Source organism: Myiozetetes cayanensis, unplaced genomic scaffold, assembly GCF_022539395.1.
Source record: "Myiozetetes cayanensis isolate MyiCay16 unplaced genomic scaffold, myiCay2020 scf4, whole genome shotgun sequence".
NCBI lineage: Eukaryota > Metazoa > Chordata > Aves > Passeriformes > Tyrannidae > Myiozetetes > Myiozetetes cayanensis.
Genome location: NW_026087631.1, coordinates 46,843,366 through 46,915,454, shown reverse-complemented (window position 1 = coordinate 46,915,454; position 72,089 = coordinate 46,843,366).

Genomic DNA, 72,089 nt, shown 5'->3' with positions numbered 1-72,089 from the left:
CAGCAAAGGTATAAAAATAAACAATGACACTGGATGCTCTGGAAAAGCACAGGGTACAAAGAAGGCTGGTGTTTACCTGCTTGAAAAAGCAAGGCCTTTCCTTCAGATGAAATAAATATGAATGGAGCTGCTGGCAGCTCCATCCACCCTCTGCTTAAAACTGTGGAGCCCTTCCCTCAGTTATAAGGCTTTTTAAACATCTTAGGTTTATGTGCAGTCAAATTTAGCAGCATGCATCATCAGTGGGGACAGTGTAGTGAATGCTGCAGAAACCTAACAGCTGAATTGTGGCTGTTCTGCAAATGTCACACCACAGATAAATCAGAGCAGCCAAGCACATAAATAATAAAAAAACCTCAAACAAAACAAACACCTCCCCCCCCCAAAAAAATAAACAAATCCTACTCCTCTTTTCAAAACATAAAGCAAACAATAGGACTACATAATGCAGGTTCCCAGGAGCAAAGCTTCAGTGGTAGAAAACCAGCTTCAGCTGGTTTGTGCAGCAGAACCACATAAACTGTGTGGAGAGTGGCAGACTATATTGACCTAGTACTTCATAGCAAATATTTATTTTTATCCTTAAAATGAAAGATAAATCCATTTCACCACAGATGATAGTATTTTTGTTAATAGTGTCACTCCAGGACAGTATTTTTATTGATAAAAGCCAAGAAACTCCTTCCATACTTCTTGGAAGTTTTTTGAAATAAAGGTTAAAAATGATTGCTCCTAATTAACTGTGTCTCTGGTAACACTGGAACGACAGCATTTGCCTACTGTACAAGTGATTCTACAGATTTAACCTTGAATAGATTTTTGAACTGTGAGTGCAAGATTCCTGTTAGCCTATCCATCCAGGGCACTACAGTATGTGTCGGGTCCTTTGTACATTCTGATGTACATGTAATTTATTTATCTATTCTGTTGCTGTTTCAATCCTAAGTGTTTCAAGGCATAAAAGCATGAAACGCATTTTGAGAAAATAGTGGTGAAACAAAAGTTTAGACCTTTTATTAGAATGGCAGGTAAACAGGGAGTTTTGGCTGCCACCTTTAAAATTGTGGTAAATGTTATTTACGGTGTTAAGTACTCTGCTTCATCTCCAATTACATTCTTTTCTGAGACAGTTTTAGACTAGAAGGTGTTCAAGATATTTTAGTTAGAACTGCTGCCTCTTGTGCTTACACTGCTCTCCTCTCTTCTGCTGCATGGTCAGATAGATTAGAACTGCTGTATTTTGTGCTAAAATGGAAGAGAAGCACTAACTAGCTTGGCCAGAGCTAGGTCTTGGTGATTTAATGTGACATGATGTGAATCACCATCCAAAGAACAGCGTATACAGGGTGTTCAGCCTCCCAAAGGACAGTTGACTCACTTTTACATCCTGCTCATCAGAGGGCTGGATCAAGAGCCAAGGCTGTTTGAACAGTCTGTGAGTTACGGCTAATGCTTGGACTGTAACAGGGAGGCTCTAACTAAGCGTGCAAACTCAGCCTGTTCCTGTGTGCCTCTGCTCAGCTGGCAGCCTGCTTGGCAGGCCTCACTGCATGAATTGTAGTGAGCTGTCTGAAAAAATAAAAGGCATGCTGCATCAAATGAAGGGTTAAATGATGATTGCATATGAACTAGAAAGTGTCTTCAGGTGTAGGCAGCGGAGTGGGAAGTGAGTAAACAGAAGCACTGGAATATGCAATGCTTGGGAATTATGAGATTGTACCCAAATCATTACCTCAAGACAACTCAATTGCATCTTAACTAACATACTTGGCTGACTACCAAAAAGGGGATCATTTGGATCTTTTATAACAGAAAAATATGGAGTTTAACTTCTATTTAGACTTGTGGATGCTGAAAGAGCATATTCAGCATGATTATGATGCAAGAGTTAAAGAGTGTTGTAAAAATCAGTGTAGGAGTAGAGAGCTAGTCTGTACTGTGAAAATAGCCCTTACCAGGAGCAAGAAAACTATTACCGCTTACCTCTGAGGACTGTGCGACAAGATTGCCAGAGTTTAGCTGAGCAGTAGGGATGGAGTCACCTGGAAGTGACATGGTTTGGTTGCTTTTTTGGTGGGGATTGTTTCCCCAAACCTTCTGTCCCCCTCCTTTAAAGACAGATTGAAGGACTGGGATCCGGCAATCCTCGTTGTGTGTATAGACTAGGGAATGAGAGGCTGCAACAGCCCAAAAGATGAACACACAGGAAGGTTAGCAGGCATGAACCGATCCTTTATTATCTACAGCCATACATCTCTTATAGTCTTTTCCTATGTCCACATGTACAGAAGTTATCCTTCATTGGCTGTATGCAACAGTCCGCGTGTCCCAGCTCGTCTTCTCATACATAGTCAGTACCAGTCCACACGCTTAGCACATCTCAAAGCAACACCTGGTATTTACTGCAGTTTTGTTCCTTTTTGCTTAGTCACTCTGACAGTTTACATACTTTTACAACTTCACAACTCAATTTCACAGCCCAAGTTGCCTGCAGTTAGGCTGTTTCTCACAAGAGGCCGGCACTACAATCTAAGAAAGATATTCAGCTAATAAAGAGTCTCCAAAGAAGGGCAACACATATGATGAAGGGCCTTGAGGGAAAGCTGTATGAGGAGCGGCTGCGGTCACTTGGTCTGGAGAAGAGGAGACTGAGGGGAGATTTCATTGCAGTCTACAACCTCGTCATGTGGGCAAGTGGACCAGCAAATGCTGATCTCTTTACTCTCATGACCAGTGACAAGACTCAAGAAAATGGCATGAAGCTGAGTCAGGGTAGGTTTAGGCTGCATATCAGATGTAGATGTTACAGTCAATTCACCTTGCATGAACCAGGGTAAGACAGGATAAATTTAAATGTATTGGCCTTGGAGGCAGACCTTCACTTGCTATAATTGAGTGTTTGCACTATTTTTTTTTGAGAGCTCTGCAATTGCATATGACTGGAAGGTGAATGAAAATAAAACCTCTGTGTATTAAGGTTGAACACTGTTCATTTCTCTGTCTGAATTTGTTGTGCTGTAATTAATGTGTAGGAAACTTCCATTGCACTGAGGGCTTATCTGCCCAGGATGTAACTAGCTCACAGCATTGTGGTAGTCACTGTCTGGAAGGGAATTTGTTATCTGCTGCTCCTGTCCCATGGCACAGGTAAATATATCTATATTTCCACTCAAAATAGAAATTTTCTAGGAGCCCTCCAAAGAAAGAGGCCATGGTGTTTTCACATAGCGTATCCTGCTATACTGCTTTCTGTGCTGTTAGAGTTCCCCTAACACCAGCTACTTATCTTTCTTGCTTAAATAGATGGATTCAGTTCAGTTCTCCAAAACTGGTCATAGTTTTGCAAAGAAGATGTTCAACTACTTATATTCCATTTATTTTAAATATTATTTGTGTTAAATATTGAGGGAATAGTGTTCAATATACTTGTGGAACATCGATTGTTGTGATTGGTGATTTCCTTTGCAAATTTTAATTACACAAAACTACAGCAGGTTTTTTTGCTTGTGTCTATCAAATTTTGATGCGTGCGAATTTTTAATCCATAAATCAGTATTGTGAGTTTGGATATTTGTAACTGGAATTTAGAGTCAAGATAAACCATAAGAAAAATTATGTGTACTCTGGCTATTCCTGCTGAATAGAGGTATTGCACAGAGATAAGTGTTCCAGATATGGTATGCAATTTAGATGATTGTGCTAATGTCCATGGAACTTGCTGTTGTGGAAACCAATTTCTTTCTTTCCATTCTCTTTCTAATACTGTCTTTGTATATCAATTCACTGATTCCACTGAAAATCAACTTGAATTTATGTATACTGAATTTACTAAGGAGCATTCACAGTTATGTACACAAAATAGTATTTTGCCAGTTGTTGTCTTCAAGAATTGTGCAAAGTCCTCAGGTTTTTTTTTTTTTTTTTTTAGATTTGGTGAGTTAAATAGATTTAACACATTGTCAAATTCAATTTGACAGTGTCAGAGACTTAGGATGTGAATTATTACCAAATTTGTTGAAGTCCTTGACTTAGTAATTAATTTGGTAGGATTATGAACCAAAATTTTTGAGGTTTTTGATCTGCAAGTTCATAAGATAAACTATTGAATAAAGAATTAACATGCCAGCAATAGAGCAAAAATTTGCCTCAGTTTTCCAATAAGGTCCCTAATTTTTGCATTTGGTTATTTTCTGTCTTGTTTTCTTCTGTTTCAGACTTTTTTTTGTTGGTAAATAGTGCATTTCCCATGAAAGTAGGTTCATGTCCTCTAATATATTATATTACAGTTCTATTTTTTCCTTCTTCTCATAGCTATGGTATTTTAAGCAAAAAGCAGGTAGATGTTTTTGCCTTTGGGGTAGGTACTCAGCACAAAGTTCATGTACGAATATAAGTTGCTGGCATTTTCAACTTTACGTGTTACCACACATGGAAGCATTTTCAATGAATGATTTCTCACTTTTGTTTCCACTCTTAATGACACCTGTCTTGAAGGTATATGTATCTGCTGCTGTTCATACTAACTCTTTGTAGATGAAGGATACATAATGAACATTATTGGTACCTGCACATTTCATTATATTTAAATAGTGAAGTCCCTCATTACGAGTAAATATTGCTTTTACTAGACTGTGTAAATGAGAATGTTGACAACAATCTTTCATTTTTAGTCTGCCAGCAGATAAAATGTTAGATTATTAAATTAGCACTATCATGTGTATAGCATATCATATTAATATTTAAAAGAAAATTACTTATTTAGGTAAAGTAAATAAGAAAACAAAGTTAAAGTAACATCAGAACATGTTTTCGAGATACCTGTCCAATTTACATTACAGTTTATTAAATTTTTTCTGCTTCATTGTGGTTATTGAATGCAAGTAATTTAATCTTTCTTCAAGTATACCTGACATGGAAAAGTAACTTCAAAAAGTACAAGTAGTTCCATTTCTGCAAGTGGGGTCTACAAAATTTTTATGCAGTTGCTATTTTGAAAACATTGGAGTTTTTTTACAATGTAGTTTAAGTAAACTGTCCTGTACATTCAGTTTTTTAGTAAGGTTCAAATTTAGGTTTAAAAGAAAGTGTTCCTCTTAGACATCTTGATCCATTTATCAAGTGGAAGAAGTGCTGCAGTATTTTTGAGATCTAATAGCATTGCCAGACCTGTTTCTGTGCCTGATGCATAGAAAAGCTCAAGCAATAAATAGGTCAATAAATGATATATTATATTCTATGAATACTGAGTTACACTAAAGAAGTCTGAATCTCCTCTGGACATTTGGCTCAAAATTCTGAAAATATCCTATGCCTGTTTTTCAGAAGTAACTACCACCCCAGATGATAGTTTCTTTATCAGTAGAGTCTCACAGTCCCCTACAGACTGAACTGGGCAATTCCTGGAACCTCAAAATGTAGTTATTCCACTAAAACCCATTTAAATAAATGGAATACTGATGCCCTGAAATTCTCAAAGCTCTCACTAGGTAACTTTTGCAACTAGTAATTCTTTGAATATCTTTGATGCTAAAGTTTCAGTTCTTTTAGCCTGATCTGTCCTAAGGAGAATCAAGGTCTGATGAAGTCTTTAGCTAACAATGGACGGATAAATTCAAGATAATTTTTTATTAAAGAGGAACTTATTTAAGAGGTGTAATAACGTTAGATAGTATTAAGATTGTGGTAAAAAAACAGCCATCAGAGAATGCTTTGTCTTTTGCAAATATTTATTACACAATTGTTTAAAAACAGTTTTAAAACGTCTGTGTTCTTTAAGGTCGCTGCAGCCACTTCCAAGTGTTGGGTCATGATTCACAGCATCTTGAATAATGGTGTGTGAAAAGAGATTTTGTTTATATAAATGGAGGTAGGTGATTAAACATAGCTCTTAATTCTGGATCAATGAGTACCTGGAATGTGCTTGGCTTTTAAAATTGTCAGAAGAAATAACTCTTCATCTTTATTTTTATTAGAAAACTAACTGCACATTGGCCAAAATTGAATAGTATTTGATATTCATTTTATCGGGAAGAGAATACATGGGGGATAGAGCAACATTTCAATGCATTCCATTTTATTAGAAATCCGACAAAAATCTTTGTCAAAATTTCAAGGGACTGGTGCCACTGCAGGGAGGTTTGTTAGTCCCTGTTTTTAAATATAACGCAAGTTTCCTGTCTGTAATAATAATCAATTGTGTAGTCAAAAACCACATCTCCTCTTAAATATATCTGAAGTCCAGGTTACAAATCCAGTCTTCCAAAACAGCTGGACAAGGTTAAGATATCAACTTGAAGTTCATATCTTAGTATAGTAAAAAAGTGAGTTGAGGGCTCATCTGCAACATCTCAGCTCAGCCAGCTTTTTCCTGTGCAGAAATTTGCTATCCCATCAGCTGCAAAAGGAGACCAGACTGCAAGCCATTGCACTGCCAAGATATGGACTAAGGCAACCCTCTAGAAAAAACATGTGGGGTGAGAAAGGCATCTTTAGTCATTTCAGTGATCTGTTTTGAAATGGGTAATAATGGGGAGTCCCTGGTGGTCTAGTGGTAAAGGCGCGGCGCTGTCACCGCCGAGGCCCGGGTTCGATTCCCGGTCAGGGCCACTCCCGGGCAGGTGGGGCTCGTTAGCCCTTAAAGGCAACCCACCTACGTCCTAAGGACCTCGCTGCCACTGTCCAAGCTTGCTTGGCCCTGGCAGATGAACCTTAGGATTAAAGGGTGGGCTCAGTTCCGCGCACACTGTGTCTCACCTAACAAAAAAAATCTAATGCGCAGGCTGGATGGTGTAAAGACCTTCCCTGGATCTTTGCTCGCGAAGACTGGCCATTATTATTATTATTTGAAATGGGGTTGTGATGGCTATGTTATGTTAGCATAGATGTGATGAGACAAACCCCAGCTGAAGAGGCAGGGATAGAAGAGTTTTCAAACGCCTTTAATATGAAGACCAAAGTGAAGACCACCCCCACCCTTAAATTGTATGCACTGGAAGAGCTAATGGCTGTATCAGCCATTACATTGCTCAGTTATATCCCTCAGATAGATATGTGAAACATAATGGTGTGAATACCTTCTATACTGATTTTAAATTACAAGAATAAGTTATATGTATTAACATAGGGAATGGGGAATTTGTAATGCATTAATTCCTAGTCCTTGGGAAGATTATTACAGAACACCTTAAAAATTAAATAGTTCATTAGACGGAAATAATGGTGATGCAAGTTTTTGCTCTTCCTCAGTTTAAATAATGAGATGTTTTTAATTTCATTCTTTTGGTATAACTGCTATCTGGTAAAATGAAAGGGTTTGAAAAAGCCAGACATTTTGAAAAGCTAAAATGAGGTGTTACACATACTGACAACAGAAAATAAGTTGGGTCTGATACTACTAATAGAAGAGAATAATTGTTTTTGCTGATAGCCGGTTTGTATTTATTTCCTTTTGGTAAACAATTTTTTTGCACTTAAGTAAAAAGCAATTAATACAAAGGAAGATTATTTAAAACAGAAATTATATTTTATTTTGCTAGAATTCATGACTTGGAATGAAGACAATGTGTTTGTAGGTGAAGAACTTCTAGTCATATTCTGACAATGTTATAATTTCAATTATGTGTCATTTTTCTAGTCAAATATGAACCAGATCATGTTATCTTGTATTGTTAAGGTTAGAAAACTGCTTGATGCAATTTAGAAAATTTTAAAAATGAAAAATACTTGAAAAGCCTAAAGGAAAATTTAATACTTGAAATAGAATTATGTGTTTGACCCTTTTAAAGTAGTGAACTTTCTTTTTGAATCATAGTAAGATTGGATAAATTTGAAGACAAAATTATTTGATTGTAGACAGTCAGAAATAATCCAAGGAACTTTTTTAATCGGTTATAGTTTTGCCCAGCTATTCAACAAATGAAATATAAGGAAGTGGAGAGGGGAAATAAGAAATACAACATTTATTTAATTATTGTTTAACACCTTTTAGGTGTAAATCCCTGCAATATATCTCCTGTATGCTTAAGTATGTCATCCTATTGTAACCTTTTCAACACAATTTCTGAAACTGTCTAGTTTAGTCATTCCAAACAAACAAGAAACCTTAAGTTTTAATTTAATTTTAATTAATTTAACTTTAATTTCATTTAATTTTCAACATGAATGTCATTTAAGCTGAGAAATATATATAAAAAATTATTGTAAAATATTCTGTGTTTTTATGTTGTAATGAAGGACCAGCAGTTCCAAAAAGGGAAACTAAGACAGCATGAATCAAGTAACTGAGACCATCTATGAACTTACCAAGATAGCAAGTTTATGCCTATGCAACACATTTATAAACTGAAGTATAGAGAAAAATCAGGCCTTCTGTTGCGCTCTTTCCAAACCACAGAAATGTGAGGGATCTAATTCTCTTTTGTAAAATCCAGCCTTGACTGCTGCAACAAATCAAGCTTCTTTCTAATTTTAGAGTAGTTGCTAAGCCATCCTAAACTCATGGGCAATATCTGAATGCATGCAATTGAGCATGTAAGAAAAATCTCCACCAATATGATCAGCATTTTGTAACATCCTCACTTGTTAATCTTCTAAAGCAGCATAATTGCATTAGAAAGGTACAATTAAGATGACTATTTCCTTTCACTGTGTTCCTTCCTATATCAACTAACTCTCTAGCAGAGATGTTATTTGTTTGTATGACCTAAATCAGACCTTGCTCAATATCTATATAATGGGCTGAAAGACCAAGATATACTTTAATAAAGGAAGTGAACCTGGGTGTGTAAGTAAAAATGCTGATATCCTAGTGAGCTGCTTGTTTGGATTATTCCTGATAGAAAGATATTCTCTTTGAGGTGTCTCTCTAATCTGTTCTTAGAGTTGCATCTTTTCTCCTAGTTTCTGTCTTCTGTTGTCCTAGAATTTTACCTGATGAAAGCCATATCCTTCTGTCTGGGCCAAGACAAGTTCTTCAGCTGTTAGGTGGTAACCGGTTCTACTAATGCTACTGTTTTACACATAAGAACATGTGAAGTTAAGTTATTGTCTTGGCAGTATGTGTAGTTTTCCAGAGGAATATTTCAGTTTGTTTCTGTTGGTTTCCTAGAACAAAGTTAGTTTTTGGAGATACAAGTTTTGCTCAGAGCTCTTAGGGAGTGGATTTCAAAATAATCATTACTTCACAAATCTCATTGCCTTTTTAAGCACATGTGCTGGACTACTGATTCTACAGAATATACAGTTATTTATTGTGAAGATTGGTCTGGAGTGCATAGATTATTTGCATTTATTGATGAACAGTTGCAGTTCTACAATGACTAGAATCTTGTCACTAAAGGCATGAACATTATATATTTGCAATATGTATTGTATATAAACAGAATACTTTTAAAGGCTAGAAGGGACCACTTAACTCATATAATCCTACCCTCATAGCACAACTCTAGTAAGAGTAAATCTTGGACTGGACCTCATCGTCCAGCCTGGAATAAAAACTTCAACTAAGATTAATCAAATGTGTCCCTTAATAAATATCCCAGTGGTTACTTAACCTTCCAGTGGTTATTTTTTGTAGATTGAACCTATCTAATATGAGTTGGATCCTTCTAATGGTTAGATTCCTCAACACATCTCTCCACATGGATTCAGTAGCAACACTCTGATGTTAAACGACTGTGCTGAGAAGATGGTAGTGGGGTTAAAATATAAGTAAAGAACAAAGGAAGAAATTAGCAATCAGCTCAGGCACATTGCATCACATCAGTGCTTTGCGCTTAAGTGGTCTGCTTAAATTTAAACAAAATTTCCTGCCTTAAAAAAAGGTGGTGACTTGTTGATGAGTACCTATTTAGATTCAGGGAGTAATTTCTTTCCTGTTCTCCCTAATATGAGGAGATTGCTTCAAGTACCAGTTAGGTCTTCCAACAGATGTTATAGCAGAGGAATGAAATTTTGCTTTGGAATATTGAGTGTACAGTAAAATGATCTAGTTGATGCATAGCTAACTTGAATAAATCATCTTTTCATTCTTTCTGGAGCTGAAGTTGATACTCAAGGTAGAGGATGCCCTCAACTAGTGCTCTTGGAAATCATTGGGTAGACACCTCTGTGCAAACTCATAATATAAAACAGTAGTAAAACTCCTCTGTTTCAGTTTGTAGTATTCCTACTGGTCCTGTCTGAGGCCCTCTTGAACAGAAAATACAAATTGTGTGAAAGCATGTGGTGTTTTTTTGATATGCACAAGTGTTAATAAACGTTTAGGTTGTGGTCTGTTTTACCTTTCCAAGTGTCTGGTGACTTTTTGTCGTGGTTTTGCCCTGGCTCAGTTTACTTTTACACCACCCATACAATTACTATCAGTTGAAAGAAGGTTTATGTAGACAAAAAGAGACTGAATTGAAACAAAAAAGTATGAGTATTTATTATTAACAAGCTAAAACTAAAGAATTATATCTACAACAGTTCTACTTAAGTAAAAGGTATTATGTATTTACAGAAGATACTTCTCCCCCCACCTCCCTTTATATCAGTCCAAGGAGGAGAAGCAGTCCTTTTCCATTCTCAGAATTCCAGCTCTCTCTTTCTCTCCAGTAACTTCGCAGCACTCTCATCGCAGCTGGAACTCCTTTATCTCTTTCTCATTCTGTGTTGGCCTCCAGGGCTGGGTCTACCTGCCTCCTGGGCTAAAACCAAAGGCTGGGGGTTACTCAGGTCCTGAAGGGTCTCCTTCCATAGGCTTGCAAGGGGACACTTGCTTACTATGGATCTTCTTCCACAGGGTTACAGGGGATAATGGTTTAAGAGTTCACCCCTGTTTCCCTATGGAGGTCCCTCCCCATGGGAGAACAGTCCTTGATTGACTTCTCGGCATGGGTCCAGTCTGGATCCCTTACTCGGATCCCAATATCCCACCTGAGCCGTCTTCTGCTTCAGTGTAGGTCCTTATCCCCCTCAGGGTCATAAATCTTCAACAGTAGCAGCATGGATCTTTCACTGAGATCCCAACATCTCACCTGAGCCGTCTCTTGCTCCAGCGTGAGGTTTCCCTCAGGGTCACAAATCTTCAGCACTAGTAGTATGGATCTTTCACTGAGATCCCAAACTTATCTGAGCCGTCTCACTCCAGCATAAGCATCATCCCCTTCAAGGGTCACAAAGTCTTCAACAGGACTCTGCCTCATCCGAGCCGCTTCTGCTCCAGCACAAGGCTTTCTCTTTCTGTCAAAGTCACAAATCTCTGGTACATTCACAAGCTCCTCTGTGAGCCGCATGGGGGGTCTCTTCACCCCAACAAACTTTTACAAGTGGCAGGGATTTTATTTTTCAGTCTTTACCTTGCTGAAGGGAGGGAGAGCGAAAGGGAGAAAAAAGCAGCTCTCCCCCCTTCGAACTTTTCTTCTCTCTCCTGTTGCAGCTTCAGCTGCCAGCTTTGACCTTGGAAGTCCTGTTATCTCATGGCTGGAATTCTTCTGCAGCGGTTTCTTGTTTAAGTAGTTCGTCTTTTAAACCTTTTTTTAATTCACTCTCTCACAAGAGAGAAGGGAGGCTTCAGTGCCGCACCTGCCCCCCCGCCCCGGCCCATGGCCGGGGGAGGAGGAGGCCTTGGCCCACTTCAGGGCCCACTGCCGCCTTTCCTACATGGCTGCTTAATTTTAACTGCGCAACTACCTTCTCTTCCGTTTTCTTAAAGATGTAATGAGCAAAGGCGTCACCGAACTTTTTGATTGGTTTTTTGGTCAGGAAATCACTTGGACAAAACCATCCTCAGCCCCAGGGATGGGCTGGTGGGCAAAACCATGACCCTTTTGCATTATTTACTCTGAAAAATATTAATTATTATCAATTAGAATACAGTTTACCGAGTCACAGTTAAGCATGATGCATTTTCCAGCTTGTGTAGCACACAAAAAAATAAAGAAGGCATTTACTATTGTTCTGCAGCTTTCCCCCCAACATACAAGATTCAGCAACTGTAAAAGTATTTTGTTTAGGCAAACAGGAAGAAATTTAATGGTGAGGGTGGGGAAACACTGTAAGAAGTTTCCCAAAGAGTTGGTGGAGGCCCCATTCCTGGGAATTATTTAAGATCAGGTTTGATGGGACTCTGAGCTACCTGAGTTAGTTGAAGATATCCTTGGTATGGTAGAGGGTTGAACTAGATGACCTTTAAAGGTCTCTTTCAACTCAAACCATCTTATGATTCTAGGAAGTAGCTCATAAATACATATTTATAAATTATGGCAAGTGTTAAAAACTTCAATAAATGGTACAAACTGATTTAGAAAGTGGAGACTGAGCTTCAGCAAAGAGATACCATGAAGCCTCAACAATAATTTCCTTTCTTGTTTCATGTGTGATTAATTTTTTTAAATTTTCTTTTCACTTTTATTGGAGCTAGCGTTACTTCTGTGGCAACAGGTCCAGCCCGATACAAATGTGCTTTAATACAAAACCACATTTGTGGTGTTGAGGTGTTCAGATATTCCCAGTTCATAAATAAAAGTAAATATTTCATATAGCATTTTTCTTTTGAAATTGAGCTGTCTGCAAAGAGTATGGGTAAACATGGCCAAAGATATTTCAAATGGAAAGGCTTATTACTTTACCTCGGTGCACAGTAACTTTTCTTTTAGACTGGTGGTTTGGAAATAGTGCTCTAATTCCAAATGTTGCCTCTTAGCTAAATGATTAACTGGAAGACTGTATCTCCTCTGCTTTCCTGTTTTGCCCGTTGCTGTTTCAAGTATTTAAGTTCTTTGAAGTAATATTTTTTTGGAAAGAATTTTACTCAAGTAGAAAAGGCATTAGGAGTAAAGCTATTTATTATGCAAAAAAATAAATGTCTTTTTATGTCTTTGTAGACTATTTGACTAATTTCCCCTTTTGGGATGCCAGGTCATATATGGATCTTGGTTTAAAATGAGACATTTCTGTAAATGAAAGAAAGACGGCATGGACAAACAACATAGTGGAAACCTGCCAGTTTTTCTCGGCTGTCTCATTTTCCACAGTTGCCAGCCTTTTTTTTTTTTTTTTCCATCCCCTGAAGTGTTTCCCTGAAAAGACATGATTCACTGTGTTAGTATCTGGGCATTTGATCATTTCATATACTTAAAATCTAACATGGTGTATGGATTCCTGTTGTGTTTTTAAGAAGTCATGACTCTGAGCTGAAACTACTGTCTATTTTGCGATTTTAAACAATGCAATTGGCTTCTTTATAAAGGAATTACATGCAGATTACCCATATTATCAATGTTCACACTTATGATAAAGACCTGGGAGCAGACTTGAGATTGAAGATGGTGAAATTAGTCATTAGGATGGCCAAAGGATTTCCTCTAATCATTTTTAAAAAAAATAATAAAACTGTAGCTGTGAATGCTTCCCATGTACAGGTGGTAGTGTAGAATGAAGACTAGCTAATGTTAACCACATTTTGTTTGGGAGCTTATCAAGTGTACTAAGGTTATGAGTTTATACTACTGTTTTTTATTTTTGAAAGTTATTTATATTTTTAATGCAGAATTTGTCAAGTATTACTCTTTATGTACTCTGTATAGAAAGTATTTTAGTGTTGTGTGGCAAGTGGTAATCATTTTTGGAACAGTCTTAAACTGAAAAATGTTGCAGGCCTTTATTTGTCAACCTTTCAGGAGAAAAATGGAAGGCAGAGAAGGAACACCTACACTGCTGCTATTACATGTTTATCTCCAAAAATAGTTAAAAAAATCTGCTAATGCCTTAAGAATTCACATTCTGTTTAAGTTGAAGCTGTTCTTTACTTGATACTTTGTCAATACACTGATGCTGTTTGGGAGTAATTTTTCTCAGCTGAAATCTCAATTGCCTTTTAGATGGTTTTGTAGTTGGCATTAAATGTTCCATGAACCAGAGGAATGGAAATGAGAGCAAGCACATCATGTTTTAATGAACGCAATGACAGTCCATGTAGCGGTCTGAGGCTTCAAAAATAACCTGTGACTAATCAGTTTGTGACCATATTGTTGTTCTCTGAGATCCCCAGTGAAACTGTTCGTGAGATACTCTCAAATATGTCTTGTTGGTTTCCAAAGTTGAACATTTGTGATGTATTTCTATATGAACAGTTCTGTGCCCTATTTTTTTACTACTGAAAGTGGTTCTAAAAATGTCAGGAAGGGTTGTGAGAAGCAGTGCAGTGAACCCCTCACTGCGGGCCTGCACAGAAAAATGGCAACAAGGAAGGGGGAAGGACAGTAGCTCCTGTGATCCTTCCCTTTTCTCTTTATCTTTTGCCAAATATATTACATTTTGGAGAAGAAAGGATATAAACAGAAGTATGTCAGGTTGCAATAATAGATACAATGTGCTTCATGGTTATATTTTAAATAGTCCTTTTTATTTATAGTAAAAATAAAAACTGCTCTGCAATTATATGTCAAGTCGGAGTTCCTTAGTTTCACACAAATAGAACAAAACCCTTTTTTTTTCTTTAATAAGTAATTTTCTTGCTTCCCCCCCCTCCATGTATTGTGACAGTATATTGCAGAAAAATGTGATAGAGTTCAGCTGAGCAGAGCACCTTCCAAAAACAATGTAACCCTTAAACTGGGTGTTGCTCTTTTAAAAAGTACAAGAATTTATGACAGATAGAAAGTCTTGCTGCTTAAAACCTTCCAATAAACGGCATTTATCATGCTGGTGATGAGTCAGTAAATTTTTTTGGGTTTTTTTTGATTGGTTGGTTAGTTTTGTGTGTTTGGTTGCTTTTCCTTAGGAGGTTGTATTTTTTGTATGGTTTGAGTCTTCTAGTTTGAGCCTGTCAAAACTTAATTACATCATGGAGTCACAATGGTCCTCCTGTAGATCATTTGCAAACCTAGCTTGTCAGTCTTTTTACTGGAAGCTATACTAATGAAAGGAGAAGAAGCAATGCTAGCAGCAAGAAGAACAATTGCTGCTACAACTAGTAGTCTGGTAGACCAGTGTCTCGAAACTCTGCAGCCAAAGCCACTTGTTTTGGAGTACTGATTTAAGGAAGACTCTGTCACCTTCTCTTTATTCTGATTTGACCCATGAAGTCTGTGTTGTTTCTTTCTTGAGCTTCTATATCTTTCTAGATGCATGTGCAGGTGAGAGATCAATCAAACACAGTCCAACTTTTCTGCTGGTAGGAAACTTGCTGTATACTTAGCTTGCTGCACAAGTATGTTTTACTACTTACAGATAATGCAAACTTGCTCTGCAGCTATGTAATGAGGCAAAAGAGGAGATGAAAATAGAAAGACTTTTGTGCTTAGCTGAAGGTCCACGATACCCATTTCTGAAGATCATGAATTTTTAAGGAGTTGCTGACTTGTGTATGAAATCTAACTGCATTTCAAGTAATGTCTTTAGTTCTGTCCAAATACAAAATTATGAAAGAATACAGAGCTTTCATTGCATCAATAAAACCATCACTTTTAGATGACAGAAGTGTGAAACTGAGGTCCTGTTCACTTTTGTTCATTCAAATTACCATAAGTCTGCTGAAATGAAACAAGGGTATAAACCTCAGTGTTCAGACCAATACCTGGAACAAGAATTTATAACAGATACTCTGTTATTTAAGCTTTTTGTCTTGTAAAATACCTTAAGGATTTTTTGATTAAAAAGCATTAATTATTTAATCTCCTATGGTGTGGTTCTCAGAAGCAAGGAGACATAAACTCTCAGGTTAGGTGCCTTGCATTTTTTTCTATTCCTAGAAAGAAAAATGCTTGCTTTCCAGGCCTTTGGCTCATGTAACACATGGCTGTTTGGTGTAGAAGTACTTGTAGGATGATCGAGATACAAGACATATTACATTCCTGTACTATGAGATGTCTTTTCCTTGAGAAATCCAATATAAGACAATTTGCCTACATAGTAATTTCACAGGTTTGTAAAATTTTCTTAATAAAACATTTCAGGTCTGGGCATTTGATCATTCCATATACTTAAAATCTAACATGGTAAATAGATTCCTGTTGTGCTTTTGAGTAGTCATGACTGAGCTGAAACTAATCCTTTCTTAGGCTATTTGGACTCCTGCTATAACTATGTTAGAAAACTCTAAAAACCTTGAAGATGGTGTCCCAAAAATAAATGGGATTAAAAGCAGAAGGCAGAATCAACTTTGAACTTGGGTCTAGGGAGTAAAATTCAAATAAACTATGAGCATTTTCATTATTCTATTGATTTTTGAATATAAATGGATTTTTACAAAGGAGAGGTATAAATTTTTTTATGCCATTTTTGAGGTGAGTGTCAATGGCATAGCTAAATTACTGCATTTTTAAAACGGTTGTGACTTCTGACAAAAAATCAACAGCCACGTGAACCTATTTTTTCAAAAATAACCTCTAAGATTGGATTCATAACAAGGCAAATCTTCCTGCTCAATTTATCTTTCAGTTTGTGAGTCGTGTAAATTGTTACAGAAGTGCAGTTTTGAGTTGTGGAGAATGAAGTTTGAGAATAATGAAAAATTAGGAAGTGCTTGGGCAAAATGACTTATCATGAAAGGACTAAAGGAACTCAATCTGGCTAATTAAGGAGGACTGACAGTTGGACAGGACTGAAGGACCAAATATTAAAGCAAGACAAATTCAGGTGATTGAGGAACATAATCTTTTAAATTGATTTTGAGTATAGTCAATCATAAAACTAGTTGTTAAAATTGCCATGGAGTCTTCATTTTAATCAACCTTGGATGTTTCAAGAATGAGTCTTCTCATTTAGTTTGGACTATGCAGGTAATCGAGTTTGATCAAAGTGATTACTTCAAATTTTGTATTGATGTAAACCATTTTGAATTACAAACAGAGAAGGGAGAATATATTGGGATGCTCTTAGAAGATTTCATGTGTATAAAATTTTTGTATAATCTTCAAAGTGTTTCCAGTTAAGTACATAAGACTGAAACTGAATCAATTTGTAACTGTTTTATACAGTGCATTAAATCTTCTTTTAATAGAAGAACTTGTAATGTTTGTTAGAGATTTTATTTTCTGCAACTTTAAGTTTGTGCAGTATTTTCTGCTCTTTGACTTAAACAAAAAGCAGTTTGTTTCAGAAGTTCTTATTTGTTTGCTGACATTTAGTAGGGCTGCAGACATTTCAACTAAAAACATATTGAGCCATACATGACATCCCTATTATCTCTTCTCTTCTGTGAGACATGAGTGGTTCATGTTTTTTGTTAACACTTAAATACTGAGTTTTTCTAAATAAATGTGGGATTTTGGCATTTATTACTCAGTGGTAGAATTTTTCATACCACTTTACACTCAAATTTATCTACAAAACAGAGTGGGACAAAGACTTGATTTAACATATCTCATGTTAGAAAGATTTTCTTTTCACTTCTTCAAGCCAGTGCACTGTGTGGTTTGTGTTTTTAACTTGGCCATTATCTTAGTAGGTTCACAAAGTGCTCAACATTTTGCAGACCTACACTACTATGTTGGTCTTGTAAGACACTAAGACATTTCTTAATGTGTGATACAGGCGTGTTTCACCCGCTTCTTTCAGCATAACAGTTCTATTTCAACTCATTAATTTGTTCTCTTTTATTTTTTGAGTTTAATCTATGTGCTTTTACAGTTCTAAGGAAATATTTAACAACTCTATTATTAATTTCTGAATTTTTGGCTTATTTTTCTCACAGACAGTTGAAATGTACCAAGCTGAGAGATACAGATAGGCTTTCCCATTTGTTTTTGATAAACTCCATCAGATTAACATTTTTACAATAAATGTGTCTCTTTTTCTATTTTCAAAGTGGCACATAGCTGATTTTATCTCTTCATTTTAATCATGAGAAAGTTCCTGTAAAGAGAGAAGAGCAAAGATAGATACAGTCTCATGAAGAATATTAAAAGTTTGTTCAAAGACAAATATCAAATCCTCAGTGCATTCTCCTCTTCGCTCTTTGAGCAGGCAGACCTCTTTTTCTAGGGAGAAAAAGATATGATATATTCCAAAAGCCTTTCAGCTGAACCGAACAAATGTAATGACTTGCCATTCCCAGTATTTTCTACCTCTCTTACTCCCTCTACTATATTACTTAGATTCTGTCTCACCAATAATCTTAGAGTATTTTTACAGTGCAGTCTCTTTAGATTCAAAGAGCTTACAATGTAGCATGACATTATCAGTCTAATTGTATAGCAGAGAGTAGTATTTTAATCTTTCATTAACTGTAAAATCATGTCCATGCAACATTTATATTACCACACACTTTTTCTTTTTAACCAGTATATTCAATTACTCTTCTTATTCTATTTCATGTTAGCCCCTAAGAAGAAATAAAAATAAATTACTTCAGTTCTGCTCCAAGAAATAACTTTCTGATGATGATGTAGGCTTATATGTTTATTCTTTCACTTTTTTTTCTAGACACATCTTGATAGAAATGGAAAATATAACTACAGTAAATACTCTCATATATTAAAATAAAGCCAGGAAAATGTTGTTTTCTTTCTTCAACAGAGACAAAGCATTTGCAATTGAAATTTAGCAGTTGTTTTTATAGTCTATACATTTTAATGGATGGCATTTATGTTTTGTTCTTCTGCGCATTGTAAAGCCGAATACATTGTAGGAAAACAAACACAACTTGAAATGTAAAAAGGGAACTATTTTATTACCTGTGCTTATTGTTCCTTTGAAGTGAAAATATGTGAAAAGCATGAACATATCTGTAGTTTTCTGCCTGATGCAGCTTATTCAGATTACAGGTGACTTAATTTATGCTAAACAAATATATCACAAGCATTTTAATACAAGAACATTACTTTGCTGACTCGGAGATTATGCAAGAACATCATCTATGCTCTTACTGTGTTCTTCTGCTCCTCCATGGGCATCTGGTGTTTGTCACTGTGAAAAACAAATAGAAAAGGTTACAGGGACTTTTAATCTGATAATTTTGACCACTGTATTGGTTTGTTTAGTTACAGACATGATTTAAAAAAAAAAAATCAAACACAAAACCAAAATGTGGATAAATAATCTTATACAAAAGTTTTCATGCTAACTCTATTTATAATTAGCATTCATAATTTCCTCCCTAAGATCTTCCCTTACCCTAAGATGCAGGATATAGCTAAACGTCAGACTCTGGATTTCAGTGAGGCAGCATAAAATGTTACCACCCTTTCTTATGGTTTCTACACCACTGGTTGAAGTAAGTAGTTCCATAGTAACATCTCCTTCCTCCTCTCAGGGCAAAACAAAACAAATGGCACACCTTTCAGTGCTGACTGAAGAGGGGGGGGTGGTCTGCTTTGGGCTTTTGGATGGTGTTGAGGTTTTTTTAGGGATTTTCAGACTCGTAAATCTGGAATGGGCTTAGCTGTACTCCCAAATCATGTGTGTTCATGGATCTTTTTAATATTTTCAGATCTGTTATCATGTTCAGGTACTTAAAGATTAGGATGCGGGCTAGAAAAAGGGAAATATATTCTCAGCTATAACACAAACATCTTGGAGGAGAAGCTCATCTGAGCCTGTCCTATGGCAGAGGAGAAATAAAAGAATTAATGAAATATTTATCAATAAGTGGCTAAAGGATTGGTGCCACCATCAAAATTTTGGTTTTTTTGACCATGGGGAAAACTTCACAGTCTTCTTAAATCAGATGGGCTTTATGCATCTAGGAGGGGCAAAAGGACTGTAGCCTATAAGTTAGCGGGGCTCATCAGCAGGGCTTTAAACTAGGTTTGAAGAGGGAAGGAGTTGAATCCAGGCTCTCCAAAGAGAAGCCCAGGGATGAAAAGCCTGAGTTAAGAGTAAAATCAGCAGCCCAGATGAAGTGCATGTACACCAATGCACGCAACATGGGCAACAAACAGGAGGAGCTGGAAGCCATCGTGCAGCAGGAAAGCTATGACGTAGTTGCCATCACAGAAATGTGGTGGGATGAATCACATGACTGGAGTGCTGCCATGGATGGTTACAAGCTCTTCAGAAAGGACAGGTAGGGTAGGAGAAGTGGAGGGGTGGCTCTATATGTTAGAGAGTCCCTTGACTCTGTAGAACTTGAGGTCACCAGTGATAAGGTTGAGTGCCTGTGGATCAGAATCGAGGGGAAGGCCAAAAAGGCTGACATCCTAATGGGAGTCTGTTATAGACCACCCAACCAGGATGATGAAGGGGATGAATTATTCTACAAGCAGCTGGCAGATGTCTCCAAATCGCCAGCCCTTCTTCTTGTGGGCAAATTCAACCTGCCGGATATCTGCTGGGAGCTCAACATGGCAGAGAAGAGGCAGTCTAAGAGATTCCCGGAGCGTATAGAGGATAATTTCCTGATCCAGCTGGTATATGAACCTACCAGGGGTGGGGCCCCACTAGACCTGTTGTTTACAAACAGAGAGGGGTTGGTGGGAGATGCAGTGGTCGGAGGCTGCCTGGGGTAGAGTGACCATGAAATAATAGAGTTTGCAATACTCAGGCCACCAATAAAACCTCCACACTGGACTTCGAGAAGGTAGATTTTGGCCTGTTCAGAAGACTGGTCCAGAGAATACCCTGGGAAAAAACTCTTGAAAACAGAGGGATGGATGTGCTTCAAGAAGGAAGTCTCGAGTGCATAGGAATAGGCTGTGCCAATGTACCAAAAGGCAAACCAGCGAGGTAGATGACCAGCTTGGATGAACAGGGAGATTCTGAAGGAAATCAGGGATAAAAAGAGAGCTTACAGACTATGGAAAATAGGGCTGGCTACTCAGGATGAGTTTAGGAGTATAACTAGGTCATGCAGAAAAAAAATTAGAGAGACAAAAGCACAATTTGAAGTCAATTTGGTTACTTCTGTTAAGGATAACAAGAAGTGCTTCTATAAATACATTAATAACAAAAGGAGGGGCAAGGAAAACCTCCATTCCTTGTTGGACTTGGGGGGGAACACAGTTAACAGGGATGAGGAGAAGGCTGTACTTAAGTACTTAACACCTACTTTACCTCAGCATTCACCAGTAGGACAACTGTCCTTTGGAGCTGGTAGACGGGGACAGGAAGCCGAATAGCCCCCCTGTGTTCCAGGAGGAAATAGTCAGTGAATTACTGAGCCACCTGGATCCACACAAGTCCATGGGACCAAATGGATCCATCCTAGGGTGATGAGGGAGCTGGCAGAAGAGCTCGCCAAGCCACTCTCCATCATTTACCAACAGTCCTGGCTCTCTGGGGAGGTCCCAGATGATTGGAAGTTGGCAAATGTCACACCGATCTACAAAAAGGGCTGGAAGGAGGACCCGGGAAACTCCAGGCCTGTCAGCCTGACCTCAGTGCCTGGCAAGGTTATGGAGCAGATCATCCTGAGTGCAATCACACAGCACCTACAGGATGGACAAGGGATCAGAGCCAGCCAGCACGGGTTTAGGAGGGGCAGGTCCTGTCTGACCAGCCTGATCTCCTTTTATGATCAGGTGACCCGCCTGGTGGATGAGAGGAAGGCTGTGGATGTGTCTATCTGGACTTCAGCAAAGCCTTTGACACTGTCTCCCATAATATATTCCTGGAAAAGCTGGCAACCCACGGCTCAGGCAGATGCACTCTGTGCTGGGTTAAGAACTGGCTGGAGGGCCAGGCCCAGAGAGTGCTGGTGAACGGGGCTGCATCCAGCTGGCAGCTGGTCACCAGTGATGTTCCCCAGGGATCAGTGCTGGGCCCAGTCCTGTTTAAAATCTTTATCGATGATTTAGATGCGGGGATTGAGTCCATCATTAGCAAATTTGCAGATGACACCAAGGTGGGAGGGAGTGTCGACCTGCTGGAAGGCAGGAGGGCTCTGCAGAGGGACCTGGATAGGCTGGAGAGTTGGGCTGATTCCAACAGGATGAAGTTCAACAAGGCCAAGTGCCAGGTCCTGCACTTTGGCCACAACAACCCCTGCAGTGCTACAGGCTGGGCACAGAGTGGCTGGAGAGCAGTCATGTGGAAAGGGATCTGGGAGTTTGGATTGACAGGAAGCTGAACATGAGCCAGCAGTGTGCCCAGGTGGCCAAGAAGGCCAATGGCATCCTGGCCTGCATCAGAATTGGTGTGGGCAGCAGGAGCAGGGAAGGGATCCTTCCCCTGTACTCAGCAATGGTGAGGCCACACCTGGAGTGCTGTGTCCAGTTCTGGGCCCCTCAGTTCAGGAAGGATATTGAGGTGCTGAAGCAGGTCCAGAGAAGAGCAACCAGGCTGGGGAAGGGACTTGAGCACAAGTCCTGTGAGGAGAGGCTGAGGGAACTGGGGTTGTTTAGTCTGGAGAAGAGGAGGCTCAGGAGAGACCTCATCACTCTCTACAACTCCCTGAGAGGAGGTTGTAGCCAGGTGGGGGTCGGTCTCTTCTCCCAGGTAATCAGCAGTAGGACAAGAGGGCATGGGCTTAAACTCTGTCAGGGGAGGCTTAGGTTGGATATTAGAAAGAAGTTTTTTACAGAGAGAGTGATCAGGCATTGGAATGGCCTGCCCAGGGAGGGAGTGGATTCACCGTCCCTGGAGGTTTTTAAGTTGAGGCTGGATGTGGTACTGAGAGCCATGATCTAGTAATCACAGTGGGGCTGGATCAAGGGTTGGACTTGATGATCTCGGAGGTCTCTTCCAACCCAGTTAATTCTATGATTCTATGATTATATGATTTAGAGATGCCTGAAAAAACAAGGTGAATGAATGGGTCTTAGTCATCTCCAGCAGGATTTCTATTTTGAGCCATAACTGGTTAGTGTCCTTGATATAGCAGGTACTTTTCTACTCAGTGAGAGGACAGAGCACTATCTCTTTGTCCGATAGCCACTTGATCAGTAGAGGCCACTGCCTTACAGATCTGCCTGCAGAACAGACTAAAAGATGGATTGTAGAAATTGAAAAATTACTTTGCCAAATAAATAAAGGGGCTGTTGCTTTTAAGGAAAGGCAGGAGAAAGCAGTAGAGCACAGGTCTAGAAAGATATGGCTATAGCAAAGTAATATTTGTAATGAATGTGATCCTGGAGTAAGCACACAGTGCTGTGTAAGGAGGTGGAGAACGTTTCCAGCTCCTTTTTATAGCTAGGAGTTAGATCTCTAAGGAAAGGTGCTGAGTTTTACTTTTTCTGATGAGCTAAAAGAAGAGGATCTCTCACCTTGTCCACTTGCAAGAATAGTTGGGACTGCACCAGACATAAAAAACCCCTCACACTATTATAAATCTTTTCTTTTTTTACCAGTGACATAATTTGTGAATTTTTGGCTACAAATTCCTTGCAAATGCTGTAGTCATAGTTTGCAAAGGCTGTAGTCATAGTTTGCAAATAGAAAATTGGATATTTATAAAAATTGTTTGCAACATTTTTGTCATTATATGTATCATCAAATCACTTGTTAACACTCTAACCACTTCTGAGAAGTGACATTATAAATAAGCATATCAGTATGTATTCAAGATAGTTTTTGTGAGAGAAGGAGAAAAGATATATTTTTCCACTTTTCCCTGATAGGTTGTTATAAACTATTTTTCTAATATTTTATCACCCTCTGTTCTACCTGCAGTAATATTTGTTGCACTTTGTATCCGATAATATTTTTAATTCCAGTGCTACAATATCCCTAAAGATTCTCTAAAAGTGCACATTGACAAAGTAATAAAAATGGTTTTGTTTTGCTTTGTTTTCTTTGCTAATCATCAACTGTACACAGTAAAGCTCTGGTTTAGAGTTGTTTGTATATTTTTGGCTCATTTAAGCTCAGCAGAGAATTGTCATGATTGACTGACTCAAACCTGTGGGTACAAGAGAAGGTGCAAAAAAACTTTTCTCTATTCACTTCTAATTTCTCAAAAATTATTAATTCATCTATATTGTTCTTCATAACATAGATTGAACAAAGGTGCAAGGATAGATGTTTCTAATGTCATTCAGTCATGCTGATACAAGAAAAGAGAAGAAATGACAGCTGCTAGCTGTCATTAAAATTTAGCAGCTCTAAGAGCTTGTCCTGTTACACAGCTGTAACCCAGATGTGAAAAGGAAGCCTTGTTAGGTCCCAGACAGGAGTTTATTATTAAGCAAGTGAAATTAAACAAGTTTGTGGATAAAAATGATAAAAGTATTCAGTGCTTATAGGAAAACTTGTGAAATCCTCACTATTGAGGTCACTGTTCACATGTCATATTCTTGTCTGTCTTTGCTTATTATTTTTTAATGTGTGGGAGGAATACTACAAGATGCTTACTGTTGGTCAGATTCTTGATGATTTTGTTACAACTTTTCAGTATAGAAAGCTAAATACAGCTTTCTATAAATAAATAAAATACAGATCAGATGGACACTAAGTATTGGGATTTCCTCAAGGAAGTGGAAATGGAGGACAAGTCCTTGAAGCTGATGAAAAGAAGGGAAAGTAAGAGAACAACAAAACCAAGCCAATGAACTTGAAGAAGCCAGACTCCAGACTTCAGAGCAGTTAGAAAGTTGGTAGATGAAATTTCTTGTAACATAAATTTAGGAAAAATTAAGCTATGACATTGTAACAAAGTCAGAACAGCAGCAAAGACACAAACTAATGGAAGATTTAGTGAATGGCAACATGAAAATAAATGAAACTATTTTTATTGCCCTCAAAATGTCAAACACCACATAGGAATGCTGCAGTAAGTGATGTTGCAGAGGAAAGGAAGACAGAATATTAAGTAGGAATGGACACATCATATTTATACACAGGAAAAGTAATTCTCCATGTTTTAAACATACATGACAATGTTGAAATCAGTTTACTGTGAGCTTTTCTATGTAATTTGGTTGTTTCAGTACTAATATTCATGTACTTAAAATTTAAAGGTCAGAAATATATATGTTTTAAGGAATGCTTTTCTTGAATGTGTATGCATATATTTTGAAATCTGTCCATGAACAACAGCAGTGAGAGAATGTTTCCTTTTGGTTGCAGTCTCTTCTTTGAGGTTTTTTCTTTTCCCTTATTGTACATAATAAAGTTGAATTAAAATTTACTAGCTTAAGTAATTTCTTGAATTAGGAGGATTAGTGAAGAAAATAGACAACCCTCCCCCTCAATTTCTAATTTCAAGTTGTCAAGACAGTATTAGGTTTCTAGTTTTCAATATTATCTTCCTAGAGTATCTGGTTTGTGCAAGGTTATGTGTTGAGAAGAATGAGTTAGAAACAAAGAGAGAAAGACCTTTTCCTAGCCTGTATATAGAGGTTCATGTTTGTGGTGGTTTTAATCTAGTTTGTTACCAGTTTGTAACCAAGGAAGGGGCAGTGTTCCCAGTATTCCATACGATTTTTACGTAAATCAGGGTATAAATAAGAAGGAAGGAGAGGCCTTTGCTCTCTTCTCTCCCAGCGAGGTTTGGGAACAGTGGGTCCCTGCGTTGGTCTCGCTTATCTAAGGCTGAGGCCTGCAGTGACCGCTGGCCTGACACGTGGAGGATTGGAGAGTTCTGGCGGTGTCTACCAATCCTGCTTTTCTAAGAGACGTGGTGAGATTTGTTTTACTAGTTATTTTACTAGTTCTTGGGTTTAATTGCGTATATCTGCTCGGTGTCCCTTTTTTGTCTCCTTTTGTTCCTTTTCCCCTTTCCCTATCCCTTCAGAGGGTGTTTGGATTCCTTTTTGCTGTGTACATAACATCTTAACTCTAATTTACATCAAATATATATTTTTTTATATAACTAGCTTGATTTTTGGGTTCTTCAATTCGCACAGTTTTTTTCCTTTGCCCTGGGGGAAGAAGGAAGGGGGACGGGGCAGGGGCTGCTACTGGGGGTTTGGGCGTTTGGCAGGGAGCCAAGTCCGAACCATCACAATGTTTCATATACTGCAGTTTATATACTGCAGAAGTGTCATTATTTTATACCTTTTACTTTTAGCTTATTAACTTGGTGACTTTACGGCCTAGAAGGAAATCAATGTGTTATAAATACTTTTGTCTCAATTGTTAAAGTGAATATACCACATAAATTGAGTGGTTTGTGACAGAAGTAGCATAGTGAAAGGATTTTGAGAAATCTTTGGTTCTGAGGATTTTAAATCTAAGTATACAAAATTATCTATTCAGAAGTTCTGATCAATGCAGATTCTCTTATCATCTAGTTGGGAAAACATTCTCTTTCAGATGAGATGGTATCAGATGCTTTCTCACCTTCATGTCTTTTGCTTGAGCTGTGAATTAGATTCCTTCTGGATGTAAGTATTACTGATTTTTACAGCCTCTCTCTAAGTGCTTCATGAAGTCATAGTCACAAAAATTATCTTAGTCATAATCTAATTAAATAGCAAGTAAACTGTGCTTGAATTTCAGAATTCTGTCTCCCACTCATCATAAATATAGTCAAATGTGTGTATTTTTGCACAGGCAAATATATGTGTGCATGTCTATATATGAAAACATGTAAAAATATGACATGCCTCACAGATCTATTCCCAGACTGAGCTCTCAAAAAAGAAAGCAGTAGGGTTCAAAACTCGCTTTTGTTAAAAACTGTGGGTTCCAGTGGTTAACTTGGCAATCCAATTAAATAAAAATCAACTGCAGATGTTTGTTAGATTGGCTAGGCTAGCAGTTTAATGCTAGATAATGGAAAAAATAGGTATGCAGAATTAGTTTTGTAAGACGATGAAGTTTTATTGCTGGACATGAGGACCATTCAGAAAGGCAGAATTCTTACTGCACTGTTCATGTAATAATTACTATAACAGTGGTTTGTAACAGTCTTTGAAACAAAGGTTGATGTTTTAGGAGAAACTTAAAGAAAGAAAAAATCTTATTATTTTGATTGTTGAGAAACAAAAAACCCCACCACCTAACTCCAAAAACCTGAAAACAAAAGATATGGTAGAAATTAATATGAAAATCTAAACTTAGAGATTTAAAGTTCAACTTTGCAACTGTACCAGGATGATTTCATGCAGTTCTGAGCAGCAGACACCTGACGAATAATGTCAAATATATACAATTATGCTTGTTTACTTTCTAAAGATCTACTTAGGTGGAACTAGAAAACAAATGTGGGTCTGTGCCTAATGTAGACGTGCTGACGTAATTTCCTATTATTTAATTATTCAGACATCAAATGATATAGCATTGGCAACTTTGACCACAAATATGCTTGCATTTCTTATGTACAGTTCTGTGGTATTTCATATTCTAAAGAATTTACCAAACTCATGCAATTTCTCTCATCTGGGAAAAACATACACTTCTGAAATGTCAAGGACACACTAAATGACATGTTCTTTGTTGGTTAGACATGCAGTACACCAGTCCTTGCTGAGTGGTCCAGGCCTTGCAGTCTCTGTGTAATCATACATTTTGTTAATACTCTTTCCTTCTTCAACAACAAATAGGTAACTTGTGGCCTCTTTTAGCTTTAATTTCTGTGATGGCTTTGAGTTCTTGTGCCATCTGTGATTACTTTGGTATATCTTATACATGAAATTGTTTTCACTTTTTTCCCTGAATCAAAGCTCTAAAAGAAGCAATCAGGATTTCTGACTAAGAAATACAGCAAAACTGAGTCCTCTGTACATTTTGCGATTGCTCCATTTCCTCTGCCAGAAGACGGAGAAAAATACGATCAAATAAAAGGCTTTTTAGCCTTTCCTAAGTGTGTAGAGATAAAGATTTAGATTAATTTTTTTTTCTATATCTAAAATCAGATGGTTGTCCTGAAGTTTGTGGTGACCGCAGAGAAATCTTATCTGCAGTACTGGAGATGATAAAAGTTTTGATTACATGAAACTAGTGCTAACTGTATCTATGAAAGCTGCTGTCTAGCTGAAGATAAAGAGTTAGGAAAATCCAAAATTCTAGACTCGACTTTGGATGTAGACATAAATTTCTTTGTGGATTTCCCATTTGCAGTTGTTTGGGCTGCATTTTTTTGTTTTGTTTTTCTCCTCTCTTTTCTTTTGCACTATATCTAAATACTTCTAATCCGAATATATTTTTTTAATAGCAAATGGATTTGTTGTATATTCAGAAATATCTATTTTATCTACACTATGAAGATTCTTTTGTTTCTCTGTTGATCAACTTCTCTTCTATAAGGAAGCTGTCTTCCACTGACGAACAGTAAACACATTAAATAGTTTATTAAATTTATTTTGTATAGTATTATTATTATAATTATGTATATTTTTAAAGTATTGATCTGTAGGTAAAATAAATTGATTTTGAAATCTAATCTGTTTATATTCAGCCAAAGGAAGAATGACATAAACTTGTATTTTATACACCTTCTCGGTCTAATATCATCTAATAATATAACCTTTTAAATTTAGGTCTGTCAAACATAAGGACAGCTCAGTTTCAGTCACCTGAAGTAATTCTAGAGTAACATGCTTCTTATTTCTGGTATAATTTAAATAAATTATGTAAAATCATCAAAAGATAGATGCCTATCTTGTTTTGCGGAAGTCAATGTTTTGTCATTAATATATTTATGTTTTGAGTTCACAAGCCAGAGATTAGCAATTTGACCTTGACAGTCACTGGCATGTGACAGGAATATAAAGCAGGAGGTTTATCTGGAACCAACATGTCCAAGATTTTGTCTAGAGTACAAGGTCTCCTAATTATGTATTCCACTATTAGACAAAATATTATTGAATCATAGCTAACATGGTTGCTTATTCCCTCAGTTTAGATTTGCCTGCTTTGATATTACTCCATTGTTTCTGCAGCAAAATTCTGTCCAAATATGAGATAGAAAATTAGAATATGTAAAGGTTTTATTTCTAGGTTTTAGCAAATCTCTTCATCTGTTTCCAGCCCTCACCTCTATGAGGAATCTTGCTTATAAACACCTGCCTTAAATGGCAGAACTGTTAGCCTTGCATAGCAAGTTATAAGGGTTTGTCACTTGGATCACACAGCTCTCCCTAAAGAGTATGTAGTGTGTTGTGTGTTTTGACACAGAGCCAAATTCTGAGTTGCAGTACCTTGCTACTTCAGTCTGGACCTGTTTCTCTGGAAATGACAATAGCAAAAATCTGAGCAGCTTGGGGGTGAAGGGATTAGTTTTTAACAAACTTGAACTATAACATATAGGAAATATATGCTGTAGCAAATATGAACAGAAGGAGGGAATTTATGATGGGTTTTGGAAAAGCACAGAATGTGAAGAAATAATAGTACTTTGAGGCAGAGGTGAAAGTTAGTGCTACCAGTTAAAGAAACAAAACCCTTTATACAGACACTGAATTGCCCCTTAATATCATAATGTGAATGCATGTCATGGGCGGGCAGTGGAAAACAAGTAATTACTGATGCCTTATAATAGTCAAAACATCTTTAAAGGACATAGTGTATGCTGATTTTTATGTATGTTTATTTTTTAAAGTTAAAGGAATAAATATGAATTTTATGTGCTAGAACCATATCAGTAAATTTTAACAGCTGCAGTCACATCAAAAGAAAAGGTCGTTGTGTTATTTTGGAATAGTGTTATTGGTATTCTTTATTCAAATGAGTGTATGAAGAAATGGGGAAAGGGGGAACACTTCCAGGAAAAGATTTCAAAACTTATGTAAGTGATATTCCACCTCTCCAGTGGTATTCTCTCACGTGCTTTTCATATTGCATGCAAAAATGTAAGAAGAAGAAGAACAGAGGCAACATTTCATCATGTGGATAAGAAAATAGTGCAAGAACAAGGGATTTATGCTTCTAGAACAAAACAATTCTATTTAGAGGAATAGACTTCATCTGAACCTCAGAGGAAGCAGGTAAAATATCAAATCAAGAGATTGTACTATGGTTTTAAACTCTCTGAGGCTGAGTTATATCTGATGTTTTGAATTCAAGACTGAGGGAAGGAAGACAATTCTGAAAGAATTGCTTCAGAATAATGCAATCCCCTACATAATTTTTGTATCTCTAAAGAAAGAAAATTTTTATCAAATAGGAAATTTGAAAGGACAGAAAACAGTGCCGGTATTATTAGACACAGTGATGAAGAAAAATGACATGGTTCTGCAGAAATTATTTCTGTGTGTCTGTAAAACTTGTAGAAGCCCCAAAAAACATTTGAGAGCATATGGATAGTTTGCAATTTTTTAGAAAGTGAAAAAAAGCTGACATGGGGAAACAGTGAGATAAAGACAATCCTCTCAAAGACAACCTTCAAAAAGTTGAAGTTTTGCCTAAATGAGAAAAATATAAAACATAAAATATGAAAATACAATGAGTAAGACCAAAAAAGAGCAATAGAAACAAAGGTATAAAGATGTAAAAATATGCTAAGAAACTTCCTCCAGATCATGAAGTTAGCTGGAGACATTGGAAGAACAAAAGTAGAATAAAAGGAATATCTAAAAAAGGCTTGGTGCAGCAGATCTTGCAAAGTCTCTTGTGATAGGTTTTTTTTGTAAGAGACATCAGAACCTGCCCCAGATTTAGATAACGGTAGAAAAGCTTATTAAATAAACAGGTAAAGTGCACAAGCATGGACACAACACTTCTAAAGGAGCCCAGGAATTACACATATTAATTACTAACTCTGAAATGTGAACTTTTCAGGAGGCAGAGTTTTGTGCTGTTCTATACACTAAAAATGGTTTGGAAAGAAAAAAAAAGAGTTTGGTGGTACTAGGCTGTTCATGGCATTAAAGACAACTATGTAAAATTGCAAAACTGCATAATATGATAAAATAGTAAATGAAATCTAATAAGAAATTCAAAATGATGTACTCAATGGGAGCAGAACTTGGAAGATGGGTTCAGAATAAATGTTGCTGTGTACAGTGGGTCTTCAGGTAAAAGTAAACAGTTGCATGAATATGTTAGCTTGATGCTCGGAGGTCAAATAAAAAGCTGAAACATTAGGAAGCGTGTGGAAAGCAGCAGAAGATGAAGCAGACTATTACTATGCTGATACATATGTACCAGGACCACCTTCATGTTGAGCTCTGTGGGAGGTCCTGGTCAGATGTAGTGAAGAGTACCTATTTTTGGTAAATAAATGTAGTATCCATTCAGTGCTAGGAGGATAGGCACATGCTGGAGGACTTGCAGAGTATTACAGTTATTTTAAGGCAGTTCCTCCATTAGAAAGGAAGTATTCTTAGGACAGTCATTATTCGACACACAGAAACCTGGGGCTAGCAGTGCCTGACCTCAGAGTGCTGCTGTCTATTGCATAGTGCCTGGATACATACACTGTTCTCTTGCATATGTAACAGTCAAAGAGATCGTGAGAGAAGGTGACCTCTCTGATATGGAGGGATTGAGCAGGCTCCAAAGAGTGACAGGGATGATTCAGAACAGTTTAAGCTATGAAAGAGACAACTGAGGGAGATGTCCTTCCTCAGTGTTCCTGGTATACTATGGGTGTAGTCCCTTCTGTAAGGTGTCCATGTTCCAGTGCAGGTTTCCCATGAACTTCAGTCCCCTCAGAGGGGCACCCTTTGGGGCAGAGTGCCTTTTTCCTCCAGCCACACCTTCAACAGCACCTCCAGCCATACCTGCAGTAGTGCTCTGAGCACCTCTGACTAGGTGAGCCCTGGGTCCTGAAGGGTTGATGGTCATAGCTACAGAACTGCTGGAGCTGTCTTTGACTGGCTTGGCTACCTCCTATGCAAGACGAATCTCCTGCTGCTGCTCTGGCTCTTTAACCCCCGCTGTTTCCACCAACAGGTGACATTTAAAGTGTCTAGCCACTAAGCTCAGACACCAGGTCCGCCCTGCGGCACCTCTGCCGCTGAGCCCACTCAGCCACAGCCGGGCCACCATAAGAGAGTCCGAGCTACAGCCCCTGTTTACCCGTGCTGCAGAGAAGGCCTTTTTCTTGACAATCAGAGCACGGGCCAGAAATGGCAGGCCCTCGGCGCAGGCTAAGCCCTTAGAAGCGGGTTTTACCCATGCGGCTTGAAAAACAGGTCTCCCCACTGAACACCAACACCAGGTCTACCCACTGTGAGTGGTGATGGTGTGGGGTAGTGAATAGGGGCAAAGAACTGCAATGGCCTTAACTATTTGATTCACAGAGTAGTTCCCAGCCTAGTTCAGAGCCAGCCCATTGGTGCCCTTCCAGTCAGCTGTGGTAGATTGGGAGCCAGGGCAGGCAGGTTATTCTCCCCTTTGTACTTCGTACATGTTCTGCCATACTTACTTTGAGGTTAAATTTAGTGTTTCATGTACGAGCTGGCAGGCCTTGGCAGTAGACAATTCTCCCACGTATGTTTGGTTCAGTTTTTCAGTCCAGACACAGACTGATGCAACCCACCATAAATGTGTGTTTCACTTCAGAATGCAAAGGGCTTCCTTGACAATGAAAGATGACATTGTTTTAGTTAAAACGTTATTTAAGTAAGGGTTAGCATTACATTATCTAAAGTGTTGATGGTTGATGCCACTCTTATTTCCCATCTGCCAGGAAAGGCAGAGGACCAGAGAAAATGTACTTTGTGATTTATTTTCTATATCCATTTAATCTGTTTTCATCAAGAGAAAAAATTGAAGAAAAAAAAAAGATTTTGCTGTTACTTGATTGCAAAGTAAAGTTATTCTCAGTGTGTTAGAAGTCTGCACGCACTTTTTCTCTTATGGTCACACTTGGTAGTCAGCCCTATCATCACAAATTACAGGGCTTCATGTACTTTGGAGAAAACCTGTCTTATTTAGTTCAGTCTTGATTCAATCCCTAGGACTGAATCATACCAAGCCCCTGGCTGCAAGTCCTCAGTGCTAACACACAGAATTGATGAATAAAATGGTCTGTTGACTTATAAATTAAGTTATCAAGTATACAGTCATAAGGAAAATACATTTAGTGGAAATACTCTCACCCAAAATTGCTTTTTCATGCCCCCTCCCCAGATTCAACGCCTGGATAATTTCCTCAGCTTTCATGTCTCTGTCTATCTGTTGTAAAACATTTGTCTGGGGTAAGTGCTGGACACTCACTCTGGGATGAATTGAAGTTACTGGAAAAAAAGAGAAAAAGAAAAAAATACACTTGGTAAACATAAGTTTCTCTCTAGAGGTCATGCTGTTTTCTCCTAAAATCAAATTCACTGTCTCCAGAAAACACAACCAAGATTTATGACTTTTTCCAAGGAACGAAACAGATAATCTAGCAATATCAGTATCATTGCATTTCTCAGTGCTTTATAACCTGCTACAGTAATTTTACCCCATCTTTTTTATTAAAACCCCAGTGTCCTACTGGCCAGTATTCATTATCTAATACATAGATGTCATTAATAAGATTTCTATTAGCAAGTCCTCCAAGTTGTCCGGCATTGATACTTTCATTTTATCAATACAGTAGTATGCCATCTCAAAAACTTCTGAAAATAGAAGTTCTCTTCTTGCGTAAACTGCAAAATTTTTCCAAAAAGCTGTTCTCATAACCTGCATTTCATGCCTTTCAATTGTTGGAGGAAGTATATAGGAAAGTAATTCTCCAGTGTTGCTTAATGTTGTTCAATAATGTCTTGGGAATTTAAACTCCCGCCCCAAAGAGGGTACAGTACTTAGCAATTACATTGCTTTTAAAGTAAATAATGGTAAATACTATTTCACTTTGAAAAAATGAAAAATGGTTCTGAAAGTGTGACTAGAGTTTATGTCTATTCTGTTGAATTGAAATGTTGATGTTACCTGTTACCTGTTCCCTATTCCCATTTTCTCCACAGGAGAGATCATTTACATACTCATGCCAACAGAAGAGGTTATTGTAGAACAGGAAACTAAAAAAAAAACCATACTGAAATACAAACCCCTTATTATTTAACTCAGTTTAGTTGGTGTGTTTAAATGCTATTTTTATGTATGCTTCAGAGACGTTAATATTGTATATAGTATATTTCTCCAAGTAATTTCCTTATGTTTTTGAAACATTGGCTTTTATAGTAGTGTTCTTAACTTTTGAGAATATAAGGAAAGTAGAAATGATACAAGTAGGATTTCTCTCACCTTTTTTTTTTTTATTATTAACTGATGTAGCATTGACTTTTTTGGGTATGACATACAAGGTTTTGTTTACTCTGCATTTAGCCAAGTGTAAAGAATGTGGAATGTTCACTCTCATGCTACTTATGGTTTTTCAAAATCAGTGTAAATGCATATATACATAGACACTGCTTTCTGAGTCATATTTTGACATTCTCCATAAGTTCCACTTATTTAAAATGAATCAATATAAAATAAATAAATTTTCAGCATCAGTTTCTGGATTTTTGGAGAGGCAGTATGGATTAACCAAAGAGAAACCAACATGATCGAACAATTGGCTGAATAGACAAGGGGAGAAGAGTGGATATTGTCTAACTCAACTTCAGCAAGGCTCTTAACAGTATCTCTCACAACATCCTCATAAATAAACTCAGAAAACTTAGACTGTATGGGTGAGAGGGTTTGAGAACTGGCTGAATGGTAGATTCCAGAGGGTTGTAATCAGTTATAGAGGGTCTACTTAGAAACCTCTCACTAGTGATGTCCCCCAGGATTTGATACTGGTTCCAGTATTGTTTAACTTATTCATCAGTGATTTTGATGAAGGGACAGATACCTTCTCAGCAAGTTCACACAATGGTGGGAGGAGTGGCCAATACCCCAGAGGTCTGTGCAGCCCTTCAGAAGGACCTCAACAGCTTGGAGGGATGGGCAGAGAAGAACTGTGTGAAGTTCAAAAAGGGCAAGCGCAGATCCTGTACCCTGGGAGGAATGACCCCCTGCACCAGCACAGGCTGGAGGCTGACTGGGTAGGAAGTAGCTCTGTGCAGGAGGATCTGGGGGTCCTGGTGGACAACAAGTTGTGCATGAGACAGCAGTGTGCCCTTGTGGCCAATGCCAGTGGTATCCTGGGATGCAGTAGGAAGAGCATTACTAGCAGGTGGAGGGAGGTGATCCTGATCCTCTACTTAGCCCTGGTGAGGCCTTACTGGGAGTGCTGTGTCCAGTTCTGGGCTCCTCAGGACAAGAGAGACATGGACTTCTTGGAGTGGGTCCAGCAAAGGGCTGTGTGAAGATGATTAAAGAACAGGAGCACCTCTCTTACAAGGAAAAGCTGAGGGACCTGGACCTGTTTAGCCTGGAGAAGACCTAGAGGAGATCTCATCAACGTATGCAAGTATCTGAAGAGAAGGTGTCCAGAGGATTGATCCAGGTTCTTCTTGGGGGTACCAAGCGATGAGAGGCAACAGGCAGAAACTGATGTAGAGGAAATTCCACCTGAAAGGAGGAAGAAATTCTTTAGTGTGCAAGTATTCTATACGATTCTATAATTTGACTGAACATTACCTTGCATTTTATTGTTTAAATTCTTGTGTTTCTGTTCTGAAGAAATCCATTGTTTTGAAAAATGCCTACAATGAGAAGCAAATTATAAAGAAAATGTATCATGAATGTATCATACTGAATTAAAGGAGGTTAGCTAGTTGAACTAGGTAAGTTTGACTGATTTCTAGGTTGTGCTTTACAAGACAGTTAAGCAAATAAAAGACCAGTAGAGCCATAACAGGAATATATTTGAATATTCAGGTGCTTATTTGCAGAGTTCTCTCTTAATAATAGATTTCTCATATCTCTGTTTTAGCCTATCTGTACAACCTACTTTTTTCTACTCAATCATAACTAAGAAAGTACAGTGTCTTATTTAGTATAGGAGGAAGGAAAAAATTGAGCATTTATTCTGGATGCTTTTGCCTTTCTTTCACATCTGTTTCAATTGTCTAGATATTTCACAGGCTACTGCTTTTGAAAATTTCTTTAGTGCAGGTTAACAGATTCATTGGAGTATCTTTTGTTTTGTTTTGTGTGCGTTTTTTTTTTTTTTTTTTTTTTTTAATGTTCTTTTGCTGGGGAAGGACCTCTGACTGAAATTAAACAAGCCAACATTAAAGTATTCCAGAAGTGGTCCTGGACACTGAGTGACTCATACACTGCAGACATAAGCTCAGGTCTTTTTATCCTTGGTTGCTGTAAAGGGAGCATGCTTTACTTGCCTCTGAGATTAAAGTTGGTAAACAACACTGTTTTTTTTGGAGCAGTGGCACTTATACAGCAGATCAGAGAGGCAGAAGATAATTTCAGAGCTCTCTAATCCTGTATGTTGATGTGTTTTTTCCCCCTATCAGTTTAACTGAAAGAAATGTGGTTACCTTATCACCTCAAAACTGCTTAGAAATAGAGATGTGTTGGAGACAAACAGTATGAGTTCTTCATCTCAGTCATGTAAATGGATGTTGAGTGGCAACAGGAAGTAAGCTGCATCTCAAGTCCTGGTTGCACCTTTTAAAGAAAGATTTTAGGCAGTGGCTGGCAACCCAAATCACCATTGAAATCTTTCTAGATCATGAATATTTCCAAACGATTTACTATAACATTTGTGTAGCTGTCAATCAGAAAGTAGTAGAAAACCCTTAAGTTTAGTGCCATATTTTATTAAACACAGCTCTAATGCAGACACAAGTGACCTTAGAGTCACATTTAGTAAAAAAAAGTAGTAGCATAATCTTGTTACCTGCCAGCAGTCTGCTCCCAAAAATCACTTTATTCTACATTCATATATTGAAACCCATTTAATCAAGTTTTAGATAAGTACCTAAGATAAGCAGACTTAAATTATCAATTGTAATGGTTAGCAAGCACAACATATAGGCATACAGAATGTTAGCTCCTGATGAAGACAATGTCTTCACCTTAGTTTCTGTTTCCTAAATTCCTGGTAGAGGGTGGATGGACAGCTGTTGCACACAAGCATTAAACTCTCCAAGCTGTTGCTGGTCAAGTCATAAATATTAAAACATCACAAGAGCTTCCCAGATAGTTCAATGTATACCTGTGCAAATTTTAGGGAATGTTTCAAAACAAAATAAAATTAAAGAAATGTAAGGCTATCTAACAAGCAGGAAGAGTGCAGCAACTACTATTTTGTAGTGTTGCAGCGTTCTATTTAAAGAAAATATGCTTCCTCTGTAAGGAGAACACATGCATACAAAAACCCAAACAAATAAACAACAATAATATCCTAGATGTTCCAAGAACTTAAATCTTGTGATCCACCCTGGAATCTTTTCAAGCAGTCTGTTAAAACTTTTTGCTCCATTTAATTTTTCCTCTTACAATATCTCTCTAGTATTTTTTTCTAAACTTCTTAGAACCTGAAGTGATTGCTAGTATTTTGCATAAATATGCCACTTGGTTCAGTATACATTCACACCATGAAAACATCTTGAAAGAGTAGTGGAAACATAGAGCTAAGAACAGAACATAAATGGCAACTTGTTTCTATTTATTTTGTCATCTCTTAATCTCCTGTTTAAAAAATTTAAAAAGTTTTGTAATTGATCAACCAACTTAGCAGAAATATTTTCATTTTAATTTTCCCCTGTACTTTAAATGCTAAGCAATATCAGAAAAAATCATCAGTTTGAAGTCACTAGCTTTTTTTTTAGTCTTTATTGTGTTTACAGTTTACATATAAATAGTTATTATTAAGTCTTAATAACTCAAATGATGAAAAAAAGTGTATATATACTGCTCTGTAGTCTAATATGAATAATTTCAGTTTGCATGCTTTCTTTGGCTAATATTTTGGTCATATCCATCATGTACGACAGGACTAAAATCCATGGCGCTTTAATGAAAACTTGGAAAGCTTGAAAGGTCTGGAAGAAGGGCATCTGTCTGTATGACTCATGTGCCTGTTATAATAAACTACACTAATCTGGCTCCTGAAAGTACCTCTGGGCTAGTTCAGTGAGGTCGTTTCTTGTGACGTCATGTGAAAATTCTAGGTATTACATCTACAGAAAAATAGTGATCAGGGAATGCTCTTCTGTCTTTTTGATTAAATGTACATATCACAAGAAATTTTCTCTTCAAACTTCATCCTTCTAGTGACTAGTCTTCATTTTTCTCATGTATTCTAAGACTTTAAGAGCTCTACTATCCTGCTTTCTGGTTGTGATAAGGACTTATGTATTACAGTTGCTCATAGAAACATACCTGAAAGTGTTCAAGACAGAAAATCACATAAGATGTGAAAGAAATATTTGACCCCTGTTTAATGTGCTACTACTGCTTTCCTAACGGGAGCCCCTGGTGGTCTAGGGGTAAAGGCGCCGCGCTATCACCGTGGAGACCCGGGTTCGATTCCCGGTCAGGGCCACTCCCGGGCAGGTGGAGCTCGTTAGCCCTTAAAGGCAACCCACCTACGTCCTAAGGACCTCGCTGCCACCGTCCAAGCTCGCTTGGCTCCGGCAGATGAACCTTAGGATTAAAGGGTGGGCTCAGTTCCGCGCACACTGTGTCTCACCTAAAAAATCCAATGCGCAGGCTGGAGGGTGTAAAGACCTTCCCCGGATCTTCGCTCGCGAAGACTGGCCATTATTATTATATATACTGCTTTCCTGAGTTAAAGCCATAAATTTGAACCTTGATTTCATACATAGTTCTAGGTCTTTTATACAACTTCTGTGAATTTTGCCTAAATGCATTAACTAGTTTAATGAGCTAAGTGTATTCTCTGTTGAGTATATATCAAGTATTATTGAAATGGATTGAGCAATGATTTATTTACTTTTGAATCTGTTTCATCTTGTAGCTATTTTAAATTGGAAAAGAAATGTGAAGATACTCTTATGGATACTGTTTTCTATGTAGACATGATAAGATTTGTCACTGAAAATTCTTTTTTTCTTTTTATAAAACATGGCATATATATATATAGGTACTTCTATATATTTAAATACGTCAGTGATAGTATATCAGTAGTATATTAATAATTTAAAATAAGATATTTTTCTATGAAAACAAATACTATTAATGAAAGCCTGTTGTAGAGGAACACTATGAGAATATCTCAAGAATTTAATAAGATCATGCAGCTTTCTTTTCAGTGCAATCTCCACTACTCATTTGTACTTCCAAATCTACTTCTGTGATTCTTATGTTTCTCACACAAAGACTTTTTTTCCTGTGTGCAGAAACAATACATATATTAGTTTTGCTTTTTTTCAGTGGATTCCAGAGAATGCTGGAATAAGGTCTTTCTCTTCCCACACATCCCTTTAGATATTCTGTTAGTCCCAACACTTTTAATATTGATGCTGAAAAACCTCAAAATAAAAAAACTGCTCAGAGACTTTGCATCTTTAAGGAGCAAAGTATTTGTTTATTGCATCATTGGGAGCAAGTCAGCTCCCACTGGACAAACTTGTTGGGCTGGAAAGTGAAAAAGCAAGCTATTTTATACACTTTAGATTCATGGTTACACTTACTAAAGATATATTAATAAGTAGGCTGGTCTCTGGGTGGAGACTTCCCAGAACTTTCCTTGGGCATGCGCAGTCTTCTACTGTGCGGGTCTTCACCAAAAGCCTTCATCCCATGGGGGTCGTTCTGATGTTCTTCCTCAATTTGACCTCTTCAACTTTCTTTGTTTGCTGACCTGAATTCTTCAAGCTTGCAAAATCCTAGCTCTGGGCTTCCTATATCTAATTCTAATATCTAGTTTACCTGATATTATTACCTTGTGGTCTATTGTATACTACTCCTTAGCATTCTTTCTATAATAAAGACTTTGGTCCAGTAAGCAGAACAGAACATGATATTAACCACTGCTCCTAAAAGTGTTCTTCCAGCAAAACAGGTAGAGCAAACATTAGGCAATTACCTTCTCCTGGCTCAACAGGTAAGGTATACCAACTGAGCCATTGTTAACTCTTTTTGTTCTTTTTAATTCTCGAAATGAATATGATGTATTCCTGTCATTGGTTTCCACAACTGGTATACCCTGGGCTGGCAAATCTATACTGGCAGTCAGAATCAGGATAGGTGTTGATGGCAATAAAGCAAGTTGAACCAAGGCTCCTGGAGCTGAGGATTCCTCTCCCTCCTCAGTCCTTGCTCTCATTGAATGTGGGTTGGTGGTAACTTACCGGAGACAAGTAGGCACCTGGTCAGACCGTCATTCTGTGCAGAAGGACAACAAACCATCAGTCTCTGAGTTAATAAACTCTACTCAAATCGGTCTCCCCTTCCACCAGTCTTCATCTGTGATACTTCTAATGGCCGCTTCATCTCACAGGTCAAATTGTTTGTGGGATCACCAGAACAAAAGTAATTTGCAGTGGCTGACCCATACTGTCAATTACAGTGTGAATCTGTACATAAACCTGAGAGCACTAGCCAGAGGAGCCATCAGACTAGGCCCAGCTATATACCCACAGGCACTGACAGTGGTAACAGTACAAAGTCAGTGCCAGAATTTGTTTCACCTTCATAAATGACTATTGAGTGGTTGGTGAAGCTAATCAATGGGGAGGAAATAATCACACCTCCATCTCACTGGGACAGAGACTAACGCAGTTACCCTGAAAGAAATCCAGTAAGATCATAAGGAGGCATAGTCCTTACAGCTCTATTTGCAAATTAGTTCATCTATTTTGTTGTTGTAAAACTAACAAGAATATTTTTTTATATGATATATGAATAGGGAAAAAATTAGCTGTTTCCTCAACACTTGCCTTTGATTCTGTATAACTGAATGTTGCTTATAAATAATTAAATACATAAGTAATCAACATATATTTATTTTTTATCTGAAAGAAGTGTCAATGTTCTACAAAAAAAAAAATCAAGTAACATGCTCATGCACTGATATGTGCAGTTTTCTTAGGAAGGAAAACTAGACTTTTACATTTGTCCCAGATAATTTTTTTCCTGTAAAAGTAGGAAACTACACCTGCACATGTACATGTACATGACTGTATTTGGTTCTTAATATTGTACTGATATTTAAGTATTAATTTTCTGTTTTGGCAGAGGTAGGCTTTGAGATTCTCAAAAATCTTAGCAATTTAAAAACAGTTTCTTATGCTAGCAAGGCCATGCAAGTGTGGATGATGTCCTAGCTGGGAAAATATTTTTGAGTCCAAGTGAGTTGCATCAGTGATGTGCCTACCCCTGAGGGAAATAAACTATATCTGTAATTTTGCTGATCTGATTGATTCTGTATTGGGAGATTTTACTATAACGTGTTTGTTGGTTAGAAATTGTACTTTACCTCATCTTTGGCTGACACAGCTACGGAAAAAAATGTGTGCAGAGACTACGTGGCTCAAATAAGAACATAAATAGTTCAGCTGCTTGATCTCAGAGCATATGAATTTCCCTTTAACTTTACTCTTCCATGATTTTTGCTATGTACTTAGCCTGAGGCTGATGAATGCTGCTTTTCAAAGCGGCAATGCCATGCCATTATCAGTTGTTAGAGGTTTACTCTCAGTTATTATTATAATGCAAAGACCAGTTTTTCAAACTCTGACAACTGTATGAAAGTATTCCACTACTGGTTTAAGCATCCTTAGGAACTTGGATTTGAAAATTACTGTAGCTAATCGTATTCCCCTAATTTAGCATATGTCCTGTTCTGAATATCAGATAAATTAACAGATCCCCTCAGATTGAGAAACTGGATAAAAATATCCAATAAACTTATTTCATTATTACAAGCAATACTGCCAATATCTTGTTAAATACAACTGTGGCAAAAAGCTCTCCCTCAGAAGCCTGTAACATTTTGTAATAGTTTTTAGTTAGCATGCATTTGGTATTGACAGGAAAGCATGGGTTCATGGGTATGCTTGCTGTGTGGTTCGGAGTAACATCTGCTCTAGTGGATCTTAGATTGTTTGTACCTTTTATAAACTGGTGAAGTGTCTTATGCCTGAATGTTGTACAACTTGAAAGGCCTTCATACTAATGATATAAATTAATTTCCTTTCAGTATCTCAGCTGATATTTGGTTGAACCAGGGATAAAACCTCTCCTTTGAAACTTGCATTTAGTCATAGAGTCAATATGAGCAAGAATACCTGTAATCTATGTGGGAAGAGCAGAACTGTAAGTACATTTTCTTTTTTTTGCTTATATTTTTTATTATCACTGTTCTTCCATACTACTTTTGTGTTGTATTAGCCTTTCAAATGCCACTTTCTGAGAAGAATAGAAACTATGATAAAATACTTGTTAGTTTGTACCCTACTCTTGTATTGATAGCCTAAATAAATGTGTAGTGTGTGATTTGGACAGATGGAAATAACATTATTAAATAGTAGTACGGTTTTGAGTGATTTTTTTTTTTTTTTTTAAATAGAATACTCATTTTTCGCAATGTATTTTATAAAAAGTTTTTAGAAATTAGTATTTTCTTGAGGATTCCTAGAAAGGTAAGCTTATATAAGAGTTATAATACTTAGTTGTAAATGTATGCCACTGCATTGATATTGGTGCCAGGGACCGAATCTGATTTCATAACATGCTGAAATTTTGACTGTGAAATTTTCCAGGAGATTAATGAGAAAATGACCTAATTATACATGCATAGATTTGCATAAGCTTAATTTTGTTAGTCTTCTGGTCTTTGTGGTGGTTTTTTGTCCTGTGTATGTACATATGTCTCTTTGTATCCAACAGTACTAGTGAAACAGAGAGGCCTGGATGTTGCGATAGCCTTTTCTGTCTTCCAGATGCTCACGTAACAATGTTAATGTGTGGTATTATACACGAATGACTCTGTCTTACAGGCACCAACAAGAACTAAATGTTCCGTTCTAATATGCTAATGCTATGTTTAAATTGCTGAGCATGGCCTTTCTTGTAATAGACAAGGAAACTTTATTTAAGAGGTAATAGAAAAGAAAAGTTCTAGTGTGCATCTATAAGGTCGCTGCATCTATAAGGACAGAAGATAAAGTTATATTTCCTTGTTTTGTGAGAGGTTCTAGATTGTATGTAAAGAGAATTCTCTTGAGAAATATTCCAAGTCACTCTGGATCCAGTTTTTTATTTTCCCATGAATATCTTTCACTTTATCCTGTAATGAAATTGGGACTGCTGTCTCTGCTTTTTTGCTGATGTCCTGGTGTGTCTGCTTCCTTCTGCCCTTTACTGCCTCCGTTTTTTTGGTCTAATAGGCTTAGTTGTTGGACTAAGATGTTCATCTTAATTGACTTTATTCAGAAGTCCTCAAGTTCCTCCCTGTTCTTTCAGGTGTGGGAATGGCAGTTCAGACATCTCTGACCAAGCCCAATGTAGAGCTTCCCAAATGTGACAGTCTGTACCTGCTTGAGCTCCTGACTATTGGGAGTAGTTACTTTTTTTGGCTTATTCTTAAGAATTTCTTTTTAAAGAAGAAATCTCTCTCTGTAGAGAGCTTTTTTCTTGTAATTTTACTGTATGGGGTATCAGCATATGTGTGCAGTCACAGGGGGAATGGGAAGGGACTAAAGTATGCTAAATTCATCATGATGACATTGTTTGATAAGTTAACAAAATGAACAAACTGATATGTCTCAACAAACTGAAGACAGATATTCAGAGTGCTTAATAAAGATTTGCCGTTGCTGTTGTCTGACATGCTGGTAATTAGAGGATGCATGATGCTGTCCATAACATTCTTAAAAGATTGCAAATCTAATGAGATTTGATCAAATTTGGAGGATAGACCACCATTCTTAACAGAATAAATTTTTATCAAATATATTAATCTATATTGGTTCAAAAGGTCTTTAGTAAAAGCATTTGAGAAAATATTTTCTAATTTATATTCTAAAAGCTTAGTAAACAGATCATAGAATCAGAGAATCATAGAATTAACTGGGTTGGAAGAGACCTTCGAGATCATCAAGTCCAACCCTTGATCCAATTCCACTGTGATTACTAGATCATGGCACTCAGTGCCACATCCAACCTCGTCTTAAAAAACTCCAGGGATGGTGAATCCACCACTTCTCTGGGCAGGCCATTCCAATGCCTGATCACTCTCTCTGTAAAGAACTTCTTTCTAATATCCAACCTAAACCTCCCCTGGCAGAGCTTAAGCCCATGTCCTCTTGTCCTATTGCTGATTGCCTGGCAGAAGAGACCAACCCCCACCTGGCTACAACCTCCTCTCAGGGAGTTGTAGAGAGTGATGAGGTCACCCCTGAGCCTTCCCTTCTCCAGACTAAACAACCCCAGTTCCCTCAGCCTCTCCTCACAGGACTTGTGCTCAAGTCCCTTCCCCAGCCTGGTTGCTCTTCTCTGGACCTGCTCCAGCACCTCAATATCCTTCCTGAACTGAGGGGCCCAGAACTGGACACAGCACTCCAGGTGTGGCCTCACCAGTGCTGAGTACAGGGGAAGGATCCCTTCCCTGCTCCTGCTGCCCACACCAATTCTGATGCAGGCCAGGATGCCATTGGCCTTCTTGGCCACCTGGGCACACTGCTGGCTCATGTTCAGCTTCCTGTCAGTCCAAACTCCCAGATCCCTTTCCACCTGACTACTCTCCAGCCACTCTGTCCCTAGCCTGTAGCTCTGCAGGGGGTTGTTGTGGCCAAAGTTCAGAACCCTGCACTTGGCCTTGTTGAACTTCATCCTGTTGGAATCAGCCCAACTCTCCAGCCTGTCCAGGTCCCTCTGCAGAGCCCTCCTGCCTTCCAGTAGGTCGACACTCTCTCCCACCTTGGTGTCATCTGCAAATTTGCTAATGATGGACTCAATCCCCGCATCTAAATCATCGATAAAGATGTTAAACAGAACTGGGCCCAGCACTGATCCCTGGGGAACATCACTGGTGACCGGCTGCCAGCTGGATGCAGCCCCATTCACCAGCACTCTCTGGGCCTGGCCCTCCAGCCAGTTCTTAACCCAGCACAGAGTACACCTGTCTGAGCCATGGGTTGCAAGCTTTCCAGGAATATATTATGGGAGACAGTGTCAAAGGCTTTGCTGAAGTCCAGATAGACACATCCACAGCCTTCCTCTCATCCACCAGGCGGGTCACCTGATCATAAAAGGAGATCAGGCTGGTCAGACAGGACCTGCCCCTCCTAAACCCGTGCTGGCTGGCTCTGATCCCTTGTCCATCCTGTAGGTGCTGTGTGATTGCACTCAGGATGATCTGCTCCATAACCTTGCCAGGCACTGAGGTCAGGCTGACAGGCCTGGAGTTTCCCGGGTCCTCCTTCCAGCCCTTTTTGTAGATCGGTGTGACATTTGCCAACTTCCAATCATCTGGGACTTCCCCAGAGAGCCAGGACTGTTGGTAAATGATGGAGAGTGGCTTGGCGAGCTCTTCTGCCAGCTCCCTCATCACCTTAGGATGGATCCCATCTGGTCCCACGGACTTGTGTGGATCCAGGTGGCTCAGTAAATCACTATTTCCTCCTGGAACACAGGAGGGCTATTCGGCTTCCTGTCCCCGTCTACCAGCTCCAGAGGACAGTTGTTCTACTGGTGAATGCTGAGGTAAAGTAGGTGTTAAGTACCTCAGCCTTCTCCTCATCCCTGTTAACTGTGTTCCCCCCCAAGTCCAACAAGGAATGGAGGTTTTCCTTGCCCCTCCTTTTGTTATTAATGTATTTATAGAAGCACTTCTTGTTATCCTTAACAGAAGTAACCAAATTGACTTCAAATTGTGCTTTTGTCTCTCTAATTTTCTTTCTGCATGACCTAGTTATACTCCTAAACTCATCCTGAGTAGCCAGCCCTATTTTCCATAGTCTGTAAACTCTCTTTTTATCCTGATTTCCTTCAGAATCTCCCTGTTCAACAAAGCTAGTTGTCTACCTCGCTGGCTTGCCTTTTGGTACAGTGGCACAGCCTATTCCTATGCACTCGAGACTTCCTTCTTGAAGCACGTCCATCCCTCCTTCACCCCCTTGTTTTCAAGGGTTTTTTCCCAGGGTATGCTCTGGACCAGTCTTCTGAACAGGCCAAAATCTACCTTCTCGAAGTCCAGTGTGGAGGTTTTATTGGTGGCCTGAGTATTGCAAACTCTATTATTTCATGGTCACTGTGCCTCAGGCGGCCTCCGACCACTGCATCTCCCACCAACCCCTCTCTGTTTGTAAAAAACACGTCTAGTGGGGCCCCGCCCCAATAGGTTCATCTGGGCTGCTGATTTTACTCTTAACTCAGGCTTTTCATCCCTGGGCTTCTCTTTGGAGAGCCTGGATTCAACCCCTTCCCCCTTCAAACCTAGTTTAAAGCCCTCCTGATGAGCCCCGCTAACTTATGGGCTACAGCCCTTTTGCCCCTCCTGGATACATAAAGCCCATCTGATTTAAGAAGACTGGGTACTGTGGAATTTGCCCCATGGTCAAAAAACCCAAAATTTTGACAGTGGTACCAATCCTTTGGCCACCTATTGATAAGGTTGGCTTTCCTACTCTTTTCCTCATTCATCTCCTCATTCATTCCAGCAAGTACAGGAACTGAGGCAAATACTACCTGTGTGCCTGTCCCATGAACTGATCTACCCAGTGCCTTGAAATCCTTTTTGATTGCCCTGGCACTTCTTCTATTAATATCATCACTGCCAGCCTGGATTACCAACAGTGGATAGTAATCTGAGGTTCGAATTAGCTCAGGAAGTCTCTTACCAATGTCTCTCACCCTGGCTTCGGGAAGGCAGCAAACCTCCATGTGGGATGGGTCTGGTCGACAAATAGGGCCCTCAGTTTGCCTCAAAAGGGAGTCACCTACCACAACTACCCTTCTTTTTTTTCTTATAGCTGTAGTTGTAACATATCTGGTAGACAGGGTGCAACCTGCAGACAGATCTTCCTCTTGCCTGACCTCTGCTTGACTTTCCGAGTCTAGGGCCTCATATCTGTTGTTCAAGGGCACCTGGGGAGGTGATGGGGGTCAAGAGCGTTTTCTTTTACCTCTCCGAACAGGGACCTGTTTCCATTCCCCCCATCCACTCGCTTTGCCTCCTGAAAGCAGGAGGGGCAGGGCATCACTGTCTCCTGCTGGACTTCCTTGGGGGTCGAAAGGGTGTGACTCCACCAGTTTATTTCCCTTTCACTTTCCCTAATGCTTCTCAGCCTCTCTGCCTCTTCCTTGAGCTCTGCTATCATGCAGAGCAAATCACTGACCTGCTCGCATCGCACACAGGTGCCTCTTACAATGTCCTCTGGCACTGCTGCCTGGGTCAGACAGTCTGCGCAGCCAGAGACCTGAGTGGATGCATCCTCTTGTAGGGTTCTATCTGTGTCAACACACTCGTAGTGTTAACAGTAGCGACGGCTTTCATTTTTTCAGAAACCATTACTGGTTTAAGTTGAAATATGGGGGAAAAAAACCCAAAAAACAAACAAACTAGGCGTTGGCTGCGCCCTGCCTGTGCGAATTGACGTGCCACGCCCCTGTTTGCTGCACTCTAAATTGCTTGCGCTCCCTGGAGATGTTTATATAGATCTCTGGAGCACCAGCTAACGAGCCTCTCCCACCCCTCTCTCACCTGAGTGGTTCCCAAGGAGCAGCCAAGCACAAGCAGATTGAACATTTCAGACCCTTAATGAGATATTTTTAACCTTCAAGATAAACTTTTTTATTTTAGTGTTAAATTCTAGCATATATTGCTATGTGAACTTGCTTGCATTTATTTTTCTTTAAACTGGGTACATAAAATAGTTCCTACTGTTTGTTTGGTTGTTGTTTTCAAATTGCAAAATATGTAATCCCTGAGGAATTATTTTATACCATGTAGTGTCATGTTGTTTAAATAATTCTTTGACTACTCCTTGTAGGGGGAGAATGAAACTATTTGAAAAGTGACTTTGGAAAAGTCTCATTAGACTTATTGAGTATTGCCAAAGATTTCATATCACACATCAAATCTTCCTTTGCTCTACATACCTGTCAATTTGAATTTTCATTGTCAGAGGTATCCACGATCTCCCAGACCAGTGATTTCATCAAAAGAACACCTAGTGAATAAGTAAAAATGTCATCATTTGAACTGAATAATCTTAAAAAGAAAGTATACAGCTTTCATTTTTATTTCAGGGGATGCTGTCGCATAGCTTTCGAAGAGGCTTTTGTGTTTCCAGGAAGCATGACAATCAAAATCTTGGTTTAGTGCTTTCAGCTCAATTTACCTAATATAGAAGATGAACTTGCAGATATGTGTGAACATTTATGTATTTTCACCAATATAGAAATAACTATGCATTGTGAAATAGCTGAAGCTTAGTTAAATAGTGTAGCTTAACAGAAATTGCAGATATAAAAGACATTAACCTTTCCACTTCTTCTGACAATGTATGTCTAATACTGTTAAAATAATTTGCAAGTGATTTTGTAGTTAAAAATATTAAAAATGTTAATATTAATTTTTGTATTTCTTCAGTAGACTTTTATTCTACTGCTTGAACTTCATGTCCTCAGATGGAAAATATGTCTAAACCAGCTCGTCCTCCATTCTCTCCCTGTATAGTTTGCACTGTATTGCTATTCATTCTTCTGTTGGTAGCCTATGGAGTTTCATTTAGCTGTGTTTTGTTATAAGGGTTTATATAGTGGTCATCTCTTCCTTTCACTCTTGCTCACAGTACTCAGTGAGGATGTCAGCATTCATGTCTTTTCAGTATAGATGTAGTGTTTATGTTTAGTAATTTTCATTATATAGCTCTTTGTTTCTTTGCATATTTTCCTCTTAAATAATTTCTTCCTTTCCACACCCCCCCCCCTTTTCTGGTATTTTCAAATCTTTGTAATAGGTGTTTTAATGTTTATAATTCCCTGACTTACCATCTGGTACCTCTGGAAAGACAGCTAAATGTTTTTCACTCCCTATCTCCTTCCATCCTTCCCTCTCTCCCTGTAATTTGTTTCCTTCCTCCCAGTCCACCCCTCCACAAAGTGACTTCTAGTAAAGGATGGGGTTTTAGTTAGTACTGATTAACTATGGAATGAGACCTTTTTGAATATTTTTTATAATAAAACACTGAACTTGATTTTTTTGTATGTGTTTTAGAAGGGCTTAATATTATTTTAATAACTCAATAAGTAAAATATTTTTACACACAGCTTTATAAATGTCAACATATTTTAGTCTTTATCAAAAAGCATGATGAAATAAATTAATTGGTATTTTAAACATCAAATTTTCAGCCTATCTTCAATGCAACCAGTATAGCTTTTCTGACAATTAATATACCGTCAATAGTAAATAATTTTTCAATAGAGTATTATAATAATTAGATTTATATGGAGTATACTGGAGACATATTTGGTCAGCTAAAGGTAGTAAAGTTCTAATTTTAGGTGATGAGAGTGCTAATATCAAGAATGTAGTCTGAACGTCACACTGTGTGGGATTTCATCCTGGAACATTGCGTCAGAATTGAGTCAATCCTTGTGAAATCAAAAAGTAGCTATATTGCAAGAAAATGAACCAAGAAAGAGGATATATTTAGCAACTGGGTGTGCTTAAACTGCAGCATTTCAACAGCTTCAACAACAACAATAAAAGAGAGGGAGCAGGGGGCAGAAAACAAAATCAGAGCTTCAACATAACGTTCTATGCCTTTTAATTTATGAATATCCATAAAAGTCTAGACATGTGAGACTTTTAAATTCATAAACATAGTACATATGAAATGTATATTTTTGACAACTGTAACTTCTGGATAAACTAAAAATCATTAAGAGGAGACAAAGTGGCTAACATTTTATGATCAAAACCTTAAAAGCACAGTGGTAACTACTGGGGTCAAACAATGGTGGACCTCAAACAGGTATGCCATCAAAAGAGACTGCAGCAAAGGTTCTGAGAGCTTAGTTTATGCAGAAGGGAGGTGGTGGGCAAATCATGTGAATGCAAAGCAGACATGGACCAGCCACAGAGATGAATGCAAGGGAACGGAGAGCTATTTGCAAACAGCTGACTCACTGAGATATTTTCATCCAAAATTCTCAGGGCTGGATTGTCATAACCTTTGCTTATGGTACAGGTGAGTGAAGAGGAAGTTAAAGACTTCCTTTATTCCTATGCTCATTACTGCTTAGATTATGAGTAGCAGAGAAGACATGAGCCAAGGGGTCTTTGTCTGCCACTCTTCCCGTAAGCAAATGATCAGGGAGAGGGAATGTCATCCTGTTTACCACAGCCAAGCGCAGTGCACTCCTCTGCTCACCAGGTAGGATAGCTATTTAGCAACAGGATAAGACACTATGCCAAAAAAGTAGAGTGATGTAGTTCTCTGTTGAGAGCATGAAGGAATTGTAAATAAGTTCAGCTCCAGGCCCCTTTCGGTCACAGCGTACTTCTGTCAGACAGCAATTCTCGCTTTAGGTCAATAGTTCTAAGTATGCAATTTGTCAATAGAAATGGGAGAAGCTTGCACTGTTTCAGAAGCATTTTTCATAATAAATTTGCATTACTTACAAATAAATTGATTTTTCTCTCATCATCAATGGTTAGGTCCATTTGTTATCTGATGCATGGGTACTTAGAGGGAGAATGCTTGGACTATCAATTCTGAACTAATGGAAAGTAATTAAATTACATATTCTTTGCCTTCTTCTACTGCTCCATCTGTAATACAGCCTTTGTAAAGGAAGCAAGAGAAAGAAAAGGCTGAAAGGTAGATTGAAATCCCTGCACTGGTGTTATTTTTCCCTTAATGTCAGTTACTGTGGTTGACTGACAGAATGTAAATTTTAAGGAGCATGTTTCCTTATGTAAAGCAGCAGCTGATACACAGAGAATGATTGAAGAGAGAGTAAGTAATGCCTGGAGCAACTTTCACCCTCCTGAATATTATCTAACATTCCTTCTACAGGGGTTAGTAAATAATGTGTATGGTGACAGTCCAGTCTGAGAAAGAACAGCTGCACTTGGACCCTAAGGAATTAGAGTTTTTATATTAAATTGCAGTATTCACCTGTGTACATTTGATAATCCCCTTTTAGTTGTGGGATTATCTTTTGAAGAGTGAGAAAAGTTTCAATAGCAGGATTATAGTGGTTTATTTCTTGCAAGGAAATTGCATGTGTTCCTTTCCTCCCACTTATTCTGGATTTCATTATTTCTGTCTTCCACTCTCTCCAGTCTTTCATGGATGTTCTGACTAATGTTTCCAGCCATCCTGATCAGTCCTTAAAATCTGTTCTCTATGCTTTCCTTCCTTCTGTCTCTAATATTTCTGACATTAATACACATGTTTTTGTCAGAAATCTCTCTTTTTTCTCTTGACTCATCTCCTGGTTCAGCTCCTGCCTACCTTCTTAATTACCTTGGAGCCTTTTTGAAGCAAGTTTTTCCTGCTTATCTAATGCTGGGGCAGTACTTAGGATTTTGTGACATAACCAAGCCATTCTGGAACATGAAAACATTCTCATCTATGTGTTAACAGATGTAATAATCCTAAACTGTAACTCAAGTGTTATCCCCAACTATGAAGATTTAAAAAATAATCTGCAATCCGGGCCAATAATGTTTATTTAGTTCAAATTAAATAAACAGAAAAATTCTCTTTACAGTTTGAGAGGGTCTTACGGGGAGTTTTATAGCTCAGCCACAGTAGCAAACCCTTGAACGATATCTGAGTCTCTAATTTTTGGAATTCTTGCACATTTGTGTCATTGGCATCCTCTGTCCCAGTTCTTTCTATCAGCAAAGATAATTGTCTACTTGGAGATTTTATCTTCCTAGCAATACAGATCACACTTATGCTTCTGAATCTTTCCACCCAGTGCTGGCTTTCACGCTGTCTTGAAGAGGCACAGTGGATTGTTCAGGTCCTCTTACCTGGGGAGGATTGGGAGGTGTCAGCCATTGGTATCAGAATTACACATACTTTGGTGTTTTACTGAGAATAATTACCCCCAAACAGTTCTTGTTCTCTGAAATCATCTCTAGCCCTCTTGTTATTGCTGTTTGATGGAAGCTGCTCTCACCTTTGTAATAATTTACTATAGTGGTGAAAATAAAATTAAATGACCCTGAAAATCCCACTCTATGAGAAAATATGCTTAACTCAGAGAGTGTAATCTTAAATGAAATAGATGTGAAAAGGTTAGGAAGGGGAAAAATGGATAGATAATCGAGTCCTGGAGTAGATGAATTAGGAATAAAGACAGTAAAGATCAGTGGGAACATTGCAGTTCCCACTGAAGAGAGCTGATGGCCAGGGAGGAGTAGAGGAAAGGCATGTGTTGGATAATGCAATTAAAGTAGAATAGTATCAAAGATTAACAACAAGGTCTCCCTGTTTTTCTTTCCCACTTATATTACAGTATATTTCTAAGCTGTGACTGAGTTTCTACACATTGTTCTCTCTTCTTTAAATATGAAAGTGATCTTTTAGTCTCTTCAGTTTGCAATCACTACACCCTTTGATTCCCTCTTTCAGAAAAAATTTTGAAATGGTACCTAGAAGAAGGCTAACTGATGCCGACAGAATGAGTACATAAGGGGAATGGTCATGTGACTAATGCACTCTATATATGAAGGGAAATTCATATTATGTAATTACTTTTTTAATGTAAATTCCTTTCCTATCGATCTCTTGGTCAATACCTCTGCATCTGTCTCTACCTCTACAATGGATGGAAAAACTGGTTCACCAGCATGATGAGGTTCTAAATATATTTTCAATATAAATATTAAATATTTTTAAAAGAAGTATGCAAATGTCAGGACTTTGGAAGTATGATAGATGTAGAGTACTAAAGATTGGTACGTAGCAGTTAGAGGGAGGATGTTTGTAGAGGAACAAATGTTGTAGGAAGGGCAGAGCAATTTGATAGATATATTTATTGAAAATGGAAATGCAAGTTATTATGGAAAAATATAGACAATCCCATGGTATGGACTACTGTTCTTTGGCCACTGACAGCAACAGAAGACATAAAGAATTTGAAATAAAAGGCGAGTAACAGTTGCGAACTATTAAAGTTTGAGTATGTCGATAACAGCAGTAAGTTCCAGAATTAAGACTGCCCTTCGATTTTTACATCATGCTCTTGCTATTTGAGTTTTAAAATTTCTATTTTGTTTCTTTATCAATGGCTTCAGAAACAGCTGTGATTGTATGCACAAAATGAGAGGTTTTTTCTTATACACTATACATTTTTTCCCTTGTGACATGTGCCCTAGAAATTTAGAAAAAAATGTTATGTATGTACATTAGGAAGTCCTCAATGAAGAAAGAATATTATCAGCTTGCCTGGAATTAATACACAGTTACATTAAAGAAAAATTCAAATATATTTCCTGAAAACAGCTAATATCAAACTTGCTTTTCTACAAATTATTGCTTCTCTCACCAAGTGCACTGCACTCGGAGTAACTTGAGTTTTGTTACCTTACATGAGATCTCAGGCAGAACACTGCAAACTTTCTTCCTGGTAACCTGTGAACAGTGAAGCTGCATGATCTGCAGCCCCTGGGCACACAGTTCTGGTAGCTTGAGGCTGGGAAAACTAGTAATATCTGTGAAAAAAATGGTTAAATCTTCAGATTCTTGCCTATTTCTTTCAGCCTGCAGAGTCTGGGAAAATGTCTTCTGTCTATTTCTTTTCTTCCTCTGTCCTTTTTTAACCTCGTAATAATTTGGACCACAATCCAGCTAAAAAAAAAAGAAAGAAAATGTCCAAGCTCTAGGGAAGTTCATTGGATCAGTGATCTTCACGGGAATCATTGATCCTGTGATTCAATGATTTCAATTCAGTTCGAGAACACAGTTAACAGAAAGAGACAAGTAGCATTGTCCCTAGCCAGGCCTGTGCAGCAAAAGTCTCCATAAAGTGCTTCCTTCAGAACTGGGACTGGGTTCATGTAAATGTTTTGATTTTCAAAGCGGATCTTGGGGAAAAACCTCTTTCCAAGTTTTATGATGAAATTTTTGTTAGTTGCAGCTGAGTATGCAGGGATAGAGCTTAAATAAGATTCCCAGAAGACCAAATGAGACATACAAGGTGTTTGCTTCATGTCTCTGTACAGAGAGAGGTAAAAGGAAAAAAAATTGTGCAGTTTGTCCTTCTGTATTCCACTTCTGCTATTTGTAATTTCAGATTTAAATATGCAGAATAACTTTTGTCCCTTCGTAAAATCAATTAGTATTGTCCCAGCCCGCTCTATTTACAGTAAGTCCTAACAAAGATAAGTTTTTTATTTTGAAACCTCCAAAAGACAGTTTGTAAATTACTGGTTCTGCTCTGTCAGTCCTAAGTAGGAAAAATAAAGGAGGCTCAAACTTACTCTTGGGTTAGCACTCATAGCTCAGAACTCTTTGATTTTTGTTTTTCAGATCTATATGCTTTTTTCACTGCTCTGCTTCTGTTGTCATTCCCCTCTCCCCTTTTTTTATTTATTTATTTTTTTTTTAAATCAGGATAACCTGCCTAGAGGCAACTACTAATGACTTCAACTTTTCTTTATCAGGATATAATTTAGGTAGACAATGAAGAAAAATTTTAGTTTAGATACACCATGAGGAAAAATTTTTCTTAGATTGTTATATATCTGCAAGCAGCTACTTCTCTCCTTGGTTTTAGTTCCTTTGTTTCAGGAAATAAAAGGCTAGAGGTTTTTTTGATACCTTTAAAAACTTCCTCTAGAAACAATTTTCTGTTGTTATTCTTTCATCAGAAACCAGCTCAGTGTTACAATCTAGACAGTAAAAGATCAAGTCTCAAGGGTTTTGCTACACTGTTTTCAAAATACAACAATCATCTCAGTGCAAATATTCTTACTTAACAATCCCCTCTTGACAGAGCAAATTAGGCTTTCTATGATCATTTCTTGAAATGGCTGCTCTTCCATCCCTGGAAGGGGTTGTATTAGGAAAGACAAAGAGAAACTACACTGGAAAATTACATGAGAGAAAGCATTGAAAAATAACATTTTGTAGTGAATGTGTGGTTTTCTAATAAGACCTGAGTGAGGAAGTCTGGAGGTCAGGAGGTCTGTAGCATCACAGTACTAGTGAGATGTTACAGCTATACCTGGACCTTTATCCAAGTTGATTTGCTGGCTGTTCCAACACCTTACTCTTCATGTTACCTATCACTTTTCTCTCTCTTACATCATCAAACAGTAATGCGTCTTACTTACTTAGTAAAACTAAACTGATTTAAAGAAGAGACAATGGCTAAGAGACTTGTCACTTAGCCATTTAATTACTCTTAAAGCTCTTTTTCATCCTGTGTCTTTTGGCACCACTTCAAACTGAAACATTTCAGTACACAGAATTATATAAAAATAGCAATCTTTAATGTTCTCTTTACGTTTTATCTTGATTGAATAAAACATTACTATGTTACCATCTAGATCCGTACTTAATATTAGTGTAATTAATTGGAACACTTTAAGCACTATTGAGTGTGGTTCTAACAGCTGTCATAAATAACTCTGTTGAAAGTACTTTGTATTTTCCAAACTGTCCTCTGGTTTCATTGGTTGCACAGTACCTTATGTAGTCCCATCTAACCATTTACATTTCCTTAATCAGGCACTGCATCAGAAGTCTGGTCAGACCTGTTGGTATTTTTCAAGCATCTGCTATTTTCAGGATTGTGTCTTCCTCTTCATCTGCACTTTAGCATAAAGATTTAATTAAAGTAGTTTAAATAACAGACAACAGATGTGATCTACTCAGCACAAGTGTGCACTTTGAGATTCCTCTGTGGATGAACAGAAACTAAAACAATTAAAATTCTTTAATTTATTTCAATTACTTTGTGTACTGAGATTAGTTAATCGCTTGTTGCCTTGCACTTTTCAATAGCTAATAACATGGAATTCTTAACAGTTACCTAAAGTCTTGCAAAAGATATTTGGGAGATATGCAGTTTCTGCCTTTTGTTTTAGTTTCCTAATATCAGTGTACCCCATTATTTCTTTCATACCTGGGGTTTTTACATTACATAATTCATAGCACTATGCTCTTTTATGAGTTAGCAGCAGCAGAAGTGGAGACTGGAACCTCTAAATCTTTTATATTGTCATAGCAAATTAATCAGTCTCAAGTGTTCTGCTCAGTAAGTGATGTGCGACTTGTATAATTCCCTGGGAAAGCCATGTTTTGATTGTTAGCTTGTGCTGTCCAATGAAATTCATCAGTCATCAGAATAGTGAGGATAAAATGGGATGCAAATGCCTTCCCCTTCTTCCCCACCAGTGTTCACAAGTACTAGGTCAGTTCATTTTTCCCTTAGTTAACTATATGCTCTTTTTCTGTTCCTCAGTGCATAATAATTCCTTCTACTGTTCTAGTTTCTGTTTGTGATTTCATTTAAACTTTAACCTCTCCCCTGGCTGTATTTCTTTGTGAACAATCCCTCTAAATGGTAAATGCAAAGTAACTAAAAAAACACACTCTACTGTATTGTTCTAAGGTTGAATCAATGAATAGAGATGTAATTGAGAAGCTACAGTAAAAGAAGTGAGTTGGGGAGAGAATATTATTCTGGCTAAAAAACCCATTGAAAACTAGCTGTGATCCATAAACTGAAAGAATAAATATGATACAATTCACTCATCACAGCATCACTAATGAAAAACAACAACAAACCCAAACAATGCAGTAAAGTAACTATCATATGCCTGAGAAGACCAAAATACTAGTTTCACAGAGATAAATTATATTCTTTCCTCTGGAAGAGAGCTACTCCCTCAAGAAAAGCATCTATTGGCTTAACAATATCCCTTGAAGGTCCTGTGAAAAAGTCCTCAGATTGGTAAAATGTAATTTAAAATATGTTAAAAATTGATTTGTTTCTTTTGCCATGGCTCTGGTAAGGTACCTTAGCTGTCATTTCACAGAAAAGAAAGAGAGCAATTTGTGACAGAGGTACACTTCATGTGCCTTGAAAACCCCTATGCAGCTTTTCACAGGTGTCCGTTGCTGGGACTAACAACGTTTTAGAACTAGAGTCTTCTTTCTGAGAGGTCAAAAATACCTTATTTCTAACTATTGCTATCTGGTTTGTGGTAAACAGAAGATGTGCAATTGAATACCTAATTCATACTTGTAGAGTGGAGATATACTTGATGCCAAAAAATGGTCTCCCTTTCACACTTAGGTATGATTGTTTAGCTTTTTTTAATCACTGTGCTCTATCTAAAATCAGTTCCTGCATCCTGGCTTTTAGTCAAGGGCTGTCTCACTCAAAGAAGTCTAGATGGTGGGACACTATGTAGCTTACTTAAAGAAAAATACAGAACAGACTGCCATGTCCACACAATCTTATCTTTTCCCTTACTAGTTTCGTATGTGAGACAATATGAAAGGGAAAATCTTGGTGCAAGTTAAATAATAAAATTGCTGAGACCAAAGACATAAATAAAACTATCTTCTCAGCCAGTGACTGCAGATTTGTTAATTATACACTGACAATCTTTTCGTAGAATGGTTTGGGTTGGAAGGGACTTTAATCATCATCCAGTTCCAACATCTCTGCCATGGACCAGGACACCTTCCAATAGATGAGGACTCAAAGCCTCATCCAACCTGGCCTTGCTCTGTCGATGAGGCACCCACAAATTCTCTTGGCAACAGGTTCCCGTGCCTCACGAGCCTCACAGCAAAAAAATTATAATATCTAATCTATCTGCCCTCTTTCAGTTTAAAAACATTCCACCTGGTCCTGTCATTAATATGTCTTTGTAAGTCCCACTTCATCTTCATTGTAGGCCCCCTTCATGTACTGGAAGGCTTCAATTAGATCACCCCAAAGCCTTCCCATTTCCAGGCTGAACAATCCCATTTCTCTTGGCCTTTTCTCATATGAGAGGTGCTCCATCCCTCTAATCATCTTGGTGGCCTCCAACAGGTCCATGTCCTTCCTGTTCTGGGCACCTCAGAGCTGGATGCACCACTCCAGGTGGGGTCTTACTTGAAAATATTTTGAAGATAGTGGATGAACCAGAAAGAAAACAGTTGCATTACAAGGAGAATTAGCATCACAATCTTTGGATCTTTTTCCTATCTAAAAAACCTGATGTAGATATGAAAGCTATAGATGGGGTTGTTTCAGTTGTTTCAATATACTCCCCTTACTTCTTGGAACAAGAGCTGGGAAGGGGAAACGAAACAATGGTGGTATAATAACTTTTGAATTATCCTATAGCGAACAACAATTTGCTAAGACACACTTACTTCCAATACATTGGTGTGTACCCCAGCCTGTGTGTCAAGGATACTGGCAACTGCTTCAAACACTAGCACTCCATTCTACCTTTTTCTGTCCATGATAGCACATGAGCCTCTCCCCCAGCCAGCTCCTTAAGTGGCTTTAAAATAAATACTCCTGTTGCAGAAATGTTTTCAGAGAGGAAATGATAAAGGGAAGGAATTGTGCAATTTGTCTTAGCCAGGGTGAAGATGTAAGGTATGCAGTTAAAACTCAGGTAAAAAGTTTGGGTGTTGGAAATCAGAGGAACACCTAATAAAAACTTGCTTACACATATCTCCTCAAAATGAGGTTTTGGTGCTCTTCCCTTCCAGCAGTCTATTGCAGACATCCAGCGTTATTAACAACAAACCCCAAATCTACTTCTGCTGTAAGAATTAATTTCTTGGTGTTATAAAATCAAAGGTTCATTAATAACATCACCCAAGCAACTCAGAAATAACATTGTGAGCATTCTATTGTTAAAGGTGTGAGAAACTGAAATTATGAACTGCACCGTAATGCCAGAAGATGTGTTTGGAGGTGCATGTTGTTTAGCGGGTGGTTAGAGGCTAAAAGGCTGTCACATGGAATGATTGTGGAGGAAAGACTTTAATTTGTTGCCTGGGTTAAACAGGAGCAGGGAAAAACTCAAACAAGATACTGTATTTCTAACCATTTCTCTCTATTCATGCACTAAAGAGTGCAAGTTTTTCAAAATTCAGTTTCAAAGTACACAGAATCTAGGAAGCTGTACCTTGAGCAAAGTCAGACAAGGTAAGATACCTAGCTCAGTATAATATTTTATAAGCAGAAGAGTGGACAGAAATCTTGAAAGTTTGGATTTCTTACTGGAATACAAACATGAAATAAACTGCCAAAAAAGTTGATTATATGAAAACAACAATCTAAATAATAATTCCTTTATGAGGTGAGGACTGCCAGAGTTGGTTGATATTTCTCTGCTGGAATAAAAATGTAGAATGTTTCCTCTTCTGTGTAATTTTTTTAGAGAACCTTACCTCAACTCTTTTAACTGTACATAAATGGATAAATAAGATCTTCTAAGAGTTTAATTCCTGGAAGCTTGCATACTATTGCTAAAGAAGTTTTAAATTTTATAAAAAGGCAATATTTTTAGTTTGTATAGTGCCAGTTTCATAGTGGGTGAAAATTTTTTCAATATATGGAATGATTGTATGGACAGAGAGAAGAAATTTAGCTATCTTGGGATCTGCAGTATGGCACTACAAATTTGTGTCCAGATTTTCATAGAATCATAGAATTATAGAATCATAGAATTAACTGGGTTGGAAGAGACCTTCGAGATCATCGAGTCCAACCCTTGATCCAATCCCACTGTGATTACGAGATCATGGCACTCAGTGCCACATCCAGCCTCATCTTAAAACCTCCAGGGACGGTGAATCCACCACCTCTCTGGGCAGGCCATTCCAATGCCTGATCACTCTCTCTGTAAAGAACTTCTTTCTAATATCCAACCTAAACCTCCCCTGACAGAGCTTAAGCCCGTGCCCTCTTGTCCTATTGCTGATTGCCTGGGAGAAGAGACCAACCCCCACCTGGCTACAACCTCCTCTCAGGGAGTTGTAGAGAGTGATGAGGTCACCCCTGAGCCTCCCCTTCTCCAGACTAAACAACCCCAGCTCCCTCAGCCTCTCCTCACAGGACTTGTGCTCAAGTCCCTTCCCCAGCCTGGTTGCTCTTCTCTGGACCCGCTCCAGCACCTCAATATCCTTCCTGAACTGAGGGGCCCAGAACTGAACACAATACTCAAGGTGTGGCCTCACCAGCACTGAGTACAGGAGGAGGATCACTTCCCTGCTCCTGCTGGCCACACTGTTCCTGATCCAGGCCAGGATGCCATTGGCCTTCTTGGCCACCTGGGCACACTGCTGGCTCATGTTCAGCTTTCTGTCAATCCAAACTCCCAGATCCCTTTCCACATGACTGCTCTCCAGCCACTCTGTGCCCAGCCTGTAGCGCTGCAGGGGTTGTTGTGGCCAAAGTGCAGGACCCGGCACTTGGCCTTGTTGAACTTCATCCTGTTGGAATCAGCCCAACTCTCCAGCCTATCCAGGTCCCTCTGCAGAGCCCTCCTGCCTTCCAACAGGTCGACACTCCCTCCCAACTTGGTGTCATCTGCAAATTTGCTAATGATGGACTCAATCCCCTCATCTAAATCATCAATAAAGATGTTAAACAGGACTGGGCCCAGCACTGATCCCTGAGGAACATCACTGGTGACCGGCTGCCAGCTGGATGCAGCCCCGTTCACCAGCACTCTATGGGCCCGGCCCTTCAGCCAGTTCCTAACCCAGCAGAGAGTGCCCCTGTCCAAGCCATGGGCTGCCAGCTTTTCCAGGAGTATATTATGGGAGATAGTGTTAAAGGCTTTGCTGAAGTCCAGACAGACCACATCCACAGCCTTCCCCTCATCCACCAGGCAAGTCACCTGATCATAAAAGGAGATCAGGCTGGTCAGACAGGACCTGCCCCTCCTAAACCTGTGCTGGCTGGGTCTGATCCCTTGTCCATCCTGTAGGTGCTGTGTGATTGCACTCAGGATGATCTGCTTCATAACCTTGCCAGGCACTGAGGTCAGGCTGACAGGCCTGGAGTTTCCCAGGTCCTCCTTGCAGCCCTTTTTGTAGATCGGTGTGACATTTGCCAACTTCTAATCATCTGGGACTTCCCCAGAGAGCCAGGACTGTTGGTAAATGATGGAGAGTGGCTTGGCGAGCTCTTCTGCCAGCTCCCTCATCACCCTAGGATGGATCCCATCTGGTCCCATGGACTTGTGTGGATCCAGGTGGCTCAGTAAATCACTGACTATTTCCTCCTGGAATACAGGGGGGCTATTCAGCTTCCTGTCCCCGTCTACCAGCTCCAGAGGACAGTTGTCCTACTGGTGAATGCTGAGGTAAAGTAGGTGTTAAGTACCTCAGCCTTCTCCTCATCCCTGTTAACTATGTTCCCCCCCCCAGTCCAACAAGGAATGGAGGTTTTCCTTGCCCCTCCTTTTGTTATTAATGTATTTATAGAAGCCCTTTTTTTTATCCTTAACAGAAGTAACCAAATTGACGTCAAATTGTGCTTTTGTCTCTCTAATTTTCTTTCTGCATGACCTAGTTATACTCCTAAACTCATCCTGAGTAGCCAGCCCTATTTTCCATAGTCTGTAAGCTCTCTTTTTATCCCTGGTTTCCTTCAGAATCTCCCTCTTCAACAAAGCTAGTTGTCTACCTCGCTGGTTTGCCTTTTGGCACACTGGCACAGCCTGTTCCTGTGCACTCAAGACTTCTTTCTTGAAGCACGTCCATCCCTCCTGCACCCCCTTGTTTTCAGGGGGTGCTCTGGACCAGTCTTCTGAACAGGCCCAAATCTACCCTCTGGAAGTCCAGTGTGGAGGTTTTATTGGTGGCCTTCCTTGTATACCTGAGTATTGCAAACTCTATTATTTCATGGTCACTGTGCCCCAGGCGGCCTCCAACCACTGCATCTCCCACCAGCCCCTCTCTGTTTGTAAACAACAGGTCTAGTGGGGTCTCACCTCTGGTGGGTTCATTTACCAGCTGGATCAGGAAATTATCCCCTATACACTCCAGGAATCTCTTAGACTGCCTCTTCTCTGCCGTGTTGAGCTCCCAGCAGATATCCAGCAGGTTGAATTTGCCCACAAGAAGAAGGGCTGGCGATTTGGAGACATCTGCCAGCTGCTTGTAGAATAATTCATCCCCTTCATCATCCTGGTTGGGTGGTCTATAAGAGACTCCCATTAGGATGTCAGCCTTGTTGGCCTTCTCCTGATTCTGATCCACAGGCACTCAACCTTATTTTGTGCATTTTTATCTCATGCCTCGTCGAATGGTGAACCAGCAATCTCCTCACCCTTCTCTCTCCACAGGACTTTTTTTTTTTAATAATGTTTTTTAAAATAATGAATCTCTAGATAAAATAAATTTGTGGTGCTATTGTATGAAATTGATTCAATGGATGTAAAATAGATTATATTTGTAGGTACATTGATTTACTGTCTGTGAGAAATTGCATGATAGTAGTTAATTGCCAGATTCTCAGGTGAAGACAGCAAGCTTAGGAGATGTTCCTGCCCATGTGCTGAGCAACAGCCACTTTTTATGTGTCTACAGCTCTGTATGTAGTGCCAGAAATACGCTATCTAAAACGTGAAATGTGCTGTCACAGAAATATGATCGTCCAGTGCTCCAGGAGACTCAGAGCCCAAGCAGTAAATTTGTGTTTTAAGAGCTGCCAAAAATTTTACAAGTAGACACTAGGAGTGTGGATTTGATTGGTGCTCAACAGTGGATACCTCTGTACATATGCCCAATGTTAAAATCTTTTTTTTTTCCATGCTGTTACACTTTCACTATATCAGTCAAAGAATGTAATACTTCTGTGTTCAAAGATTTGTATATGACCAATGAGATAGGCACCGTTAAGAAGAATGGAAAACAGTGAGGTAAATGTCTAGGATTTGAAGTGATTCCACAGTTTAGATGAAGATCCTTATGGGTTTTTTTGCACATGTGCAAAGTTGGGGGTTATGATCCCATAATTCACACCTCATTTTATCTTTTATTTTTTTAAACAGATGAAGAATCTAGGATCACAGTGGCAACAGTATGTCCCTGATTCTACCCTCTTCAGAGAAAGTTTTTCCTTTTTTAAATATTTAATATTTGCAGAAAGGAATCCACTGTGGAAGTTATTTGGAAATTTGTTTTTGGAGCAAGCTTTCCTTGTGTCCTGCACTTATGTAGGTCTTAGGATAAATTGCTGGTATGCCATTGCCAAATTAAGCAAATATTGTAATGCTCCCTGACTGACCAGCTTTTATTAAAGGTGACAGGTAATGCAGTCTGAAAATAACCAAGGCTTTATATTGGCACGGGAGGGCACTTCAATTAGTAGTAGCATGCAAAGAGTGCTATAATGTACTGGAAACCACATGAAAAATAATGAAAAAGACTACATAGCCTATTTTTTAAGTAATTCAAATCTGAACTTTGCGCATAGGTCATAAAATGTCAGAATCAGAAAAATGTACTCTTAATCCTTTTGTTGCAGGAAATGTATTATTATTTCAGTTGAATCAGAAAATTTTAAATTATGAAGAATATTGTTTAGTAGGAAAAAACCCCATAAAATAATTTCAAATTGTGAATTAAAATATTCTTTTACAATAAAATTCTTAAATAATTATTTAAGACATTTTAAAGTGTTTAAAAATGCAGAATCATACCCCTACTTTCCTATAATACTTTGGTTTTTTCCCATTTCTACCAAGTGGTTCTGCCCAATGTGTATGTGTTTATTCCTTTAAAAAAAAGGTAATTTTTCTTGTTGAGCCTGAAAATTTTGTCCCTTATGAATTAAACCTTTAAAAATGTTATCACTCACTGTTATTTAGGATGGGGCCACTATGGTGTCCAAAAATTCACTGAATATATTTTAAAGAACAAAAAAATAAATATGTGGTTTAAAAGAAAATAACTTTAAAATGCGTCACTGCTTTGCAATAGGATACTTTGAGATAATGTCTCTGCTAATTCATGTTCAAGATAAGAAAATGCATCAACTTCCATCTAGTCAGGCTTTACTGAAACATTTGATATTACATCCCGAATGTATTGATTAGTTAATGTGGAGAAGGCAATGATCAGTTTAAGGACTGGAAGATGGACAAAGAATTATCTAAAGGATAGCCAACAGATTTTATTGGAGTGATATCTATGATGGTAGTGGGAGGTTACACATAGATTTCCTTTGTGGCTTGGTCAGTTTGATTTAGTTCAAGTCATGAGACAACATCTATAGACGGAAGTCTGTGATTATGTCCTGTGAAGATCTTAGTTACCTAGAGGACTAGCTGAAATATAAAGAAATTTAATAACTTGGGAGAAAAGTAACGCACATAGGGGACTTAATTGCAAATATTTGTGCTATAAGTTGTAGGCTTATCAACTTCAAAGCACAGAGGACAAGAGAGACTTCAGTCTCAGCAGGATAGTTAACATAGACTAACATAGTTAAGAGCATGAGGAACTTGTGAAATGGAAAAATGGAATTCTAGTACACATAAGGCAAGCTCCTGCCACTACTGAAATGAATACTATTGTACTGTATAATGGAAAGCCATCCAGCTGAAATATAGTATGCATTTCTCATCACTCAAGTTTTAGAAAGGTTTATCCATATTGGGAGAAAAACAATGTAGACTAGTCACAGAATCAGAGAATCACAAAATATGCTGAGTTGGAAGAGACCCATTAGGATCATAGAGTCCAACTCTTAGCCCTGCACAGGATGATCCCCGAGAATCACACCATGTACCTGAGAGCATTGTCCAAATGCTTCTGAACTCTGTCAAGTTTGGTGCTGTGACCTCTTCCCTGGGGATCCTGTTCCAGCACCCAACCACCCTTTAGGTGAAGAAGCATTTTCTAATAACCAGCCTAAACCTCCCCTGACACAACTTCAGGCCATTCCCTCAGGTGTGTCACTGTTCACAAAAGAGAAGAGATCACTGTCTACCCCAGTTCTTCCCCTCATGAGAGAGCTGTAGACTGCAATGAGGTCTCCCCTCAGTCTCCTCTTCTCCAGGCTGAACACACCAAGTACCCTCAGCCACTCCTCCTATAGTGTCTCCTTAAGGCCCTTCACCATCTTCATTGTCCTCCTTTGGATGTTCTCCAATAGCTTAATATCCTTATACTGTGGTGCCCAAAACCGCACACAATATTCAGGGTGAGGCCTTACCAGTGCAAAGTGGGGCAATCCCCTCCCTTGACTGGCTGGCGATGCTTTGCCTGATGCCCCTCAGGACACAGTTGGTCCTCCTGGCTGCTGAGGCCTCTTAGAGAGGACATTAAAAATGATAGCAATGGATAAATAAAGTTTGGGAATCAGGAAGGATTAGGATCTTGTTTAGACTGAAGGAAATATCAGTACTAAAAAAATTAAAAAGAATTGGGGTGGCCAGAAAGAAATTTAGATATTCACGTATAAGGTGTCAGGGATCTGAGGATTCAGAGCAGACTTTCAGCTCGGTGAATTGGAACAATTAATTTTGATTATTTTTTGAGAGGAATTATATGTCTGCAGTGGTAGTGGAAGGCTTAATATGGTGATAGAGCAAGAATTATAGAATTTTTAACAGTAAAATAAAATTAAGGAGCCTTTTCTACTTTGGGGTTCTGTTGGTGGATGGACAGCTAGGCCTTCCAGGTTTACAAAGTATGTAGTTGATAGATTTAATATAGTTTCATTTGACAACCTGACAAGCTAGTTAGAGTTACAATTTTTCTTGAAGTAATATGTCTAAATGATAGAATTTTGTTCGGGGCTTCCATGAAAAAATAAAAAAGAAGTTTTAGGTGTCAAAAGAGTTTCTTGGCATACAGTTGCTTTTGGGATGTGAAGAGGGTCACTGGCAGTATATACTGGATGTACTCTTCAGATGGCCAGGCTGGGAGTTTCTGTTTCCCTCTGACTAAGGAATCTCCAGGGCAATTCAGAATATCTAAGATGGGAGTACACCCTTTTCTCTGTTGAATAGGTAAAAGATCTAATCTCCTGACTGAATTTACATTCCATCACTCAGACAATGGATATCCACAAACTGATCCTTACTTCTGTGTTTGTCTGTCTTTCCTGTCAGCTTCCTGACTTAGTTTCTTTCCACTTTGGGCTTTATTTTCAAGTAATTGAGAAGTTACTGGGAGGGGAAGGATGAAGAAATGATGTTAAGACAAAAATCTTTCTTTCTTTCTTTCTTTTTCTTTCTTTCTTTCTTTCTTTCTTTCTTTCTTTCTTTCTTTCTTTCTTTCTTTCTTTCTTACTTTCTTTCTTTCTTTCTTTTTCTTTCTTTCTTTCTTTCTTTCTTTCTTTCTTTCTTTCTTTCTTTCTTTCTTTCTTTCTTTCTTTCTTTCTTTCTTTCTTTCTTTCTTTCTTTCTTTCTTCCTTCCTTCCTTCCTTCCTTCCTTCCTTCCTTCCTTCCTTCCTTCCTTCCTTTCTTTCTTTCTTTCTTTCTTTCTTTCTTCCTGCCTACTTAAACACTTAGTTTTCCAGCAAACTCTGCACACTCAGATTTTAAATGTTGTGGAGAAAAGTGTATTGATCAAATATGTTTGCTTTTACATAATTCTGTACAGTTCTTCTAGTACTATCTAGTCTTGGAGAGAAAGTAGTCTTGAAACTGGTAAAACAATGTGATATTGTGGCCCTAGTCTGAAAAAAAAAAAAATCTTTTTAATCTAGTAAATTTAAACTGAGAATACAGTTTATGAGAGAGGCAAACACACATCTACATGCTCTGGCTTTTACGATATTAGCATTACTCCTGCTTGTAATGAAATTTGATGATTCACCTTTGGGAATCTGGAGGTGATTCCTATTACATAAGTTACTCTGCTGGGATGTGTTTGGTTTTATATGACAATTCTTTTCAGTATTGTTTGGTCTGAAATGATATAATGAATGATGACTGATGTAATGAAAGAATTTGTGGAGCTTCTAGCATTGTGTGTAGCATTCAAATATAGTTTGAAAAACATCTTTGGTAAGATTAGAAAGTACGTCTCTTCTCTATTTCAAAAGAAAAATTTCTGACTTACTTTTCAACCAAGTGAAATTAGGACAATGTAATATAATCTTCCCCTTCAGGGAAGGAGATATATTTTCTAGTATGTTGTTACCTCTGGCATGTTTCTATCTGCTGAGTTATACTTCTTTCCGTCACCTCAAACCAAACCAAATCAAACCCCCAAGAGGTTATACAGATACTTTGTAACCTTTCACTATGACCTGAACAGCTTTTCCCTTTCTTTAGTCTTTAAACCTTTTCCAGGTTTCAGTATTTCAGTATATTCAGTATACTTCCATCTTTGAAGTAATTCTTAGTCCAGCAAGTTCTAGGATTGATTTAAGTTGATAAAAATAAAATATATTTTGGGAAAGGTAATCACATCTTAATGTGAAATTCAGATAGCACTTTATGTTCATGATATCCAAAATGTCAACATCCAGCTCAGTAAATATAACCATATCCTTCATGGACTATGCACAGTATACTGGTTTCTTCTCAACTACAAATGCTCCTCCAGATTTGTCTTTCCCTATGCCTGTGCTATTTTCTTGCTTAATTTTGCACATTTGATTAGTTCTTTAGGATTTATTATCTGAAATAAAAGAACTATTAATGTCATTCATCATAAAAACAGATGTCAGTTTAAAACAGTTAAAAAGATTCATATTTTGGCTCTTTTGATAAAATATTTTAACTTAAAAATTTTAACTTCAAGATACATTTTTCGTTAGCAAACCATACAAATAGCAAAATTTCTATGAAATGGAGAATTACAGTCTTCAGTTTTGATTTTTTTTAAAAATGTTTTTGTTTGGGGAGTTTATCTTTGTTCCCTCCCCTTTCCCCACAGATGAGCTTACACTCTGGAGTAGGTTGATGCAAAGTATGAGACAGGACATTTGGAACAATATTTAATGATCAACAAAATATGATGAGGAGAAGTTTAGTACCAAATGAGAGATGTACTGCTGTAGATAGGCAGTAAGTGCACTGCTGGATGTGCTTTAGGGAGATTTTAGGAGCACTTTGAATGTAGCAAGTAACATTAATCCTTAGTGTTCAAGAGTACTGAGATCTGCTTCCATAACAGCATGAGGCCTAGCACTCTTTAAGGAGGCTTTTTGCCCATCAGAACCATTATGTGTATTGTTTCCTGAGCCTGGATGGTTTTTTGATAAATCCTCGCTTGCCTGCAAGTGATGATGCTTTGGGTCTTTGGCAAGCATATAAGAGTTTGTGAGAGGTAGATTGTAGAATCAAGATTTTTAAAACTGTGAAGAATTTTGTTTGATACACCATCGTGTAAACAAGCTCTGGGACAGATGGGTTATTGTAACATAGAATTAATAAGGAGAAAAACTGATCTGAAAAATTGAAACCCATCAATTGTGGTTATGTGTTAGCAAAAACTGTTGGTTAAAGGAGCATTAATGTAAGAATAGCTATGTGAGGCAAGAACAGGGTTTATTTAGCCGAATATTGTGTCTCCTAAGCATTCATGAGAAAGCTTCACTGAATTACTCTTCTGTGAGTGGATATGCTGACTCTCTCCCTTGAATGCACATAAAAATTCACCATGTCCAGTAGTGTCAGCAGAAGTTCCAAGGCCTTGTATTCAGCCTCACTCTGATCTCATCTTTAATCTTTTCCATAATATAAGTCCTGGCTGCTGATTTATATATGCTTTGTTTTTATTAGTCTTACAGCTAATTATGACTACATAAGGAACTTTTCACCAAGATAGATTTTCTGAGGCATAGAATTTGAATAGAATAATGGAAAAGGTTTATGAATAAGCACAACATAATGTAGGTTAGCAGGAATTTATTTAACTAACCTTTAAAAATCAATTTGTGATTTTCATTTCTTATAAATTTAGCTCTAGCCTTTGACTATATAGACCATCAGAGTCCTATTACCTGACGGCCCCTGCTGATGGTAATAATCACCTTTGTTTAGCCTTAAATACTAATTCCTAAAATAGAGCTATTATACAGAATACATCTGTAGATAATTGCTGGGTTAAATTAAGTTTGGAACTGCTAACACAGTGTACTGTCCGAGTTTAACAAGACAGAAGTGTTTGCTAAGGAGGATGAGCTATGAAAAAGACCAAGCTCCTCTCTCTAAGCAATTGTAGCTATGAAACCAAGAGGCACAAGTCGAGGACATATAGAGAAAGAAAGCAGCCCTTTATTAAAGGATATATGTGTATAGGCAGCACAACAAAAGAACAAAAAGAACCACACACAACAATACTGCACCCAATATTCCCACCAAAAGCAGTTCAGTACTTTACTCCTTTTGGTGCAATTCTAATTATGATCAGCAGGGGGTGCTGTTGGATCTGTTGTTGATGTTTGGCTCGGGCTGGGATTTGCCCCCCTTCATCAATGAGTACGAGCTGCTCGCTGACATGGGAAGGAATGGAGGAGGGGAGGGGTGGCCTCTTCCCTCAAAGGTTACTCCATAGATGGCTCTCGCTTCTCTGATGAAATCTGAGGCAGGTCTGGGCCATGGGCAGAACAGGATGTGAGAGAAAAGAGGCAGACTGGGGCCAAAGGCAACCAGGTGACCCAGCCAAAAAGAAAACACACACACAGTTTTCACACACAGCCCCCCACACCTCCACATATCCCCCTTCCCTAAGTTAGGGCAAAAATGAAGAAGGGTGCCGTTTTCTGAGGAGAAAAGACTTACCTCCCCCCACAGCCTTCTGAGGCCCATTAGCTTTGAATATGGGGCTGCTGGCTAGTTCTTTTGTGTGTGTGAATCACTCTAGCCACCCCCCTTCCTCTCCCTGGTTCGACACCTTTCTTTCACAGTGGTGCAGGGGAAAAAATTCCAAGGTGGGTTTTTTAAGGACAAGTAAACCTGTGACATGTACCAAGGACATAGAACCTTTTCCTTTGAATAAAGAAGTGGTAAGAATGCTAAGTAACAAGATTAAATTATAGACTATTTAAAAGATATGTGCCCACTGGAAATAGTTTTCTTCCTCATGAAGCAACACTATCTGTCTTGAACATTATGAAATAAAAAAGCAAATTGAATTCCTTGCTGAAATGTTTGCAGCAGGCTGAAGCCTGTACCTGGAATATGTGGTATTGTAAATCCCCATAACATGCAATATTACAGTGACTGCTCCCCCGCCCCCCCGAAATTTAGGGATGATTTCATCAAATCAGTGTCAGCAAAACCAAACCGAATAAATTCATAAGATAAAATCATAAACATGCATGGATTGTTTGTCATTCCTTTTGGCTGGAAAATCTATTTGTGAATGTAATATGTCAGATGCAAAGAAGCCATGTCCCATTCCTAATATTGGGAGGATTTCTTCAAAATACGTCCAGTGCCTAGGTTCTTTATACTGTAGTACATGGTTATAAACTAAACTTTTTATTAAAGCAATTCCTGAAATGTTCATGAACACTGACTCTGTATTTTAGCATTTTCCTCATGTAAACAATTCCAGCAAGGCTTTAAATGGACTTGCTAGTCTAATCTCTCATGTATCCTGTTCTTCCTGAAAGAAAAAAAATACAGGGATTAAGGAATTTCCAACTGCCAGGAGTTTGTTTCTCTTGTTTTTTTTCCTTCTGCCTCCAAAACATCAAGTGAATTCACTTAATTTCTGAAGAATAATTAATTTCTTATTAATATTTGGTTAAAATTCTAGCGAGGTTGAAGGGAGAGAACTTTTGGCATTGGCTTCAATAGGAGGACATTAAGTTACATATTCCAGTACATATTGCTACACAGTACATATTGGAGATTTGTTCCTTAGTGCAGAGATTTGGGAAAAAAATAATTTGTTTACTGGGTTTATTATTTTAGTTATTGATTTCAATCTGGTAAATTATTTATCAGGTCAGCTTTGGAGATAGGATTTACCTCTGGTGTGGCAAATAATACCAGAATTTAGTAAAAAAGGAGTTAATGTAATTTCTGACTAACCGAGGGGAAACCTTCTTTCTTGTGAGCCTGGAGAATGGAGAGAGGAGTACTAGACAAGACCCTGGAAAGACTGGCTGTGCAAAGTTCGTCCAACTACCTGCCCTTGTTAGAACCAGTGCCATCAGTAACATACATAGGGTGTTAGCAACTGGAGGCTCCTTCATGAGGGGCACCGAAGTGCACATTTTTCACCCAGACAGTATCTCTAGAGAAATTTACTGCCTGCCAGGAGGTTGCATCTGTGGTGTAACAGAAAGGCTGCTGAGTCTGGTAAAGCCTGTGAGCCCATTCTAAGTAGAATTGAATGATGCTGCAACCAGGTGACTCAGAAATATCAAGAGACTTTTAGTGCCTTGGTACTTCAAGTTCCTTGGAACAGTCACTTGGCTATTGTTCTCCTCAAACCCTCCCAGTCAGAGAAGGGGATTTGAGAAAAAGGAGATGAACAGGTGAATGGCTGTCTGCATAGCTGGTGCCATGCTCAAGGTCTCAGCCTCTATGATCTTTGTACACCTTTGAGAAATTTGACCTGTTTACAGTTGACAGGGCTCAACTGACCAAATATGTGCAAGAATGCACTAGACAATAAGCTGTCTGGACTTATAGGCAAAGAATTAAACTATATTTAATATTCTAAGAACTCAGGAAGAGCCAGGGACTCCTGAGACCCTGAGAACTGCCTCAAGAGAATTAAGATAAGTTCCTTTCAAAAGGGTGTGGGGCTAATAGCCCAACTAAATGCTTCTGTACCAGTCACTCAGCATGGGAAACAAATATGAGGAGCTGGTAGCTGCTGCTCAGGTGAAAAACTATGAGCTGATTGCTAACACAGAAATTCAGTGAGATGAATTGTGTGATTGGAGTGCTGTGATAGTGTCATAGGTTTACTTGTTCTAAAAAAACAAGTGGGAATTTTTTTCTTTCCCCCACATCATTATAAAAGAGGGATGTTGAATGAGGGAGGGAGAGGGTGGTTCTTTTGGCTAGGGTGATTGACATACGTGAAAGAACTGGCCACAGTCTGCATTCCAGACTGATGTCCCTCAGAAGACTGTGGTGGGGAGGTAAGTTTTTTTCCTCTCTTCAGGAAATGACAGGCACTTCACGTTTGCCCTGACTCAGGGAGGAGGTGTGTGTGAAGGGATTCTGGGGTTTGTTTTATTTTTTGGTAAGGTCACCTGGCTGATTCTGACCCTGTTTCACCTGTGTTCTCCTGTGCCCTGCCCTGCCCCCAGCAGGACATGCTTGACCCTTCTGCAAAGGAACCCTTGGGGGAGTCCTGGCCGGAGCCAGCTGGTGACAGCGTGAGTCTGTGGGAAGAGCCCTTTTTTTTACCTCTTTTCCCCTTCCCCTTCTTGGTGGGGGGGAAGATCTTCATTTTTTTGGCTCCCATGTCCTGGGGCCCCATGTGGAGACCACTAGAGCCCAACCCTGCCAACCACCACAGAGCAACTGCAGGCTTTGCTCCTGCAGTAATCCAACAGCTCACCCTGCTGATTGTGGTTAGAATTGTGCCAAAAGGTGGAAAGTACTGAACGTTTTTTTTCTTGGAGAGAACTTTGGATACAGGATTATTGTTTAGTTGGTTTTG